A 56,503-nucleotide genomic window follows, 5' to 3' on the forward strand; every position below is an offset into this window, starting at 1 on the left:
GAGGCAGTGAACAATCAGCCTACTACCGAAGTCATCAACATGATTTCCAAACAACTGGATCGAGGGACGACTGCTGAAGGGGAGTCGATGAAGAGGCCACGCCAGGATGATGTAATCATTTTTACAGATGAAGATGCTCGGAGAATCCAAACTCTCCATGATAATGCTGTTGTTGTCTCGACAATGATAGCGAATTATGATGTAAAAAGGATCTTTGTTGATAATAGAAGCTCGACTAATATTTTATTTTACTCGACCTTCTTCCGAATGCGACTGTCGACCGACCGACTCAGGAGAGTCTCTACGCCCCTAGTGGGTTTCGCCGGGGAGGCCATCGCAGTGGAAGGAGAAATTGCTCTTCTTATGACAGCTGAGGCCGAACCACGACAAAGCACCGTTTGTCTGATCTTCACGATTGTCTGAGTACCTTTGGCCTACAATGCCATACTTGGAAGATCCGGACTAAACACCCTCAGAGCGATAGTCTTGACATATCACTTGCTGGTCCGGTTCCCGACTAAAAATGGAGCTGAAAAAATATGCGGAGATCAACAGCTCACTCAACGATGCTTTCAAATCTCAACTCAAAACAATAAATCAAAGAATTTCCTGCCAGTCGACAAGTTGGACCAATGGGAAGAGGAGGAACGGGGTGAACCGGCTGAACAGCTGATTTCCATCCCGATAGCAAAGAATCCTTAATAGGTGCTCTGGGTCGGGTCGCAATTGTCCGACAGCTGATAGAGCTATTGAAAGCTAACGCCGACATATTCGCTTGGTCGACAGCGGATATGTCCGACATCCCTCCGAAAATAATGACTCACCGACTCAACATCGCCCCTGGCATGAGGCCGGTGAGACAGAAGAAACAGTCTTTCACCCCTGAAAGACAGAAGGCCATCGACAAGGAAGTGGACAAACTACTCGAGGCGGGCTTCATCAGAGAAACCACATATTCTGACTGGCTCACCAATGTCGTCATGGTGAAGAAAGCCAACGAAAAGTGGAGGATCTGTATCGACTACACCGACCTGAATCTAGTCTGCTCGAAGGATAGCTTCCCACTGTCGAAAATCGACCAACTGGTGGATGCGATGTCCGATCATCGACTGCTCAGCTTCATCAATGCCTTTGCCGGATATAATCAGATCCGGATGGTGCCCAAGGATGAAGAGCATACGGCCTTCGTGACCGTCAAGGGCCTTTATTGTTACAGAGTGATGTCCTTCGGTCTGAAGAACGTCGGAGCCACCTACCAATGCCTCGTCAATAAGGTCTTCAAAGCTCAAATCGGACGCAACATGGAGGTGTACGTGGACGACATGCTGATGAAGAGCATGCAGGTTTCAGATCATATTCAAGACTTGAAAGAAACCTTTCGCACTCTTCGACGACATCGGATGAAGCTAAATCCGATCAAATGTACCTTCGGAGAAGTTCCTCATTTCTCAACGTGGAATTGAGGCCAATCCCGAGAAGATAAAGGTGATTATCGACATGCGGCACCCGAACACCAAAAAGAAAGTGCAGCAGCTCAATGGAAGGATCATCACACTCAGCCGATTCATTTTTCGGTCGACTGAGAGATGCCTCTCGTTCTTCAAAATCCTGAGGCAGACAAAAGACTTCTCTTGGCCGAATGAGTGCTAACAAGTCTTCGAAGATTTGAAGAAATATCTGACTTCTCCACCCCTGCTTGTAAATCCAGAGGTCAAAGAAACATTATATCTTTACTTGGCTACCTCCCCGGAGGCAGTTAGTTCGGTACTCGTCTGGAAGAATGAGAGTCGGATTCACCGACCCATATATTATACCAGCAAAGTGCTCCACGAAGCTGAAACTCGGTACTCAAGAGCAGAGAAGATGATATTTGCCTTGGTCATATCAGCGCAACGACTCCGTCCGTATTTCCAAGCACACGCCATCGTGATCCTCACCGACCAATCTCTGAGGGCGATCCTGTATCGCCCCGACACATCAGGATGACTGACGAAATAGACGGTGAAGCTGAGCGAGTTCGACATCCAGTACCGATCGTGACCTGCTTTGAAAGCCCAAGTCTTGGCCGACTTCATTACGGAATGCCCGACAACCGATCAAATATCGGAAGACAGGAGCTCTAAAGAAGCTGCGACCTCCGAATATAACCCCAGGTCAACCTGGGTATTACACATAGATGGATCTTCCAATGCTCAAGGGAGCGGGGTCGGGTTCCTGCTTACCAACTCAGAGAGAGTAGTTACCGAGTATGCCCTCCGATTCAACTTCAAAGTCTTAAATAATCAAGCCGAGTATGAAGTGCTTCTCGCTGGCTTGAGAGTGGTGAAAGAGCTCGGGATCGACAGTCTCAGAGTCTTCTCCGACTCCCAGCTGATTGTAGGGCAGGTCAGAAGCGAATTCGAAGCGCGGGATCCGACCATGGTGAAATATTTCCAGAAGATGAGAGATCTCGTGGCACACCTCAGGTATTTCAAGATCTCCTATATTCCTAGGATGGAGAATGCTTGGGCCGACGCAGTCTCCAGGCTCGTGACATCCGCCTACGGTGCTTTGGGCCGGACACTCGTAGAAAGTCTTGAGCAACCGAGCATCGACAAGACTGAGGAGGTGCTATAACTGACGATCGAGTCAAGCTGGATGGATCCGATCGTTCAGTATCTGATTGACGGAACCAGCCCTGAAGACCCCGTGAAAGCCAAGCGACTCCGGTGGACGGCCTCCCAATATGTAATGATGGATGGACAACTCTACAAAAGGTCGTTCTCCCTTCCCTTGCTAAGGTGTCTGGGACCGATGGACGCGGACTACGCACTCAGAAAGGTGCATGAAGGGATCTACGGAAGTCACCTGGGGGGCAAATCTCTGACCTACAAAGTCCTACGGCAAGGTTATTACTGGCCCACCATGAAGAAAGATGCGGCTGATTTAGTTCGAAGATGTGAGCCATGTCAAAAGTACGCCAACATACAACACCGGCCCGCCAACCAGCTGACTTCCATTGTCGCTCCATGGCCCTTCGCCCAATAGAGAATCAACATACTCGGTTCTTTCCCTCCGACATCTGGCCACTCCATGGCCCTTCGCCCAATAGAGAATCAACATACTCGGTTCTTTCCCTCCGACATCTGGCCAAAGAAAGTTCATAGTCGTCACGATCGACTACTTTATCAAGTGGGTGGAGGTCGAACCCCTGGCGCAAATCATCGAGCGTAAGATGGAAGACTTTATCCAGAAGTTCATCATCTCCAGATTCAGACTGCCACACACTATCATCACCGACAATGGGCGACAGTTCGACAACCATGACTTCAGAGAGTTCTGTGCGAGATTTCATATCACGCACAACCTGACCTCGATCGGGCATCCACAATCCAACAAAGAAGTCGAAGTAACCAACCAGACCATTCTGCATGGATTGAAGACTCGATTGAACGAAGCCAGAGGCCTCTGGATCGAAGAATTACACTCGATCCTATGGACGTACCGAACGACACCCCGTGTTCCGACCAGAGAATCTCCTTTCAATTTGATCTATGCGACGGAGGCAATGATCCCACTCGAGATCAGGCTGCCATCGACTAGAGTTGAGCAGTACGGTGAACCAGACAACTTCGAGTATCGGAGAGCTGACTTGGACCTCCTATCCGAGTTTCGACGCAAGGCTCAACTCCGCATGGCTTCCTACCGACAAAGAGTGGCCCGATACTACAATGCTAAAGTTAAGCCAAAGTTTTTTAGACCTGAAGACCTAATTTTAAGAAAGACGGAAGTCTCGAAGCCTCAGGATTAAGAGAAACTATCTCCGAACTGGGAAGGATCCTACAAGATAGCGGACACCTGCAGGCCGAGCGCCTACCGACTTGAGACTCTGGAAGGGACGGTCATTCCCCAGACTTGGAATACCGACAATCTGAAATTGTACCATCAGTGAATTCTATATGCCCTTGTTTGGAATACAACTCAATTTCAAAATCCCAGAGTCTACAAAGTTCAGCTCTCCGTCGAGGGTCGGCCCTCGCCAGAAGTACGTCCCGACGCCCCGACTTGGGCCCAACATTTCGTTGGAGACCTATGGCCCGATCGTCGACGACACATCAGACTCTTACGAGAACCGTTCTGTCTACACTAACGGAAGGCCAGCACTGGCGATGAAACCTCTCTAAGTTGAAGCCGCGCTCCTTCCACAGTCGACTCTTGATTAACGCGGCTGGCTAACTTGCCGACTTAGCTTCGGCTAAGAAGGACAAAATGCCAAGATGATCACGGTCGCACTCGCGACATACCAATTTGGTCACGATCGGTCGAAGAATATTCGGCTTACCACCGTTTATCATACGTCCCGACGTGCACGTCCGATCAAGGTCTGGGCAACGAATATTCGACTTGTCATCGTTATCCTAATCGAATACGTCGGACACTACTCGACTATCAGATTCTATAGAATGATTGTGTCAATGAGCTACGTTCGGAGATTGGCCGACACCCGACCCAACGTGCACACCCGACCAAGGTCCAAGTGACGGACGCTCGACCTACAGTCGGGACGGCTCTCGACCATCAGATCCTATGCTATCTGTATGATAGTCGGGATGCCTGCCTGCGATCGGGGCTTGCTCTGCCCTTAACATGGCGCATGCCACTGACTACCTTGATCAACTACGCTGGATCCTATCGAACGTCCTAACGAGGTATGTCGGAGCTACGACCTATACTCTCTGGGATGTCTCTGCGGGACATACACTTTGAACCGCATGCAGGGAAAAATTTGAAAAGTCTTCGATTTCATTTAGTTGAAGTTAGACTTACAAAATTGGGCCGAAGCCCGATTACAAGTATCAAAGGTGAAACAAAAATAAAATAATACAAAAACAATAGAGCAGACACTCCGACTATTCGTCGGAATCGACTTCCTACATCGGGAAGAGTTCGAGAGTGACCGATGTACCCGCTCGAGTTGGAGTGGGATCGAAGGTTGGAGCCACCTCACCTTCGATAGCCCGTTCCACCAGCCCAAGGTCGGCCTCCTCCGCAGCCGTCGGATCCTCCGGCATTGGGTCGGCCTCCTCCTTTGTGGCTTGGTCCTCCAACCCCAGAGGGACGACACCGCTCAGGTCGAGTTTCGGGTGCAGCCTCTGAATTGCATCCCGAGCGTCCTCATACCCCACTCGGTAGGAGGCGAAGCCGCTCTCGAGAAGTTCCTCCCGATACTCGTTTGAGCCACGAAAGTCCTCCACCGCCCGGCCCAGCACCTCCTTAGCCGACTCCACCTCCGCCATCGCTATGTCGGTGTCGGCTTAGGCGGAGGATAGATTCTCCTCGGCCTTAGCCAGATTCTCCAGACTAACCCGAAGTTGTTCGTGCTCGACCTCGAGCTCACTAATACAGCCGTCCCACTCACGCCGTAGCCGATGAACGGAACGGGTCTTGCACTTGACCTGCTCGCGGGCCGATTGAAGTTTGGCCTCCGAGGCAGCCAGGCCGTTGGTGAGTCAGAAAATCTCCTCCTCGAGTCTGGCCTCGCGGTCGACCAACAGCTTCAGCTGTTCGACCAGCATCGCCTTTTCGACTTCGATGGTTTCGGCCCTATCCTTCCAGGCTGCCCGGATGTCGCCGAACCTCCGATACTCGACCTCCAACTCGGACATATTGTAGATTAGCTGCAAGTGGAAGGCCGATCGTCAGAAAAATAAAATGATAAAAATAATAATGAAGAGGAAGGAAAAAGAAGAACTCACCTGGATCATGATTGGATAGAAGAAAGAAAGCATCTCGGTCACCGGCCGACTCTTCAAGAGCTCCCGGTCGGCCGGGAGAATGGTTGCCTGACACAACCTTCTGGCCAAATTATGGTTGGCCAGGGCCGATGACCCCTCAGGAACCCGAACGTCGGTCGAAGCGATGCAGCCTACCGACCTTGAGTCATCCACCGGCACCATCGGAGCCTTCCCCCGATCGGTCACCCAGGCCTGAAGATCAGAGAGGGATGGAAAGCTTAAACTCGACTGAGTTCCTCCCGAGGGCACAATGGGAGCCGTCGCGGGTCGTTCGGGCTCACGTGCTTCGACCCGAACCTCCTCCACAGGCGAGGGCACCGACACTCCTTCGGCTGCCCCCTCTGCCGCTCCTTCCTCAGACGGCACCTCGGGTGGCACCGCCAGCGCCGATAAGACGATGACCGGTTCGAAGCCCGATGCTCGTTCGGTGTCAGGCTGCGCAGCCGCCCTCACAATGACAGTCGGGGATGATGTCTAGGGCCTCTTGGGTGGCCGCGAAGGTCCGACCTTGGGTGCGGGTCTCTTCCTCGCCGCATGCTGCCGAATGTCGGCATCTGTCAGTCTTACTCTTGACGGCATGCCTGCAATTTCAACGAAAGCTTAGCACAAGTCTGAAGACGGATGAAAAAGTCAAAAGATGACCGACAGAACGAATTGTACCTAAGCAGGGAACCGAACTTAGGCCGGCATCATACAAAGCTTGCTCGGTGACGAGCTCTCTCTACTTCAGCACCGACACATCCTTCAGTCAGTGAAAGTCCTCTCGATCTTCTGCCTCCATCCGACTGTTTTCATTCGGCTGAGTTCGAGGGTCGCCCCAGCGAAAAGAAAATCCCCAGGGTAGCGAAGAAGAAGCGAAGAAAAATTGATTCTTCCACCTGTGGATCGACGATGGAAGATCGATAATGAACGAAAGGCCCTTTCGGAGATTGAAGAACCACCATCCTCGGGCTTTCGGACGAGGTCGGAGGACGAAGAATGTCCGAAAGAGAGAGATGCGGAGAAAGGTCGGCAAGAGCCGACACAGCAAAGCAAAGCTGATTATTAATCGGACTGAGTTCGATGCCAGTTGCGTTGGGCAAAGCCTGTAATAATCCAGGATATTCCGGACGAACTCCGAAATCGGAAAGCGAAGACCTACCTGAAAGTCCTCGACATAAAAGGCTACCTGGTCCGAAGGCAGGTTGTTAAACCGACTCTCAGCCCCAGGGGCAAAAAGTCCGAACTGCTCTGGGATACCATATTGCTCCCTAAGCCGTTCGACGTTCGGCCCCGAAAGTGAAGAAGCCTCCACCTCCGGGGTCGATCGGGAATCATCGGTCGGGTTCCCCGACTGACTTCCTCGAGGAGAGGTTCTAGCCATAACGCTAGCTCCAAGAAAAGAGAACAAAAAGGAAAATGCCAAGGGAGTAAGGATGCAAGGAGATAAGAATGAAAAAACTTTGAGAAGAGCTTTCAAAGAAGGAGGACGAAAACAGCTACCTAGGACTGGAAGACAACTCGACAGGGCCTCAGCGCCAGAAATAGGACAGTAAAAAGTGAAGCTTTGGATGTGAGTGGCTGCATATATATAAGGCCCTTCGACGGTCGAGATGAAAGCACGCCGAACGAGGATTTTTCGGATGTCGACACGTGGCAGCGCCTGGGCCCTTCTTCGATCCGATGGTTCGACGCACCTGCCCCAGATCGAGCCATGTCGTCTCCATCCGCATGAACGGTTCCGACCCAATAGCCTCCTGATGCGTGGCGGAAAAACTGCATCTTAGAACTAATTAATTGACGACGGTTTGCATTCCCGATGAGACATCTGGCACTAGATCGTCTGTTGGTGCGGTCGCCAGAGTCGGAGCATGACGTGATGGAAAATCACTCCTTTCGTCCGAGGCCGTCGTCCACGTGGTAACGCGGGCCAACACGACATCAGACTCAGGAGTGGGGGGCAACTATTGGGATATACCGGCTGACCCCTATATACCGACTTATCCTCAGAACAGTTCGACCGACGTCCGACTCTACCCACCGGGTGGACAGACGACTCTGACAATGACCGTCGACGATATCCGACCAAAGGTATGCCGGCCGAACAGACCAATATTGTTTTCAACCGGCTTAGCGGTCGAACCCATATCACCGACTCACTGTCGGGGGTGGCGGCCGACGTTCGACTTCTACAAGGAACCAGATCAGCCGACGGTATTTTTGAGTCATCACCCGACGTTCCGACAGCCGAATACCGACATATAGTCGACCAGTCCGTCCAAACGCTGTACAACCGCTATGGGCTGTCATCCTACCAAGAATATGCTGTACGACTGTCCTGGGGCATTGTCCTGTCAAGGACATGGATTAATTTTAATGACTTGACAATCCATGATGATTTGACAGCTCTCGACGATTTGACAACTTCCTAGTTGTCTGCACCATTAATGATGGGACCATACCATATTCTACTATAAAACGGGGTAAGGCAACAGTTTTGGTAAGCTCTCTCCCCCGCTGAGCTCTTGATTTTTTTCACTGTTGTCTAGTCTCCTCTCTGATTTGAGCGTCGGAGGATTTCTGCTGGAGGCATCTCCGATCAATAAGGATTTTTCTTGCATGTGCGCGTCTCCGATGATCAGACGATGAGGAGATTGATCATAACAGTATGGTTGTTTTATCTTATATATCTTCGTACTCCCGCAAACGCCTGCTGAAAAGTTGCAGAAGGATTCCTGGACCCATCACGATTCAAGATAAATGTTTTAAAACATTTCCTTATAGAAGGTAAGTAGATCCTGGTCATTTTTTGACAGCTATCCTTTGCGAAGGAAGATAATCTTAAGCCATTCGCATCAAAATAGTATTTACGAAAATTACAGAAAGATGGAAAGAAATAAAGTTGGTATTAAAGATAAAGTAACAGTAAATTAGAGAGTATTCTTTAACAGCTATCATTTTATAATTATCATTATACCCTGGCGATTACTTGAACTTTGATCTTTTCTAACAATAGTTGTTATAACAATCCATCATACAGTTTCAAAGATGTGTTCTTATTTAGGAACATCGGTATCATAAAATGTTTTAGAACTTCGTATACGTAGTTTTTTTTTTTTTAATTATATTTTGTATTGTAGTTTAGTCACACTTAGTTTAAGGCCACATATTTAGACCCGTGATCAAGATAAGCAGACTCTCGCTCATTCTTATAAATGTCTCATATTGGTAGTAACACTGTTTTTGTTCGATGAACGAGCGGTGCTTATAAAATAATCCATTCCAGTCGTACAAGGGATTTCACGGATCCCTCTGATCTTTGACCGGTTGACCGGGTCATTGATTGCGGCCATTCGAAGCCGAGATGGCCTGGCCCTATCGCTCTCGCATCACCGCTTGCGTAACCACCAATCAGACAACCTCCAGCTCCAAACTACAAACACAGAACATCCTGAACTGCAGATCATTATCTGCCACGTAGGATCACGTGGGTCCGCTACAGAAATACCCTTTTGATGGAGAGGGCGGTGACCAACATCTCCAGTCGCCACCGGTAAGATAACCTCCACTTTTTCTCCAGCGTGTTCCCGTACCCGGTGGGACCGAACGATCTCAACCAATCGCTGAACGGCATGTGGATGGTAGACGGGGTTCCACTGTCGTGTTGATCGTGTATGTCACCTCTATATCTGGACCGTATTCCATCCTGATATTTCTGGAGAAAATTCAAATGGACGGTGCGGATCGTCCCGTGGACTCTGGAGGGCTTCTAATATTCCTCCGTCTTCGGCTCTGGGCCTCCGTGCAGGCTCCGTAAGTCAGCTGACAGACCCAGACACCGGACACCTTTCTCTTTCGCATTACCAAATAGCCACTATTTTCTGCTACTGCGCACGTGTCGTACTTCTGTTTGCTATCGGTAATTGTTTCCTGCCCAGCCTAATGTGGCTAATCAAAATCTACGTGCTAAATTGGATCCCTTCAACAACGACGGCTCACTAAAACGCAGCACTTCCTCTTCCTCTTTTTGGTGCCATGGGATCGAGGCTTCTACAGAGATGCGTCATCCTTCCTCTTCAAAATTCTAATTTAATAAAAATTGAACTCCATATAAATATTCTGGCCTGACCAGCTTGCATGCAATTCAAAGCCCATAAATTTAAGAGAATCATGCCATCTTGAAAACCAGTCATTTTTTCTATGATGATGATGTTATTATTCTGATTAAGGACAAACTCATGAAAGTGTTACCTTTGATTCGTTCTGCCAATCTTTTTTAGTCAAGCAAGTGTTTTTTCTAAGATGGTGATGTTATTCTGATTAAGGACAAATCCATGAAGGTTATCTTTGACTCGTTCTACCAATCTTTTTTAATAAACTATTCTTCCGTCTTTTCCAAAAGATAAAAGGTGTTGCTTATTCAACCTGGTTGGAGATTGCAAGTCAAAATGTCTTTGGATTTTTTTTGGAAGGGAATAATATTTGCCCTTAGAATTATGCCTGGGCCGCTGGTCTGTCGATCTTGTTGTAGCACGTGCTCCCATGTAGGGAGAAATTCCTCCAATCTGTCGGAATAAAAACCAAGCAAACACTCCCTGCTTAATTAAAGAGGGCGCTGTCTATTACCTTGGATGTTCCTCATGACGAGTGAAATGACGTCTATCATTTACCATATCCAAGCTTTGATTTAGATGTTTCATAAGAGATTGATGATAGCCAAAATGACAAAGTTATAATAGGAAATAATGAACGACAACAATATGATAATGATCATTTTTAACAAAAGATTCAATACATCTATACGGATTGAAGATTCCGGTCCATACTTCTTATTTATTGCTAATATTTGATCTACTATCAAAAAAGTTTTATCTTCATGCTTCACCATCAGTCTGGTTATTTGGTCCCACGTGGTACTTGTGGAATTAGCCATACTACATCAAAGCCTTATTTGACACATAGCTGCCCCTTTTATGGTCCATCTATTTCTTGTCGCCGCGAAGGAGTAGGTAACAGAGGGCCTAATAGAGCGAAAGGGATAAGGATGCTCCGACATAACAACTCGATAAGAATGTCATAGAGAGGAAAGCTAATAGAGTGAGAGGGACGAAGATGGTCTTACATTACAATTCAATGAGAATGTGGTAAAAAGTGGAGTTAGTAGAGTGAGAGGGATGAGGATGCTCTCGCATGACAACTTAATAAGAATATGGTAAAGAGTAAGATGAGTGAACCATGCAATTCTAGTTCATTAAGTGTATCTTGCGACCGTTTGTTTTAATCACTTCTCTGTCTCAAAATAAATATTATTACTAGCTTATAACTCTATATGTTGCATGAAATATATTTTTAAAATAATAGTAATTTTATTTATTTATCTATTTTATTATATCTATTATATGCATCTTAAAAATATTTTTTAAATTTTGTATGCCAAGGGATGCAGCACTAGGTCCGAATTTCTAAATGTTAAACACCACACACTATCCCCTCCTTGCTGCTCTCTGGCTGTCTGGTATAGTAGTTGCATGTCGGAAACTACTGTCTCCACCCCTAGAACATCCGCACCACCTGCGACAGATGCGGTAGTGACTACCGGTCTGACACATGGAAACAAGCGTCGAAGTCTTGAAGGCCCTCTGGAATACGAAGCTTGGCTCACCTAGAGGGATGAGAACTCCTTTGGTCTGCTATAAAAATTTAATTTTTAAGACATCATAGGCCTCATCGGGGAGGAAGATGAACCAGGTGCTGAAGTCCACCATGGTTTGGCTGGCGCCGGTGTGGTTTGGCACAAGTATAGATTTCAGGATGAGGAAGAGGATGGAGTCTACGTAGATGCCTGATTGGATGAGTAGGCAATGCGGTTGAAGTATGAGAGGGAGAGGGAGATTTTTAGGAGAGAAATGTACTTGAGAGGGAGGAAGGAGAGGGCTGAGTGGCTGAGGAGGAGGATTTCGGCGGAGTTGTGGTCGGAAATGTAGTAAGAAAAGTGGTGGGTGTTAGTCTGGGAGACGAAAGAAAGGACCTCTTGTTCATGTTAAGCTTGTCGGCGGCGACGAGATTATCGATGGCAGAGGAGTAGGTGGCCTGTAGGTGGAGGCCATACAGCTGAAAAGTGGTGTGCAGGAGATGATAAGTGTCAAGGGAGAAGAGGATGTGAGAAGGAGGTGTCGGTGTAGGAAAGGCCAACGTCAACGTAGTGCGCACGCACGCATTATATATATATATATATATATATTAGATATGTTAGGTTAGATTAGCAAAAGCTTCATTTGAATCAGATAAAAGGTGAGAAGGTTAAAAAACAGCTAGGGATGTCAACAAATTAGCAAATTGATTTTATCGAAGAAAACCTACATCCACATTGGATGTAACCGCATGTTAAAACCGTTATTAACGGCCGTTATATGGACGATCCCATCGAAGGGTTACGAACTCAGCAGCCACTTACGACCGTTATGGTCCTTTCCATCCGAGCAGGGACGCAGGGTTAAAAGAGGAGGAGATCTCCAAGAACCGCGGTCACTGTTTTTTATCTTCACGCTCGAACTCAACGTCTCGTGGGGCCCACCTTGCACTCCAGCGATTCTCTCTAAAAAAGACCCATTTTTCGACGAGCTAAAAAAATTAGGCGAAAGGGGGGCGAGAAAAGAGGGCTTTTTTTTCCTCCTAACCGCAAGCGAGGAGAGAGAAGGCGGAGGGGGGTGCGATCGCGAATAGAGGAGGGGGAAGGGAGAGCGAGAGAGAGTCTTTGCCTGCCCATGGCGGAGGTGACGAAGAAGGGGGCTCCGAGATCCATAGTGAAGGCGGCGATGGCTGCCCTCTGAGATGACTCCCCATCTCCCCTTCCTTCTTCGTCCCAATCTATCATTGGATTCACTTTTTTTCTGTCGTGCTCTCTGTTGTCGTCCTCGTTTGATTCCGCTTCGAGTCACGACCGGAGGTGCCGTCGTTTTGACTTTGGAAGAAACCCTAGCCTCGCTGCATCTTCTTTTCAGGTGCTCATCAGATGCCGGTATTGCATTTCTTGTTCATTATTCTGTGTTAATTTATCGACACCAGAGTAGTTTACTTTTTTACAAAAACTTTTTGGTGGAAAATTTTGCATTTATTTTGCTGTTTAGGGCGGCATTCTGTTGATTTCTTGACGCAGTGGAGTCGTTTTCATGAAAAATGAGGAGATAGCTAGAATTATTATTGGATTTTGACCTAAAATTTTGGAAAGTTAGAATTTTCAAGGAGATTTGGACAGATTTGTTTGTTTTGGATGTCTTACGTCTTGCTAGTTGATCGATGAATTCATTTGAAAGAGGCATCAAGCATCGGTTACTGGATTGAAGATAGCGTATAGAGCCCAAAACAAGAAAAGTTTCATCGTTTTCTTCGATGTTGTGTTTCTGTCAAACTACTGAAATTAGTGCTATGAACTGAATGAAGTGGAGTGAGATATGCTTTTTCGGCCAAGTTCAATGGCATATGTTTCAGCCAACGCAGACCAAACAACTCAAATACTGAATATTTTAGTTTCACGAGCTAGTCTTGTTCCAAATGAAAGAAACAAATGGAGAACTATGGAAGAAGGGCAAATCATGAGCCAACAACTGGTAGCTTAGTTTGTTGGCACCCATCTCTCCCAGTGAGAGGTCTTCGATACAAATCTGACTGGTGATGAATAACTATTGTATTCTCAAAAGGATAAAAAATAAAGCTAACGTGGTTCATCCGTTACTGATCTACATCCATGAGTGGTCAGAAAACAAAAAAATTCATACTCAAATAAAGAGTCTTACGAATCTGATCTTATTGGTTGCATGATGCTGAATCCTCTTGCTCAACTTGGGAGAAGACATCACATATTACTAACACCCACTAGGCAACTTCATATGTGCACTATAATGAGCAACACTGCAGTAGTGGACAGAAGAAACTAGAGAAGGATAATCCTGTTCTCTTGTTGTTTAACCATAGTACCCTTTTTTGAGGAGGTTTTAGATAATTGGTACCTTGGACTTTGTTTACAAAAAGCCTTCATATTAAGTTAAACGCTCACCACTTTACAAAGAGAAAAAAGGGACAGTTTTATATCACAATGCCTGTGTATTTTCACTTTCTAGCGACCATGGACTTGCCGATGATTTAATGTTAAACTCGCCTTGAGTGAATCCATTAGATGTTGCAATCTCTACTCAAACTTCTTATTTGAACTAATTCTGTGAACATGTGTTAGTTTTTTTCACTTAGTTCCCCATCTTTGAATAGCCACATCTTGAGGTCCCCATTTTTGAATAACCATATCTTACCTTTTCTAGTGATCCCTTGGATGTGGTGTTGAACCCCAATATGGCTAACTTTTAATTGATTAACAAGGTTTACTGCCCGTTAAATAGCACTGTGCTTTCTCGTAAAACATTGAAGTCATTCTACTAACTGTTATTTTTCATATTAGGATGTGCCATCTTTGGTACTTGAGAATGCTATTGTTGGTACGAGCTTTCGATGTCCAGCTGATTGGAACATCATAAAACAATGGGGTGAAGATACAATTGTTAATGTGACACATGGTTTTTTTGTGGTTGTTCTAGTGAAGTTATTCAACAGGGTTCTCTTGTCAAAATATTGAAAATTCATGAGTGAACTTCATCTTTCTGTTGCTCCTCTTCTGCCCTTGAGCATTATATAGGATATGCTAAAAAAATGAGATGCTGACACAAGCAAGATAGTGTAGTTACTGAAAATGCTAAAAGATTGATGAAGTGGCTAGATGACTAGGCCTCAGGCAAGATGATTGAACTTTCAGAAATTTTGACTTTAACCTGTAGCTGCATGAAGTTAAGCGCTAGTATTGATGCTCTTGACTGGAATCCTGTGAACTGGTAAGAAATTTTTGGAGCATGTTTCTTGTGCATTCAAGGGAAAAAAGAAAAATGGTAAAGGCAAATGTAAAGCATGTAGTGGATACAAAAGGAAATGGAGGAGATCTTATGATGGAATTTGATTAATCAAGAGAATATCTAACATGGGTAAAGTTGATTGTGACATCACAGTATATGTTTGAAAATTTTTTTTAAGGGGCATGGAAACTACTCCAATTGACTTGGTTAAGAGGTGGTTGAGAAAATATGAATGGCTGATTTTTTTGGTGTAGATTATAAGCTCATCCATGTCAAATATTATGATTATGGTGCATTTGGTGATATAAAAAGTTTGCACTACCTGCAAATGCTAGGAATGTTTGGTGGTGTAGTGTCCAGATAAGATTATTCCCATTATTATTTGCTTGTATGCGGGTAGCTAAGCAAATAAATTGATAGATCTATTTGAAGATCCAATGCCATTTAGATGGTTCAGTTCAACCCGATAAAATAACTCATTAAATTATTTTTGATGAAACTAGTCGAGATACATCGATACAATTGGAGAGTGGATATCATATCACAAAATCCAATTCATTATCATATTTTTGGAATGGGTGATGAAGCTCTAGTTGTATGTATTTAAATTGATTTTCTCTAAATCACACTTCATTCTTTCTGTTGTTTCCTAAAACTATTTTTTCTTGTTATTGACCAAAAATTTGGAAGAGATGAAGATCTTTAGATCTCTAAATTTCCACTTCAAAATCTCCTTTTCCTGATTTTACCTATAATGGGAGGCCAAAAAGCTTAGACTGATTATTTAAGTCTAGGTCTATCTAGGAATATATTTTTCCCACCAACAAACAAGAAAGAAACTTAAAAAGGAGAATATGCTATATTGCTACCTGCTCATGCATGAAAATGATTCTTTTGCTCAGGACTAGAACACAAGTTCCATGATGCATACTTTTTTGATTCAAAGTTGGCTTATTTGATCTGGATAGAATAGGCCTTGTTTTGTTCAAATTGTAGATCATAAGGTTTTGAACAACATTGATATCTCATAAATCTGAGCATCTATCGAGCCTTTCTAGTTCAGGCAGTGACCTAGAATCAATAAAATACCATGTTGGCTTGAGACTGGCCTGTCCCTGGCCCTGTATAGAACTTTTGATGAGCCTAGACAGGCTTTGCCTAACTTGATATCAATTCCTAGGTCAATGCTTGGGTTAATCCATGGCCATGGTGGCTCCAATGCTTGAGAGGGTTTGGGGGATGGGGGATGAAAATCCAATTTCCGGATCATGGTCTTCCAAACAATGTGAGTTTGCTTTGTGCCAAACTCTTACAAAAGAGGGAACAATGAGAGAAGTTTTGGGGCTATATTTTGTAATGTATTGTATCATAGTATATGTATGCATGTAATGTGGCACCTAATGTTAAATGGAATTGATTTGGTCGATGTATTAGTGAAGAAGAGGATTTTTGCAATTGCTTGGCGGTGAGGATTTGGACCTTGGTTACTGTTGGAAGCATTTGAATGTAAATAGTAGTGATAGTTGTCACCTCACATGCAATATATGTAAATATCCTTTTCTGGAGGTTGGCTTTCCGTATTTGAGTTTGTAATTGCACTTATGTATGGTAGATACCTTGATCTCATTTTGACATATATCTTGATTTTTTTGTCATAGAGTGAAAGACAATAGCAAAGTAGTAATAAAACTAGTTTGTTCGGGCGTTTCTTAGTCTTTTCTGATGTTTATGCTCTCTGTGTTTTGGTGTTGATCCACAGTCAGTTGGAACATAGCTGTCATTTGCTTTTGAAGACTATCTTAGGTTAAATTTGAGTTTTCAAAGGAGTATATGTTTTTTTTACTGAATTATTGTTCTGAGAAAGCCATCAGTTACTCATTGAAATTTGTTTCTTCCTTTTGTTTTCAGATATGTCACTTGAGCATTATAGTGCTTGGCACGAATAAATTTGGTTAGCTGTGCTGTAGTGGCTTTCTACATTTCAGTGCAGGATTAGTTGGAGGTACATGACTTCCGGTATGAGATGGTTCTCATTCTTGCTTGAGACAAACTTTTTGGCATGGTGATGGTTATTCCTAGCCACACCCAGACAGGTGCCTTTCAGTCATTGTAGTAATATTTTCGAAGTGATATCGATATGTAGTAGTAGTATCTTTAAAGTGAATGATGTTGAATATTTTCAAAAGGCTAGTACTTGGTCACAGGTTCACCCTTGTGCCATTGCCAAATTTGTTTTGGAATCTCAGCTTGGTAGAAAGGCAGATATTACCAAAGGAGTAACTTTCATTTAGATACTAAAATTACCTCATCAACTCTTCAACTCACTCTGTGAATCCTGGAAATTGTAGGAGTGTGAAGGTTGTTAATGATGTCCTATAAGAAACAACAATGGAACATGAATTTGAGAAGAGATTTCCAACTAATCCTAGAGACTACAAGTTGTATGAGGAAGTCGGAGAAGGTGTCAGTGCCAGTGTGTACAGGGCTCTCTGTATTCCACTTAATGAGATAGTTGCTATCAAGGTTCTTGACCTTGAGAAGTGCAATAATGACCTGGTACGTTAGCTTTTTGTTGTTTGCTGAAAAAATTTGAGGGTAAAACTTTTTTATGCAATAACTTGTTTCAGTCCAAGTTTTTGTTTTTCATTGTCTTTATTGTCTCTTCTTTTCTTAAGAACAATCTGGCGTTTTGTTTCTCTAATAATTAGTGGCGAAATTTGAGTTTCACACATCTCTATGTAATGAATTATAATGAATTTTTAACCTTGTGCTTTTCTGGTGCCCTTTATTCAGCCTAAGTATAGCTATAACTTTTTGTTGCATCATAGAGTTTCTTCCTTCCATAAGTTTGTTGGTCTATCTTAAAGCATTCTAATAGTTGCAAGCTGCAAAATGTTTTCACTGTAATTGTTTTTCTATGTAGTTTTAGATTTTTCTAGTTATGTAAAACTAAAACCATAACCAAAAGCCTCACCTAGTTGCGGTTATTTACTTTTTCACCTTTCTGTTATTATCTACAGAACCCTCTGTTTCGTATAATCATCTCATATGATATTTCAACTCAATATAGAGAAACTACTTGATTATAATGTTTTTTCCCCGCTATTTTCTATGCTTAGGCCTAAGAGCAATTTGGATAGTTTTCTTTTAATTACATATGCTGGTTATATACTTATCATGTAATAGAAGTACATCTGGGTCTTTAAAGGGGCAAGCAGTCCATATACTCAGCTCTAATTCCTTTGACCAGAAGTTCTTCCTTTTAAAAAAGTATTAAATGGAGATCTACTGTTTTGATTTGTGATGAATGTGTTGCACAGCTTTCTTCTATTGATTGTTTATTTGTTTCTGGTGTCCTTCTTACAGGATGGAATAAGGCGTGAAGTGCAAACTATGAGCTTGATTGATCATCCAAATGTCCTACGAGCTCATTGCTCTTTCACAGCAGGTCACAATCTATGGGTCGTGATGCCTTACATGGCTGGGGGATCTGCCCTTCATATAATGAAATCTGCTTATTCAGAAGGTTTTGAGGAGCCAGTTATTGCAACTCTTCTACGTGAAGTTCTTAAAGCTCTTGTTTATCTCCATTCTCACGGGCATATCCACAGAGATGTTAAGGTATCAGATAGTAATGTTTATGATTGGTGCTCTTGAATTTTCTAGCTAATCTTTTAATGACCAAAGTGTTAAATTGGGCTTCATTTTTTGTTCCAAATTCTACATCACTTGGTTTGCATGAAAATAAACATGATATGAGAGGACAATGTTTCAATTGTGTGCACCTTATTTTAATGAGAGAAACCTTTAGCATTGAGGAATTTGATTCTAGATTTTGTTTGTTATGCAACAAATTGATTGTTGGAAGGTTAAGTTTTTTTTGTACTGGTTCATATGCTTAAAAATTTCAAGTAAACATGATCTAATATGATATTTATTGTTTGAGAAGCTAGATGCTGATCGTTTAGAGCAGCAAATGAAAAATCAATCCCAAAAGAATAATTTTGTCCATCTGCATCTGGTGCATCATGATTATGAAATCATAATCCAACTGTTTGATTGAGTGAAGGCATGCAATAGAATGCCATAATTCTATTTATTTATTGGACTGTTTATCTTTGTTTCTTTATGAGCACATTAGCAACTGCTATGGTCTGCCTTGTAAGTGTTGTGCCACATCATTACTTAGTAGGAAGTGGTGAAAAAGGACCAGTGGCAACTGTATCATCCAAGGATGTAGCCCTTAATAGGAGTGAATGGCAGAGAAGGTTATATAAAAGTTAACATTTAGTTGAATAAGGTTTATGATATTAGTATAGTTTTAATAGGCGTAACAGTTCTTAAAATTATCCACTAGGATTGGGATTTCTGGCTTAAGAAACTATATCTCTGGACAGTATTAGTCTGCTGCTATTTAACATGCCATAGTCTTGGGCATGTGAGTTTTTTTCCTTTGTTTTACATGATAATATGATATGCTTTTAACATAGCTTAAGGAGAGAATTTCAAGTGGCATACTTGAGAATAACTTGACCACATGTTTAATGAGGTAGCTGAATAGCCCTGCAACAAGCATACTAATCTGTTTGCATATACTTATGATGTCCTTTTTCTCAGGTTTGGCTTCTGATGACATTTCACTCATCTAGTCAACTTAAATGGCTGGCCATTATGTGCAAAATTGTTCGTCACATAGTTGTCAGCTTTACTCATCCATGTGAACGAATTTTACATTATGAGTTAACTCTCTTAAAGCATTTTTATTTAATCTGTTGTAGCCCTGTTCATGACTGAAGATTATGTGATCTGTTGGCTTTCAAGCAGATGGGTATTCAGAACTATAACCCGACATCTGCTCTCATATTCTCTCAATTTTAGCAAAAGAGCTTTGCTATCCTATGCAATTGAGCAACCATGATGGCATCAGGGAATTCTTTTGTCAAGTTGTAGAAAAGGGTTCACATAGCTCAGTCAAAAGAGATGGGATCGGCTTGTAGATCATCTTGCTGTTCCATAAGATGTTAATCTAGTTGTATTCTCATTTTATGCCAGAGACTGCCAAGTCATTTCCCTGAACCCATATAAGCAAGTCTACTTCTGTTGGTGTCTGGGTAGCATCATGCACATGTTAAAGTGATAATGATGAGCTGTTCTTAGAAATCTAGTTCTTTAGTGAAGATTGATTTGACAAGGACTATCCACCCAGGTCCCCCTATCTATCTGGTATAGTAATATGTCTAACTGCTAGATGTTGATCAGGTTGAGGGTTGGATGAAGAAGGTGAAAACAAACTTGAACAATATCTGTCTAAGAGTCATCTTGACATGCTCCCATATATCTATATGGTCATATTTCTAGGACTTCTAAATTTCATATTGATGCTCTTTCAAATATTTATATAGTGCCAAGTTTCTTTAGCCTGCTTTTATCTTTCATGATATCACATTGGTTCTACTTTTTTCAGGCTGGCAATATCTTAATTGATGGTAATGGAGCTGTTAAACTAGCAGACTTTGGTGTCTCAGCATGCATGTTTGATACTGGAGATAGGCAAAGGTCACGAAATACATTCGTGGGGACTCCATGCTGGTGCTTCTCCATATCTACACATTTTTCTTTTCAAAATCTGCATTTTGAACTTGGAGTGTTGTCCATGGCAATTCTTTCATTGGCTTCTATTTTTTGTATAATCAGATGATGATGAGTACTGGTTTGAGTTGTTGAATCACCCAGTTCTTTTATGTTTCACAGGATGGCTCCTGAAGTAATGCAACAGCTACATGGATATGATTTTAAGTGAGTGGCTACCATATCATATTGATATAGGGAGCCTAGTAAATTGCAAAATGTTTAAGAACTGTTCCTTCATTAAAGTTTTCTGTTTTGTTGTCTTTTTTATTTTGTGTATTGTAAACAGAGCAGACATTTGGTCGTTTGGCATTACTGCATTAGAACTTGCCCATGGTCATGCTCCATTTTCCAAATATCCTCCAATGAAGGTGCGTCTTTGTAAATTAATCTTAAGAAGAGACATCCTTTTTTGGTCATGTATTGATTTATGCAATAAGCATCCTATTTCATGATTATAGGTGTTGCTCATGACCTTACAAAATGCACCTCCAGGTCTTGACTATGAAAGGGACAAAAGATTCTCAAAGGTTTTGCTTTCTTCATTATTGATAATAAGCACTAAGTTTGATGTAATGTTTAAATAAAAATTTATGATCAAGAATAACTTTTAGGGAATGTTTTGAAATTGTTTTGTTTTTGTAGTCTTTTAAAGAGATGGTAGCTACCTGCTTAGTGAAGGATCCGAAGAAGCGCCCCACATCAGAAAAGCTTTTGAAGCATCCTTTCTTCAAACAAGCTCGTTCAAATGAATATCTAGTGCGGACTATACTTGATGGCCTGTCTCCACTTGGTGATCGTTTTGAGGCACTGAAGGTTTAAATTTAAGTTCTTCTGATATGAAGCTGTTTCTTTACCTTTTTATTGAAGCCTGACTGGTCCTGTTTCTAGGGAAAAGAAGCCAATTTTCTTCTACAGAATAAGGCTGTTTCTGGCGATAAGGAACAATTGTCTCAGGTAGACAACCAAATGTACTTGCATTTATTGTTTTATCAAATTAAGTCATCTAGTCATGATATATGTTGTCACTTATGGTCTCTTTATACTGTTGAGCTAACTAAACCTAAAAGGTTGCAGATATACGCATAGCACTTCCTTTTGGCACGTTTATATCTTTTAAACATCATGTGAAACAGATTATCTGTTAAATTGCTCCGTCTAAATGTATCAAGTTATTGTGTGCAACAGTGTTTTTTTTTTAACTTGTTTGTCTATCTAGCGAAGTAGGTTCTTGTTTTTCTACCTTGAAACTTTTATAGAGAGCGATGTTCAGCTTCTGAACTAAATCAACCAACAAAAAATTGTTGTTTCTCTAAATCATAGAATTACTTTAAATGAAACATACGATTTCTATGGTGTTCTTTGCCATCATAATATCCCCTAACCCTTGATTGATTGTTCATATCTCCTCCTCCTCCTCTTCCTCTTCCTCCTTTACTCTGAAGTTTTCTTGTCCTGGAGCACTTAGGTACTATGAAATAATGCATAATGGCATTAAGATAGACTCCTCCCCTCCCCCCCTCCTCCTCTCCTCTGAAGATTTCTCATCTTGGGGGACTTAGGTTGCGTTTGGTGCACTGCCAGGCAATTTTGGAAGGTAATGTGGATTGCCTTTAGGATAGATTGCCACCATTACGTTGTTAGTAATGTTGATTACTATATTTGGTACATATAGGTAATGTTGCAGTAAAATTACTAGAAATCTTGATTGACATATTTGGTATAACAATCAGATTACCAATAATGTGAAATCAAATTCCCAAAGCACCTTCAATAATTTTGTTTTTCTGGTGCTCTTCTTTTCCCCGGTGAGAAGTGACGGGAGTGGTATGGGTGTGGTGGTAGCGTGGAGAAGTGGCGGGCCAAGGGGTGTGGAGAACCATAGATAGTAGGGGGTTGGGGAGGGGGCGGGTGCGTGTGGAGCCGTGGGGGTGGTGGGGACGGACATAGAGGAGCCACGGAGGGGTGGTGGGGCACAAGGGCGGAGGAGCTGCGGGCAAGCAAAAGGAGATGGAGGAGTCGTAGGCCGGGGGCGCACGGAGGGGGAAGGGTTGGGCGATGGATTTTGTGTGATTTTTTGGAGGGATAATTTTGTCCAAAATTTTTATTGCAACATTACTAAAGAAGTGATAATCTGGATCATGAAATATCGTACCGTCCCATACCGTCCTGTACCGCTCGTATTGTATTGTACCAATCTCATACCGATACGCCATACCGAAGCGTACCGACATTACCGTACTGTATCGAACCGCATACCGACATTAAATAGAATTTCATTGGTACGGAGTTCGGTATCGGTACGACGAACCTTGATCTAGATAGCCATTCCTCCTCAAGACAATCTAAATTGCCTCCCATGAGGCAATCTGGATTATAAAGATAATCCGGACTACCACCCAAAAAGCATACCAAATACAGTAATCCAGATTATCATATTAAATTGCTAGCAATCTGGATAGATTGCCAGCTACCAAATGCAACCTTAGGAACTATGGAATATGCATAATGGCATCAAGATAGAGTCATAGATGTCTTGATAGACTAGATTAGGGGTGCAAGCAAGCCAAGTAGTTAGAAGCTCGAGCTCAACTTGATTCAAAAATATTCGGGTTTGAAAATTGATTCAAGATTGATCAAGCTTTAATATCTCAAGCTCAAGCTCAACTTGATGAAAAAAAAGCAAAATTCGAGATTGACTTGACTTGAATATCAACTGAGCCATACTTGAGCTGGAGTTAGGATTTGAATTTGAGCCTTAGCCTACTAATAATACATATATTAATATATATTAAATAAAAATAATATTATTAAAAATAATAATAATATCAATATTCTTTTGCTTTCCTCATGCAATGATATTGCACACAGGAAATAGAACACCCTAAACTGAACACCAATTTTACTTCCCTCAAGTACCCCTAACTCTAGCTGATCCTTAAGTGGCTAGAAAGAAGTAAAATGAGGTGCAAAATGGTTTTACAAACTTGTACAAATGCCCGGTAGGGGGGGCATTCGGTCATACACTCCCTCTACTTTCCTTTTTTTTAAAAAAAAAAATCCATCTGGGCCACTAAGGGCCCACAACTTAAAACCCTAGCTAATTTGGCACTTTTAAGTTAAATTGCTACATCTATGATAATCTAAACTTTTCATAGATGATATTAGATAATTTAATCTTAACAAATAGACTCAATAAACATCAAAATAATGACCAAAAGTGAAGATAAAACCTAATAAGCTGAAAATTTAAATGATTCCTGCAAATTTGATCAAAAAAATTTGATTGCATCAATACCTCTCACCACAATGCATAAAGCTCAATGTTCCATCCTTTGAACTGCAAAAATATTGTAGCCTGCACATTAAAATGCATGCTGAACAGGATATTTTCAATATGCAGCTCCCAGTGACATTCATGATCCTATCACTATCAAGCTTCACTGTGATGGGTTTTCTTTTTAATTTTATCTAATTCAATAGATGCAGTCAAAGTTTTGGCATATAGGCACCTATTTGTATTTAAGCGTTAAATCTGAGCGAGTCTTAACAGGGGTATAGTCATAAAGTAGGGGGTTGTGTTCAAAGTTGTGATCTCATGCACAGGCATCTAGCCACTGCTCATGGTAATATAACTAGTGCTTAGAACTTAGATTTTGGACTGATTTAACTATTTTCTGTGAAAACTTAATTAACCTGCTCACTTGGCACTGTAATGCAAGCACTCAATACCATGAAAGTGAGAAATGTGGTGCAATATGTCACTGGATTATATTGTTTGTACTTTTCAGTAATACTTATGATTTCTATAGTTAATATTGCATATGATTGCAAAAATCTGCACTGCTGGTTGCTATAATGATGTCATTGTTGTGGCTATGCAGCAAGAATACATACGTGGAATCAGTGCTTGGAACTTTAATCTGGAGGACTTGAAAACTCAGGCTGCTCTTGTAAGGAGGTCCACTTTGAGTTTGATGCCAGCGCTAATTGAATAGTTGTCATGTCTTAATAGGATCAGTTGGAGGGAAAAGAAGTTAATTGAAAGGTCTTAACATTTCTCATGGTGCTTTTGTTTGCAGATTGAGTCTTCAGATGAGATAGTCCACTCAGAAGATGTAGATAATAACCACAAGCTAAAGGATGATCGTAATGGTGTTGATTTTTCACAACAGGTTCTGTCATCTGAAAGGGCTAACCATTATAGCATCATGACTTCTGAGGTATTAACTTCTATGACCATCTTCTTCTGCCTTCAAATGTTGCTTCATCCATAGTTCATTATTCTTCTGAATGTTCTAACAGCTTTTTTCCCTGCCTGCTCTCCTAGGGTGGACCAGAACATATTCAAGATTTGGAAGGTCCATTTTCCTCCGCATTTCCTATTCATCCTCTTCAGGCACTCAAGTATGTGTATATAATCAGTTGGATACAATTAGTAAAATGCATTTGCTTCATACTGAGACATCCTTAGGGCCTGTTTGGATATTCCTATAGGATTGGGCCTAAAATCCTGTAGGAAATGAGCCTGTTGACCCACCTGGATTACATTTTTTAAGAGCCTGTCCAAAACCAGCCCAGATCTAAGTGTGTGGGCTGGGGGAAGAAAAAAAGACCTATGGAGGTCTTTTCTCACAGGATTTGGGCTAGGTGGTGTTTTGTTGATACAGGGCGATGCTTAAATGGACGGTCCAATCCATGAATCCTGCAGGATTTTCAGCCCAATCCTGTAAGAATATCCAAACAGGCCTTTAATGTTAATGTACACCACTTGGAGCTTAGGACAGTTGCATCCAAACAGAGAACATGATAAAAATGTATGTCCAAAACTTTCATGTTAAGTTAATAAGGTGTCCTTGGTGAAATTATCACTTGGACAGATGAGCACAGTTGTATGAGGTATAATGTCAAATAATATGTGCAATATATACACTAGCTATGGCATAAGAGAAGGGAATATTTTGTTGGAATTATCCTTCCTGCTTCCTATTCGTCTCAAATAAGCTACTCAAACTTTGGTATCCTCCCCCATTGCACTTCTACTTGGGGGTTCGTACATTCAGCTTAGTAGGGCATGCACATGTGTGTTTGTGCATGCCTGAGTGCATGCGATCTACATGAGTCAGGGTATAATACATATAGGGTATAATACATATAGGGTGCGCATGAGTAAGTCAGGGTATAATACGTATAGGGTGTGCATGAGTAGTTTACATGTGTTACACAAGTTATCTAAATAACCTTCCTTTTATTCCTATGCTCTTAAAAAACACTAGTGTATTTTTAATTTAAATACGGCATCAAAGTGCAATTGTCTTCATCAATGCATTTTTTGTGCACTTCCTATTTACAAAAGCTGCACTTCTCTGCTTTTTTATAGGTGTGTGAGTAAAGGGAAGGGCCATTTAGGTAAATCTGCTTCTATACAAAGATCTTCCATCCACCTTACAAATAACGTAGCCTACCCTATTAGTCTGTAGTTTTGCATATATAACGATAGCATCAAATGTGCCATCATTACCCTGTAAGGTCATCTTCATGGCTGCATTTAATTCACTTTTTTTATCAAAATACTGCACTTTTCCACTTTAAAGTGTATGTGAGTAAAAGGAAGGGCCCTTTAGGTGTATCTGTATTTATATGAACCTCCTCCATCCACACTACATATGTACAAGCCAGATGGGGAAAAGACTTCTGCACACTGCCAAATTTAGAGATGGCGATAATGGAAACCTAAACTATCAAATTTGAGATAGAAGTTTCAAGATGCATACTTTAGAGGCCTTTTTTATGTTTGCTAACTTGTCCTAATTCCTAAAATTGAAACACTATATTTTGCCACTAAAACTGCTAATTTGGGGATAGGCAAGGGGTCTCCAAAAGATATGATTTTTTATTTTATACAAATTTTAAACCCATTGAGTCATACCAGATGATTTAGTTCCATTCTGCAACCCCATCTTTGAATTTGGTAGTGTGTGCAAACTCTTTTCTCACCATCCTATGTCTATTATAACTCTTTGTTATATTAAATGATTTAGATAACCAGTTTGTCCATGTGATTTGCTATTCCAAAACACAAAATTGACTTCCAAAGCTTCTTTTTTTTTTTTTTTTGTAATTAAAGAAACTAGGAGAAGACAATAAATGCTGTGCTGGCCTGGTGCCAGATGCTGATACTGGCGCATTATGGCTGGCACTTGAAACCATGATTATGTATGTATAACTTCTTTGGAACACTTACGTGCTTGGCTCATGCATATTCTTTTCTTATGGAAGCTTGGTGGCATCATTAAATTAAAAATATTGCAGTAGTACTAACTTCTACAATAATGTTAATTAATGCAGAGGTTGTTTTGATGTTTGTGAGGACGATACTAGTGCTACCAGTCCTGATTGGAAGGGGCAGTCAACTTCAGAATCCATACTCCCATTGCAGCAGTCATTACAGGAGGAAGATGTCAGAACTTGCAGGTGTAATGGTGAAAATCTGGAAAGTAGTAGTTCTGTACCCACAGATATCAACATTGTTGGACGCCAGAAATTCTCAAGTGGTTCCCTTTTACCAGAGCATGTTCTTTCACCTTATAGAAATAATAGTGGGCATATTGACAGGTAATTCTATACTTTGGGAGCTCATTTCTGTTGTCTAGAATATGCAGTCTTGATTCATTTTGACTATCCTTTTCATTTGTGCGCTACTGGTTGCCTGTGCTTTCTGCCTTCTTTCTTGATTCTTATAATTCATGCCCATTTCAATACCATTATTCTAGTTCATAATTATGTTTAACTCTGTCATTGGTACCAACTGGTTTCAGCTATGTCTATTGTCAAATTAGACACTTGGCAGGTTATGTTCCCTTTTCTTTTCTTGATGTGTTCTAGATTAACTTGTACAATCAGCACAAGAATATAATCTAACTTCCGTAAGCTTTTTTTCCTCATTATGGTCCTTAGTATCTGATAGCTTAAAAGTTTAAATTAACATTGTAGCACTTAACATTGAGAATGAGGACAAACCTGATTTTTTTTCTTTTTGATAACATGTTTATACAGTGAATTATGAAAAATGTCAGATAGTGTGGGAAGTAGGACCTACTGAGGTAACACTGGTCCTGCATATCTGAATAGCTCATCCAGTTTTTTCATTCTGTGTGCGGATTGGCATGCCAAATGTTGTAAATCATGCCCATCACTAAGGCCAAAACAGTGTCATAAGTTTTGTTGGAGTATAACATAGAATGTGTAGCACTTCTTCCTACTTTTTTTCAGTGAGACAAGGTCTTTACACTTCTTTAGTTCATTCACTTTGATAATGTGAAGTTTCACATAATTGCAGATGGCCCATTATCGGGGGTGTTGTGATTATTATATGTGTTTGTCACTGAATTCTCAGTTTTTGCTTTCCAATATCTGATATTTTTTTTTCCATCCTACTATGCTACGTTTTTGAGGTTCTGTAATGTGTCAGGGATGATTTACAGTGGAAATGCCAGCCTGAAAGGAATCATAGTGGTCCCTTGTTATACCGCCAAATGAAAGATCCACATAATGTTATATCTGGTATGACTTGCATGCACTCATCTTTTTAAAATGTACCTTATTTTTTTCTTTTATTTTGGGTTAAGTAAGTAGTCTTGTCTTATACCATAGAAACTTTGTCTGAAGATGTTTCTCTTGTCATTTTTTTTTACTTGAAATAAAATTGCTCTGATGTTGCAGCAACTTCATGTGAAGAATCATCAGAAGGAAAAATTGTCCAACGTAAGGGGCGGTTCAAGATTATGTCTGCTGATGTGGGTCCCAAGGTACTTAAGTATTATGGTCCGCTGTTATCTATAAATATAGGAATAAAAAAAATGGCCATTTCAAACTTTAGGTCATCGAAAATCTGATGTTTTTTGTCGTTGTGGACTTGTGGCACAAGCAATTTTCCAGGGAAGGTAGGAGGGGGTAGCAATAATAACTTAGTTTTGTGATTACTAATTCATGAATTATGATGAGTCATTTTCTCGGGTTACAAGTTTGGTGGTTCACATCCTTTATTCTCCCTTTCTAGCAAAGTGCAGCATCAATGGATCAAATAGCAAGAACTTGATCAACATCAGGATGCTAAGTACAGTCAAGTATTGGGCTTATATACAATAGGACCACCAAGGAGGAATGGGTTATTTTATTAAAGGTTTGAAAGAATCTTTAATGTGTACCAGGCAAGCAAAATTTGATTCTGGATTGGAAACTGGGCCAGCCTTTGGCTTATGGGACAGCTGCTTCTGCTGGAAAATACAACCAACCAACAGATTAAAGCACCTTAAAAACCCTTAGTTTATCAAATTTTGTTGCTCTAAAAGTAGAGGACCTGGAAATAGAACCTTGCTGCAGACTAATTTGTGGTTGTTATCTGAATTATGTGGGCGACCTGAGATAACCTCACAGGAAGAATAGCTTCTGCAGTAAGGACATTTTTATGGAAGTCCTGCAGAGATAATTGAGGACTTCCATTTGCAGTCTTTTTTAACAAAACATATGTATATATGGACTTTTGCTGGCTTATTTTTTAGTTTTGATCGTGTACTGCAAAAATAAGGTGGTTTCACTGATTAAATCAAGATTTTGGATAAGAAAATTATCTGGGCATTTGGCAACTCATGTGAACAGTTTAGTTGACAATTGTTTTGACTTTGGTTTTATCATTGTCTTTCTTTTATTTTTCTTCTTTGAGAATTTTCTTGTTTGGATCTTTATGATGAAAGAAAAGAATAATTCTTGGTCAAAACCAAATTCTTATTGGAGTTACAATCTTATATCTCATGATCTTTTGCATTTGTTGTCAATTAGGTATCTCCGGTAGCAAACTGTGTGGTCAATCCAGTAGGTGGAGCACCAACAAAATCTACAGTCGGCACTGCTTCACTTCTTCCAACGTTGCAATTTTTATTGCAGCAAAATGCTATGCAAAAGGTCTGCTACTGAGTACTTGTGCAATTGATGGATATCTTTGTCCTTAGCATTTTATATTTCTATATATGTTGTTGGCAGGAACAATTGATGAAATTGATCAAGTGGGTGGAGCAAACATCTGGTATGTTTGGAGGACCTTTTTCATTTTTGTTTGCAATATTTATAGATGTGTGTTAGGAACATCATGCTCATCTAACTAGATCTCATAAAAAAAAAAAGGCATCCAGTCCCACACTAGCTGAGACTCTAGTACCGGATCCAGCAATAAGTTCTTTCCAAGCAAGCACATAATGCAATGTCCTCATAACAAAATCGATCTTACATCTCCAATGAAAACACATATTCACAATGTTCAGTCAAATGAAAATATACCAAAGGTATATGAGGACCAGCTGAGGAGACAAGATGTTGAAATTATCAACCATTTCCCCTACTCGATGCAACGCAATGCATTGCACTAACTATGTGCGTGCATGGAAGAACATCATGTTCATCTAACTAGATCTCTCAAAACCAAAGCACTCCAGAGGAAACTCTAGCACTGCATCTGGCAAGAAGTTCTTTCCAAGAAAGCACATAATGCAATCCTCTTATATAAATTGATTCTACCACCTAGAATAATAACACAAATTCACAATGTTAAGTAGAAATGTACTTAAGGTATCTTCTACAAATAGAGGGGACAAAAGTTCGAAATCATCAACCATTTCCCTACTCAATGCAATAGTGTTTGTGAAGGCAGAATAAAGTTTCTTTCTCAAAGCATATACAACCATTAGATTTTGTTGAGATCATCATTCTCATCTAAATAGATCCTTTAAAACCAAAGCACCTAGTCCCACACTCTATCTGAGACTCTGGCACTGATCCGACAAGTTCCTTCCAAGTAAGCACGTAATGCAATACTCTCATAATGAATTGATTATACCACTGAGCCTTGAAGGCTTATACTCCTTTCCAAGACTCACAAGGACTGCCTTTGAGAGTTTGAAAATCACATGGGTGACCTTGGTGAGTCTGATATCTACTTCTAAAATCAACCTCTGAGAATATAATACCTCCTAATGGAGTCTTCAAATCCCTCCAAAGGTTGAACCTTGACACTTCCATGAACTCTGCTGCCATAAGGAGACCACAGATTCTATTCCCTTGAAGACCGATGCATCCTTCCAAGGTCTTTGATGACTCCTATTGACACATATGCAAAACATTTCCACTGCTTTCCTGTACTCTACTTGTACATCATGCTCCAATTTCACTAGTGAATCCTAATCTGAATGTTGACTAGCAAAAAGATATAAATGGAAAACCTTCAGATGTGTGTCTATTAACCTTTGCAGCCACTAGTTTATCCAATGCCTAATTTTTTCATGCCTGACGTCAGGCAACAATTTGGTGGAGTTATCTTATATAAAACTTAATCCCATTCTGAACACCTAATAATATCGATTAAATTTATTACACAGTAGCTGTTATAGTAGGACAACTCACAATAATGACAAGGTCTTTTGTTGTCGGCACCATTTCGCTTTGGCTTTGCACCTGGCTTTACATCTGCTGGCTTTGGTAGGGGAAGGTTGATATGAATGAGCAGGTGCAAAAACAATGGTTTTTTCACAATTATTTTTAACTACAATGCAACTCAACTAAGCCTTAATTCCAAACTAGTTGGGGTTGGCTACCTGAAACCTTTTACTCTATTCTGCTCTATTTAGGACCATACTTTTTAAAAGATATAGAGGTTCAAGTCCTTTACTACTATATCCTATGTGATTTATTGATATACCCATGCCTCTCGTTTCTTCATGTATCAAATCACTCCTTCGTACTAGTGCATGCTTAGCCTGCATTTATCGTTCTATCTTTTCTTGTATATCTATATCAATATTCTCATTCCAGCCACACTTATCTTGTGCACATATTGTTTTCGAACTGCCCAACATTCTATACCATAAAGCATAGCTAGTGTTATAGCTGTCCGATAAAATTTTTCCTTCGACTTGGTAGATATCCGATATTCATATAATATCCCAGTTGTACTTTTCCATTTTATCCATCTTATTTTAATCTTATGGATAACATCCTCTTTAATCTCCCTTCATTATGAATAATTGATCTCAAATATTGAAAATGATCATTTTTAAGGACTTCATAATCCTCAATTTTCACTTTATATCTATTTCTAATTTTACTAAAATTATATTTCTTGTATTTCATCATGACCTTATGTGACCTAAAATCCTTAGGTTCTAATACACTTATCCATAATTTGAACTTTTGATTAATCCCAACTTTAGTTTTATCCACTTACATTATCATCCACAAATAGCATGCACGAAGGAATATTGTCCTTAATATTCTTAGTAAGCTCATCCATAACTAGCACAAAAGGTAAGGATTTAGAATAGATTTTTGATATAAACCTATTGTAACTAGAAAGTCACAAATACTATCACTAGTAGTTCTCATGGTAGTAATCGCTCCGTTGTACATGTTAATCACATGATTATATCTAATGAAAATTTTATTTTTCGTAACACCTACAATAAGATTCTCTGCGGACTTTAGTTATATGCTTCTTGTAAATCAATAAGACCCATACGAAGATCTTTTTATTCTCTATATTTCTCCATGAAACTTTGAAGTCAAAAAATGGCTTCCATTATCGATTTTTGTGGCATAAAATCAAATTAATTCTCTAATATTTTTATGTCATACATATTTATGCTTGGTCACCTTTTTCTAAAGTTTCTTAGTATGACTTATGAATTTAATACCATGATAGTTAGAATAATTTTAACTATCATATTTATTTTTGTAAATCAGTCATATATGCTCTTTTTCCATTTGTCGGGCATCTTCATGATATTTAATGGCCTATTAAACAAATTAGTCAACCAAGTTACTCTCGCATCACCTGAACGCTTCCAAATGTCAATAGGGATTCTATCAAGTCCAACCACTCTTTCTATTTTTATTTTTTTGTAGCATCTTTTATCTTAAATAATCTAATTCTATGTATATACTTGACATTTATATCTTCAACGGAACTAGTAAGGCATCTTAAATCATTTACATGACTTCATTGAATAGCTTATCAAAATAACATCTCCATCTTTGTTTGATCTCGTCGTCCTCAACCAAAAACTCTTTATTTTCATCTTTGACTTGTTAAACCTTAATCAAGTCTCTAATTTTCCTTTTCTTAGTCTTCAACCTTAGAGATATCTTCATCCCTGTCCTTAGTTTCTAACTCGTAATTTAACCTCATAATATGCTTTGAATCTAGCTTCATGTACTGTCTTTTTAACTTTGTTAATAAAAAAAAATATTATTTTTCCTCCCAGAAAAATGGCCATGGTTTAGATTGATGCCCATGCATGAATATATACATCTGCCAACCACGCCATGCACACATGCATACACTCACACAAAAGTTAACAGAATTTGGAAAAATTGCTTCTATGAGATTTATTGCTGGCTCATTTAGATTTTGGTCAAGAGCCATAAGTTATTTACTGCTATGTATCCTATTCTGGTCAAGAAAAAGAGTTTTGTGCAAGTCCTGAGACATTACCTCTAATTTGCTTAAGTGAATCTATTTGTGAATAAAAGTTGGTTATCTAAATATGAGTGCTTTGATGCCAAACTTAGCAAATGCCAAATGTGTCACCCTCCTTATAGTTTATTTGTCATGTAGAAGCTGATACCGTTTATCATCTATATTTATATTTGTGTGCATCTGTATGCATATCTTTTACTAGTATCTTTATGCATATATATTTCAATGTGCATGACTTTGTAATTTGGAATTTGCCGTTTAAACAGGTTGTCAGACAAGTATTTGTGATGTAGGCACTAGTGATTTACCACAGGTATGGTCTTGCCCTGCATAGCATTAGAAATATATGTTGTATTGCATGTCAGAGGAAGCCTTTAGTTACTACATCCAGCTGTATTCCATAACTAATTATGTGCAATTTTAATTCTAATTGCAGATATTTTGAACTTGTGATCTTTTTGTATCCATGCAATCAGTCTCTTTTATCCATCTATTTGAGCTTTTGATAACCTATGCCACCCATCATCTCATGTGAGAGCATGAAGCATCTTCATTTTCTTGTTTGTTTTTCTTTTTTCTGGCAGCCTGATAACTATGTCAAATTTGTATCTTATGCTTGGAGGAGAAACTGTTTAACCTACACTTTTCGTAAAAGTACCATGAACATTCTCCGGCTGTAGACAAAATTTGGTCTAGTCTAGTAACTGAGGTTGCACTTGATTTGAGAGTAAGTAGCCTGTATTAGCTTGGTTAAATGGGACAAATCTAGATGGAAAAATGGAGTAACCACTTCTTTTCATATGAGGTTCATTTTTTGGTTAACTGCAGTAAATATATGTTAGGAGGAAAAATAGAGCATTTACTGGACCACCTTTTCAAAATTATCTACTTTGCCCCTTCTAGAAGGTGGTTTAACCCAGGTGTTGAAGCTATCACTGAATAAGATGGAATAAATGGGCTAAAAAACTTTCATTCCATTTTATTTCCCAACCAAATGCAGCATAAGGGTTCCTGCACAGTTGTTGGGGTATCTGCACAAGGCATTTTTCCCATTTGCACATTGTTACAGAAATTACTGAGTATCACTCATGTCACTCCAAATTTGTAAATAATAACACTGAAGCAAGACCAATTAGGATTGAGAAATAGTCCTCATCTTCTTCATCAGACTAGATATGGCTAGTTAACTATGTAGATTGCATTACAATTACTCAGCAATTTGAAGGTATGTCTTCACATTAAATGCAATGGCAATGATCTGTCATATAAGTGTTAGGTATGACATCAACGATAGAAGCAAAATGTGCAGCCTTCTACATCAATAATGCTTAAAAGGGCATCTGATAAAGGAATGAAAAGCTTAAGAATTAATTATAGCAAGGATTTAGGATCTGGTCCGTAGGATACCATGCTCATCTCAGACCAGACTAGCACAACAGTACCAGCATTTAAACCCTTCTACAGGATGAAGGATTCCTTGTGGCAATGAATCGTAATTAGCTGGCTCAGCTCCAAGCCCTCATCTTTTTTCTTCCAATAAGAGAACGTTGCTAATGGTAGGGAGTTTTGAAGAAACGTGAAGGATTTTTAGAAAACTTGTGTGATTGGAGAGCTTGGCCTGCAACAAAATATAGGGTGATATTTTGTGAAGGACTCATAAAGCCAATCAATGTCTAGCGCTTGTTATCTTTTTGCCAGAGTACGAGATTCTTTTATTTATAAAGTGCTGTTACACAATACATTCATGTATAATCATTATGCCATGCTTACTGCATGGGGTGTTCTAACTATACTGGCAAGTGATGGCTGCACTGATTGTATCTCTGGATATTTGGTTATTTCTCTGATAAAAAGTATACTTGCTTCCCGAGCATGGTCTCAACAATGCCATTATCTTTTGATAGTGGAACATTTCTTTCATGGATGTTATCATTCTGCAGTCTGTTTGGAGCCAGGTCAACCTTTTTGCAGATTGTTTTGGTTCTTGCATGTATCATCCTCTAATTTAGTTGATGTAATTTGATGGCAACCTTTTTAACCGGTCCTTCAGAAACTCGAATGCATCAATTAAGCCACTCATCTGCTGTCCGCCACTAGAATTGGTGATGTCAGTAGGCAGATTAACCATTCTGACATTCACAATGGTATGTGTATTGTCACACAGCTGCTCAGCTGTACTGTCATTGGTGTGAGGTTTTTCCCTTTGGTGATAGTCTACAACCAACGATCTCTTTAGGAAATTAAGATGATTTGGTTCAGAGCTGATGGATTAGTGATTAGAAGTTGAATCTGTAGATAAATCATATTGACAGTGTCAGAGTTTCTCATGATTTATCACATCTCTCTAACACTAAACTAGAAAACAGGAGAAATTTATACATTAACTTGTTTAATCTGATTAATTTCTAGTTAGATTTGGCTGAGTTCTTGAATTTCTTCATACACAGCTATCTCTAGCTTCTAGTAGGGAGAGGGAACTGCAGGCTTATCTGGCCCATCTGCAACAAAGGTACAGAATCAATTTTCTTCCATGTTTATGTTTTTGGACATCGGACTGAAACTTGTCTTGATTCAGCATAGGGAAACTTGGTGAAGAGGTGCAAAGGTTAAAGCTGAGAAATGCTCAGGCAAGTTAATATAATACTTGCTAAATTAAGTTTGCGATCTATTTGTCCTTCTCTTTAAGTTATAGTTTTTTGTAAAGAGAGAGTGACCAGCAGGCTCCAGTTGAACATTTACATGAACCATGTTTCTGTAACACTTGAACATGTTCTTGATGGCCAACACGATTATCAAACTCAGCAATCAGAATACTTGCATCAAGTGAAATAAGTACAAGATAATTTCATATGCACATTCATTGATGAATGGACTTTTTATTTAGTGAGAAATTTCCTTTGCTAGGTTATGTCATTGGTCTCCCATGTCTGACAGAATGAAATTGCATATAATGTGTGGACATATGTGATAAAGTTAAATTGGATTTGGAGACAAATTTGATTACATCAAATTGGAAGATAGGAGTTCAAAATGGAAATCTAAATTACTGCATATGGTATGTTTATATTTAATCTGCCTGCAAACTGAAACCATTTTTTTCTATACATCTCTTGCCTAGGCACCAGCTCGTATCAAATGTAGAGTTTAATGTGATACCATCTTTTGATTTGATTTATAGCATCCAAACATTGTTGAATTTTGGTTTGTCTAATTTTTAAAATGTGATGATCAATCAACAGTTTGGATTATCAATTTAGAGTTTGTGATATCTTTTAGGGCACTAGCTCTATCTGTGCCATCGATATAGGGAGACGCTGATCCATAGGCAAGAAATCATGGGAAAAAACTGATTTTTGGTTTATAAGCACTAGATCTCATTGTATGGCACGATTGTTGTGTTATGGCCATTCCATTTTGGAATTTTATCAAGTGTATACAATCTGTGCAGCTAGAACAACAAATCAATGAGAGGACACGAAAGGCACAGGGATGACATAAACTGCTGCAACACAATTTGTCATAGAGAGAAGTACCTTATTTGCAACTGCTCTGGGTCCTTTCCATGTAATATCTTTGTAAAATTATGATGCCAGGCAGGTTATGCGCACCCAATTTTGCATGGTTCTTTAGGTGGGAAACTATGTAATCTTGTAAGTTAATTGTTATGTGGTTAATTCATATTAATTTATTTGTGCAATACTTTTGCATTGGTTGCATTGCTGCCAGGCGGGATTTAATTCAGATTCCCCGTGACCTGTAGTGCCATTTTTTTCACTCATCAAGAAAAATTATCCTGTTCCATTTCATATCTCCATGTCTGGTAATATGGGGCTCCTGTCTCTAAGTACTCTTTGTTGAGCAACTTTCTCTAGAATTTCAAGCCTCTCTGGTTCTGTGGTTAACGCATCCTGAGGGGGACCGGTACGTGACCAGGGCTACATGAACTTTCCTAGGGCAGCCGTGGCAATGTTGCATTTTAATGGCTCTCTATAGCATGCTTTAAGGTTGATGGCTCTATCTAGCATGCTCTAGGTTGATCTTTTCTGAACCAAACATACAAGATACTTGATTTTCTCTTTCTAACCATATTAATTGTTATGCTTTCGGTCTCAGATTGCAAGTTGAAAGTTGTGGCTACCATGGCATGCTTACGAAGAATATATATATATTTTTTAAATATGTAAAATATTTTAAATATGATATTAATATATTAATAAAATTAATTAAAAATATAATAAAAAATTTAAATTTATTAATCAAACTAACGGTATCCAAATAAAGGTGTTTATATCAAATAAATTTCAAATTTAAGTTCAATAAAGTTGATAGTGTTAAATTTTATCTTTATTTTTTTTTATAAATAATATTCATATTTATAATTAATTATTTAAAAAAATAATAAAGAGAAGTGATAAATTTGATAATCAATTAAATAATGAATCATTTTTTTAAATATTTTATAATTTATTTTAAAAATAAATAATTATTTTTTAAATTATGTATGATTTATAAAAAAAATTAAATAAAAAAATTTTAAATTAAAATTTTAAAATATTATGATTTATAAATTATATATAAAATTATAATATATATTTTATTTTGTTAAAATATTTTGATACGAATTGAATTTTATACTCCCAGTTTAACTATGGTAGAGATCCTACTAACAGAGATTAGATTGCATATTGGACTTTGGACTCGGACATGAATCTCATCTATAAGAAAATTTTCTAGAGAGCTAGAAAATTTCCAATTATGATAAGTTAGAGACAAAAGAAAAGTAGAAAAAAGCCAAGGAAAATAAGCAGAGAAAAAACATAACAGAACAGAAAAGTCTCATTGAAACTTGAATTCAACCTCCTGCAGGGAGGTCTAAGAAAAAGAAATGTTTAATATTGGGTGTTGGAGGCTCTTTCTCCACCCGCATCATCATTCATCCTGAAGTCATCACACCCCGTACCAGACACCGCCTTACGACCATAAAAACCAACCTCCAATCAATCGCATGCAACAGCCAAGTAACGGTCATGCTGGTGAAGTGACGCACACCCAATAAGCAGCATATGACATCAATTTCAGATAATCTAAAATTAAAGCTGCTGCTGAATCCTTGCATCATCAACCGTCAAAAGCATCAGAGTATTTGAATCTACAATCCAAGGAACAAAATACAAATTCATGCCTGGCATAACAGCATGCTTAAAGCAATAACCCAACTAAGATTAACTAAAATGGATAGAACTTTCAGATCCGGTCCCAGACGTACTAACAACATCCGGAACGAAGTGTATCTCCATATAGGCCGTTCAGTTCTAGTGACCATACTTCTGGAACTCCCACTCGCTGTTGTCTGCAAATTCAAAAGAATAATCAGGATTCAGTGGCATGCGGGCAAACACGCATCAACTTGCAAATATTAACGAGACTGGGACGGTTACCCAAAGGGCAAACTTGACGAGTCTTGAGCCACCGACTGATGCAATGGAAGTGAAAAGCATGATTGCAGACACCTGTTTTCAACAAAGCAATGATTTTAATCAAGTGAGATCGATCAATTAAATGCAAAAAAAAAAAAAAAAATCAAAAATCTTTCACTCAGATTGCCGAGAACCTGTCAGTTCAAAGAAAGTCATTACACCTATAGCATTACTCATTAGAGGAAGAATCCAGCAGTAATAGATGCTAAGAGAAGCATCAGGATCTGTACCCTCCTTTCATTCCTTACAATGGTAAATTTGATGAAAGACACGGCTACCTGGTTCGTTGGGTCAGTTGATCCCGGCTAGGACTTGGGATAAAGGTTGATTTCAAGGCTTAAAGTTTCAGCCACTGACTGAGCCCCCCCGCCCCACACCCTTTTCTCTTTGTTTAGGTCTAAACTGATTTCCATCAAAACCTCTTATCATTTTTGATTTTCCATGAACTTGCTTTTGGTTTGATTTCCATGGAGGCCCTTAACTATTTAAGTAGAGATAGTTCTTAAACTAGAGTATTGAGACGACAAGCATGTCTTCTATAGTAAAAATAATATTCTAAATTTATATGCGTTCTTCTTTAAACTGCCATTATCTTGAACTTATTTGGACAAAAATGCATAATTTCTAGGTATTTGCAAGTTATGCTCAGAGCGAACAAAAGATAAATAAATACATTAGGCACTAAAATAAGATGCAATTTTGATATTCGTTGATGGATAAAGTAAAGACCCAAGGCAACATGTATACAAGCAGTAAAAAAGGTTATGATAGAGTTTGAAGGAAAAAGGATGCAGCCTCACGTAGAAATGCTTAATGAATGAGGACATAATTAGTTTGAATGAGGCAATGATTCTCATTAGAGCTATGTTTCATAATTGATGAAACATATCATTTTTTAAACAATGTCAGCCTAAGATTACAAAAACTACCCAGAGATCCTATATAAAACCAAAAATACACCAAATTAGTGTGTGGTATTTCTTGGATTCTTTTATTTTTCTCCTATCTTTCTATTTTTTGAAATTTCCTAGGTCTTTTGATCAACACTGAACTTAGAGCAAGAATATCAAAACCACTCACAGGGTCAAAACATGACTCTAAAACTGAAACTGAGCTTTCAAATCCTGGTTCATGGTTACACTTCGTAATTAACTCTTCTAAAATGGATTGAGTACACTGCAGTGGGATGAGAAAATTTCTTTACAAGTGTTTCTAGTATTCTTGTAACCAGTAAAATTTTAGTTTATGTAAGATTAACCAAAAATATGATGTGGATACATCAAAATAAACAAGATAAATGGTAAATATGTTGAGAAAATATAGCAAGCTAGAAACTAACTAAATAAGCCTCAATATACAATTCTAAGTAGACCCACCATTTAAACCAGACTGAACCATTCCAGTTTAAATTTACAATTCATGAGAGATGATGCCATTAAGCAACCTTTTTTTTTTTTTTTTTGCAACATTGGGTTCATAATTATACATAACCAGGAAGCTTACAGATTGAACTATTGCCAATCAGAGTGCAAGAAACTGATGATACCAAAATTATGTAGGCAATTCTGTAATAGCTCTAGGTTTGTCAACCAAACATCACTTTTAGCTCAACAGTTGACATCAAGTCAACTCAACTAAATCTTGATCCCAAACTAGTTGCAATCTGCTACATGAATCCTTTTCCTCCATTCTGCCCTGTTTAGGGCTGAAAATGAAGAGATATCAATTCCTTCCTTACTATTTCATCTCATGTGATTTTCAGTCTGCCTCTACCTCCACCTCTCTATTCTTCTACATACATCAAACCACTCCATGCTAGAGCAGCCCTCAGCCTTCATTGTACATGTCTAAAACATCCAAGTTGTCCTCTCAATTTGTCCTTAATTTGTGTTATCTTTACCCTTTTATGAATAACTTCATTTATCATTCTATCTTTTCTTTTATTACCGTATATGCATCTCAACATTCTCAATTTGGCCACATTTATCTTGTGGACATATTATTTTCGAGCTGCCCAACATTCTGTAGCATAAAGCACTAATCTAATGAATGTCCTATAAACTTTTTCCTCCAACTTGGCAGGAATCCGACATTCATATAATATCCTAATTGCACTTTTCCATTTTATCCAATCTACTTTAATCCTATGAATAACATTCTCTTTAATCTCCCTTCATTATGAATAATCGATCCTTAGGATAAAAAATGATCATTATTAAGAACTTCATGATCCACAATTTTCACTCCACTTTCATATCTAATTCTAATATTAAATTATATTTCTCGTATTTTGTCTCAATCCTACTTAAACCCTTAGATTCTAATGCACTCCTCTACAAGTTGAACTTACAATGAATCCTGACATCAGTTTCATCCACTTAAACTATCATCCGCAGATAGCATGCATCAAGGAATATTTTCTTGAATATGCTTAGTAAGCTTGTTTATAACTAGCACAAAAGATAACGATTTAGAGTAAATCATCGGTGTAAATTTATTATGACTAGAAACTCACTAAGTATTATCATCTGCTGTTCTCACATTAGTAATTGTCAATCGCATTAACATATCTAAAGGAAACTCTTTTCTTTTCTAACACTTACAATAAGACTTCTCTAGGAACTTTATTAGATATTTTTGTAAATCAATAAAACCCATATAAAGATTTTGTTTCTTTTCTCTATATTTCTCCATCAACCTTTGAAGGAGAAAAATAGCTTTTATAGCCAATCTTCCTGGAATAAAACCAAATTGGTTATCAAATATTTTTATATCAAATCTCAATTTGTGCTCAATCACCTTCTCTCAGAGTTTCATCGTATGGTTCATGAGTTTAATACCGTGATAGTCCAAACAATTTTGAATATCACCTTTATCTTTATAAATCGGTCCTATAGTGCTTTCCCTCCATTTATCAAACATCTTCTTTGTATTTAAGATTTTATTAAATGAATTAGCCAACCAAGTTACTTCCGTATCATCCGAACACTTCCAATTATCAATAAGGATTCTATCAGGTCCTAGCATCCTTTATCTCAAATATCTAATTCTACATATATACTTAATTTTTATATCTTCAGTCAAACTAGTAAAGTATCCTAAATCATTTACATGACCTTCATGGAAAAGCATATCAAAATAGCATCTCCTCCTTTCTTTGATCTCATCCTCCTAAACTGAAACTTTTTGATTTTCATCTTTTGATGCATTTAACCTGAGTCAAGTCTGTAGTTTTCCCTTCTCTTAGTCGTCAATATTAGAGATAGCTTTCCTCATATGCTTGGATTCTAGCTTCTTGAACCACCTTTTTTACTTCCATTTTAGTTACCTTATAACTTTCATACGCTATTGTATTTCTACATTTTAGTAGTCTATTATACCAGTTTCCTTTAGCCTTCACAAATCAATTGAACTTTCGCATCCCACCACTAAGTTTTCTTACTAGATGGCCTTTTTTCTTTGATTCTCTAATTACCTTTACAGCCACTTTCTTAATACTGCCACTTCTCTTCCCACATAATATTGATTTCCCAATCTAGACCCCATTTTCCTTTCTTCAACATTCTAAGCCATTTGTCTCTCCTCCCAAAATTGACCACCTAGCACTCAGGTTTCTATTTTCTGAAGTCCTCTACAATTTCCTAATAAACACATCCAAAACCACCAATCTACGTTGGATAATTAAACTCTCACCTGATATAACCTTACAATCTTTACATAAAACTTGCTCAGTCTTTCTAGTAAGGAAGAATTTTATTTGACTAGTATAAGCATTAATGATATTAATAGACTCCTCTCCTAACACAAATTTTATGAAGATTATTATTCTATTTTGTCTCTTAATATTTACAACTTTTACAGTTAAACTCTTATCTACAACAATTCCTACTCCATTTTTCTTCCCATCTTTTCAGCATACCAAAGCTTATAACATGTTTTACCAACATTACTTTGTCTCTTATCCACCTAATCTCTCGCGTGCAACCTATTTTAACACTCAAAATCATTATATCTATTAATTTCATTTAATTTTCTTGTCAACGACACCATATCCAAGTTATTAAATGTATCCTACTTTCTTGGACAGACTTCTTCACTCACACCATCTATTAAAGTGTAAGTATCCCCACATATTTCTCATCACATCTGGGCACTGATGTGGCATGTTGCTTCTGAGAACACCCCAATTAACCCTTGCTCACGTTTCACTACATCCATTGTCCAATACAATGCTTTGCTAGTAAAGAACATCCCGACGATCTTCTTATATGGATTCATGCCCATAAGATGAGACTCTAGTTTTATGTTGGCCGCAATGTGCCACAACCCTTCTTTATCCAGACTAGGGACCGACCATGTACTAAACAAGGTTCTCGGTCAAGATGAGCATCAATAATGCCATAGCACCAATCAGCATCTAATACTACAGACTTGTATAACTTATGCTTTTTCTACTCTACAAACATATTAGTACAAAATTCATGAGAATGCTGAAAAATATTAGTTCTAAATGAAATGAATCGAAATAACTATTCTTTAAGTGGGACAATAAAAGAAAACTAAAGGCCAATGCGCTGAACAATGTGCATGAATATTGTGGGCTGGTTATACTATAATTGCAGCATAGGTTGAGAAAAAAGAATGACAAGGTCCTACATGCATAACCAAGAGCTTAATACAGCAATAGGCAAAAGAAAACATAGAGTAACATGGAAAGAAATGCCAAAATGAGTATGCTAAAATGCACCAAGAATAGAAAGGAAATAAAAGGACATGGGTCAAAAAAAAAAAAAAAAAGGATTACAATCTTCTATGGGTTAAGAAATTGGTTGCCAGATCATATACAGATTACACACTACATTACAAAACAATTAACTAAATCAAAAGATTGTTTTTGCAGAAGTGCAGCCAACAAATGTAAGCTTAAGTTTCTCATCACACCAAGAACTTAAAATCTCTAAAAGAAAACATGCACGTAATAAAAGCTAAGATATTCAAAATCATCAGGCCTTTTTAAGCCTAGTTAATGATAGACCCCAATAAGGGCTAAGGGATCAAATGTGTATTTCCTATGTCGTCAAGTATGTATTTCCTGCGATCCTTAGGATTGATGAAAGAGGTCACTGTAATAACAAAAATAAGGAACTCCCCTTTTCATATAGACCTCAAGTGAAAGGACTTGTTTGCTCCCCATAATTCTATTATTGTGATTTTTGTTCATTCATAAAGGTGGCATAATAAACCCTGGTTGCAACAAAAAAAAAAAAAAGGTTCTGACCTGATGACCTAATGATTAGGCTAATAGTTGCAATGTTGTTTCCTGCAATTCCTAAGACTGATGACAAATATGAAAAACTAGAACATTCTTTAGCTAATAAATAGCTTCCACTGTTGGCCACATCAGTGACATTGCAATGCATCAGGTCCAGAAATGAGAGTCTGACAACTTAGTAATAAGCAATCACAATGACCTGCTCATGATATTCTATAACCCACTATTACATCAATAATTTCATGTCCAAGTAATAATTACAATTTAACCAATGTGGCAAACTTTGACTGTTACTACTCTAATCAGATACCATGCCATATTTGTTGATCCAAGTCAAGAAAATGTGATATGTTATTGAGAGAGAGACTGCCAAAATACAAACATTTATGGATATGCTTCAATGTCCTTTTTCCCTAAATCATTTCCGGGAGAGGATTTGTAGCTCTCTTCTATAGTCAATTCTATCCTTCACTATATAGGCCTTCACAAGCCTACTTTGGAGATTGATGGAAAATTGAAGTGCGGTGCAGGTTCAAGTGTGCACAAATTCAAAGTAGTGTCTAGAGCATCTAAATTAATGGTAAGTTCAAAAAAAAATTGTCAAAAAAATTGTTTATTTAATTATAGTTGTTCTTGCCCATAAGTGAATTATGTTGCTATATTCCAAAAAACACATGCTAAAAGAGTAACTTAATTTACAGAATTTATAATGGCAAAAACTCAGTTCAAATATGTTTTTAAATAATAATGGGTATCTGTTCTTTAAGGAAGGAAAAAATTGGGTGTTTATCAGCAATTGCAAGAGTGAGACCAGGATTCCTGGGGCACAATAACATAAATAGAAGGTCTCAGCGTCAGACTGCAGTTCTCTTCAAAGTCTAGCATTCCCCCTCCCCCTTTCTCTCTTCGGCTTTTTGGGGGGAGGGAGTGTCAAGAGGTCAAAACTGAAAGTAGATAGTCTATAAACTGCAGCCAAGCTTGAACCTGGTGGTTCCTGATGATGACCAAGCTAGACTCTGCTCCTAATGGCTCATCCAAGTTCTATGTCAAGCTTGACATAATAAAAAATCAAGTGACCAGTGATTATTAAAATGCATGTTCACATCATAATACAAATTACAAGGACAGGTTATTGGCACAACAAACAAAATGTGCATTTCTTTCCATCATTGATATTAGTTAGCATCATTGAATACTGATAGGCAATCACGAAAAAGCATATGTACAGAATATAGCATATATCTTACCTTCCTTTTCAACTCATGCTTGAACATCCTATGGAGCCTTCGTTTTAGTTAAGATATATTCTTGCATGTCTTTTTCCTTTCTCTTCAATTTTAAAGAATTAAAGCTGAATGCATGAGCTTAGATAAAATCATAATAAATTGAGTTTGTGTTGTTAATATGTAAACTGCATAGCACCTTTTCAATTGGCTTTTCAGTTTATTTGTTCCTTTGAGATGAATGTGACTAAGGTGACTTCATCAAAAGACATCGTCCTTCCATATCATCCTGAGAGAATTTTGGAGGCTTGCTCCCAGGTTTCATGAGCTTAAACTGTGACTAGCAAAGTAATTCTCTCTACCTGCTAGCTATATACATAAGTTCCATTAAGATCCCCTCCTTCCTTGTAGTTTTTCCTTGGGTACTAATTTCCAAAAGGCTGCCCAAACATAAAATCTGTTCCATCTGTTAAGTCTTCTCAGTCCTAGTTGTACCTTTTAGCCAACCCTAGACTTCATGGAAAAAGGCTAGGGTGATGGTGGTGATAATGATAATGATGATGATGGCAACTACGATGTGAATATGTAAATAAACTAGCAAAACTTTAGCTGCATGACAGATTACTTAAACACAAATTAAAGAATACTCAACATAGTTGCATATATCTAGGATGAGTTTATGATTCTAGATTTCCATCAATCCTGTTTTATATTTATTTGTTTAAATGTCCATATCACTAGTATAAAGCAGTCATAACTTATCTATATTTGAAAAAAAAATAAATAAACTGGTGTCATTTGTCTTGGCAGGAGGATGATTATTGATCCTCTAGTCATAGACCATTAGCTGTTCTTTGGCAAAATCCAACCTAGCACCATGCCGCCCATTCATTAATGGGTTCATAAACAAATTAGTATAGATGAAAAAATGATAATAAAAAAAACCCATCAACTATTAAGGACCCTATTTCAGAGACTACAAGCATGGTCTTTCAAGTTTCAGAGAGGGAGAAAACTAGCAGTGAATGTTGCAGCACTAGACCAACATAATTTACCTTCTCTTATCTCCAAACAAGTAAAAGTAACAACAACAATAACTTTTACATAAGCCCATGGCGAACCAACTCCAACTTTCATATCAATATCTTTCTGGAAAATTGGTCAAGCTAATCTAAGATATGGGCATCAAATTAAGAATCATGCTGACATAGAAATCTCGATTAATATTCCCAATAATAGCAAAATAATTCCTTATGCGCAAAATTAATTGGAAACACTCTTCAAAGAACAAAGATTATTATTAAAACAAAGTAAATCTTCCATATGAGTTGAACATCCACTCGATGATGTATTACTTCGATAAATCCAACAAGGCATATTTGTTCCACAATGTGCATAAAGATATGCTATGCACACATTCTTCAGTTTGGCATGATCTTGAAATCTCTTTTGGCAATTTCAGTCATCAACCTATACCTAACTCTCCCAAGTTGATCCAACTGAACTCCAACCTAATCCAATTTGTTTTCACAGTACTGCCCAAGCTAGTCTAATCGCTTGAAATCGGTTAAATCATAGACATAAGGATATCCCAATTAATGTTCTAAACTGAAAAAAGATAGACCCTGAGATTTTTTTTTTTTAGTAAAATGAGTTGGAAGATCTCGAGAAAAGAAAGACCCGGATTGTATGGTGGGTCTTCAGAAACCAATATCCAACAATAAAACATGGTGTAAAGTAAATAACGCATCACTAGCAGGAAAAAATAAATAAATCACATCCACAACATGCAGCCGCAACTCAAAGAGGTTCAACGGTTCACTAATACTATCTACAGAAGAACATAAAATCCAAGACTTCCACATATACACCACCGAACACAAAGAACTAAATTGCAGACTTCCTAAAGCACAAACAAACAATCCTGGTTGATGTTTTATGCAACATCATCAAGTATTTTACCAATCATAAGCAAAACGGCAAACCGGATGCTTACCCCAAGCGACAGTGCATTCCTCGCTAGTCGCACTAGCTTGATTCGCCTGGCACTCGATGCCTGCCAAAATTTCAGACGACCAGACACATTAAGAATCCAAACAACAAAAGAATCATAAAAAAACGAAAAACAAAAACCCTAACCCAGTTATAAGCCAACCGCGCAGGAAAACGACCAATGAAGAAAGATTTACTCACAGAGATCCATGATGTGGTTTCTGCAGATAGCGCAGTTATCCACGACGATATCTACTCCAATTCCAATTCAATAAATCAGTCAAGCAATCGAGCAATATCATCCAAGCATCAGATCCAAAGCATAGACATGTCCAAGAATCGAAACCCTAAACCCAAAACCGCTAGGGTCTGAAGCAAAAGAATCGGTGCTAGAGTTTAGGGACGGATCGGTCGCGTACCCCAGGCCCAAAGGGCGACGGCGTTCCACTTCTTGATCTCGAAGCGCTTCGGCTTCTTGGAGGACGACGACGGCCCGGCGGCGCCGCTTGATCCCTCGCCGACGGGAACCATGTTGATGTCCGTATCCAGCGATGCCATCAGAACGAAGAAGTTGGACCGAGGAAGGATTCGACCGACCAGAGAGGGGGAGGGTCGAGCAGGGGAGGGGAGCCGACTTAGGAAGCCGAAAAAGGTCGGGTGAAGAGGGACGGTATTTATGGGGACTGCCCTGCGGAGAAATTATTGCCTGGACGACGCCCAGGTAGACCACCCCAAATCCCACGGTGGATAACACGCCACATTAACCCTCGTGTGTTCCCGATTGGGCCTTGTCCACCGTGCACGTGCTCCAAGAGTCACGCTGGTTCCGTGGTCCAACCGTCCAGGCAATAATTTCTCCTGCCCTTGGCTTCCGACTCCGGGTCATGGCATTGTCCTTCTTTTCATCCTCATCCATATTTTCACATTTAGCTCCATTTTTTTTTTCAACTTTATTTTAAAAATTTATTATATAATTTTAATAGTAAATAAAATTTGATATGATTATATATATATATTTTTTTGATAGATATGGATAATAGATCAGACCATCCATTATACGATTTGATCCAATATAAAATAGATCATATCAGATACGATCCATTAGCTACAGTAATAGATTGTTTCAGATACGACTCATTGGAAGGAGTCGAGCTGGATCGAAGATTTGCGGCTCATGATCCAAACCCGGCACAATCTATAGGGGCTTGGACTGGCACGACCCGCAGATCGGACACAGCCCAGACTCGACACGGCCCCATATTGGCACGATCTTTTTTTTGAATTTAAAAAATATATTTTTTTTATAAATTACAAAAGAGTTGAGTAAATTTAAAAATAGATGTGGGATTTTTTTTTTGTAAAAGCAAAAAATCACCTTGTAATGTTGGGGGATTTAGTATGGACCCCTATCGATTTATTAATAACAATCAAAATGGTACAAAAGAGAGAGGGGGGTTAGATCTGACCTCCGAATACAATGAAAAAGAGAAAAGAAATTGAGGTGATTCATCTCAATAATTAAAAGATAAATTTAAAAAGTTACAAAGATAAATCCAATTATGAGGATGCCCCACCTTGCCTACCCCTACAAAGGATTTGTTTGTATAGTTTATTGAGCCTCAATCAACCAATAACTATGCACAATCTTGGGATTTTAATAACTTTAGTTAGTACTAACCTCGATGATTTTTTACCAGCCTACAAACATTTTAAATTCATCCATTTGGTTATAGAAAATTTTGATGGTTTCGAAAGAATTAGCCACCATAAGTTAATCATATATTGAATTCAACTCAATTTATTTGTAACTATACTCGACCTCTTTTAAGATATTAGGCAGATCTAAAAACACATAATTTTCTTTCCTTAGCATATAATTTAAGCAATGGAAGAATTCGTCAAACTCATAGAAAAATTTATAAATGACATGTGGGCAAATCTGCTTGTTATTAGCCATTGAAGTCATTGCCGAATGTTTTAAGAACACCTAATAGCTAGTTAGGGCATAACAGCTGGTATGGAGTCCGCATAATAATTTATATATGTGCGCTGGCTTGCCTAAAAGTAGAGGCCGGCGTCAATTTGGAGAGACTTTTTCATTTTTTTTCTTGTAATATAAAAGTAATGCTTGTTCTAAATTCATACAGCTCATTTATCAATCATACCTTACTATATATATATACATATATATATATATATATATATATATATATATATATATATATATAAAGAGAGAGAGAAAGAGAAGAAATTAATGACTCTTGGATCAAGAAAAATAAATAATGCAGAATCATGGAATCCTAACATTTTTATTTTTTCAAATTATCTCTAAAATTAGTCATTTTATGGCTGTTAGGGGGTTAAAATGGTAAAAAATAAAAAACTAGCTATTATCCGACTTAAAAAATAAAAAAAATTGAATTAGTTGTTACGGGCCATGCCTAGCCTATAACTGTCTTAAACGGGCTTCGCCTGGCACGGCCCGTTTGGGCTATTTTTTTAAAAAAAAGAAAAGAAAAAAGGGGGCCGCCCAATAGGCCTACTTGCCACCCGTCAGGCCCACGGGCATGGCCCATTTGGGCTGCTTTTTTTTAAAAAAAAAAAAAAGGGGCCACCTATCAGGCCTGCTTGCCACCTATCAAGCTCGTGAGCCTGATGGGCCATGGGTCGTGCCGGGCACGGCCTGCTAGACCCTGGGCCTAGGGCCATGCCAGGCTAGGGTTCGAGATAAACGGGCCGTGCCTGGCATGGCCTAGTGCCCATGTATATTCCTTGATTAGGATTGTAATCTCTATAATTTTCTATTATTTCTCTTCTTCTTGCATAATGAGTTACATGTGATCTAAAGTTTAACCAAGATACATGTTTGTTGGGAAAAATTCCACCCGGACGATAATGTGAAGAGGCCCAAGGCCTAAGAAGCCTAGGTCCAGCAAACTAAGGTCCCTCGTGGCCACCGACCCCTCATCGACTACTCTTGCGATCGATCAACTCTCGACCCCTGAATGATTGGTCGGCGCCCTACTGCCCAAGCGGCTGAAACTCTGCTAGCTTGCCTCTGGCGAGCTCTCCCCTCGGTCGACTAGGCGGCAGCACTCAATAGATTCGTTCAGCTGGCTTGGGGGTCCTCTTCCTCCGACCCGTGACAGGCCTAGTCCCGACTTCAAATTCTCATCCTTTTGCCAACCATAGTTCCTGCTCATGGGCTAAGATCCCCAGGCACGGGTGTCGACTGAGTGGCTGAATGTCAAGCATGGCCACCACGTAATCCCATCGGGTCACATTGAGACACATCACCCAGAAGCCATATCCTGGGTGGCCAGCTACGTGCCATGATGAGAAACTATGCTATATCAAGCCATTCCGAAGTCATTACTTACACCACACACATGGTAAGGTCCGCCGCCGTAGCCCCTGACAAGATGCGACGGATTGAGGTGGCCAAGAGGGTCAGGAATGGCCCCCCTTTGCCTCCCATTTATGGCTCTTTCCTTGGAGGTCAACCGACAAGCGATCGATTTATGGTCGACTGACCCTCCTTTGGATGTCCTCTCAGTCCCTTCGAAGCCCCAGTGTGTCTACTGATAGCTGTCAGGCGATAGTTGGCCATGACACCTGAGGCTATGATGGCAAACCATCCTTCAAAAGCTCTCACCTCCACTTATAAGAGGGGGCTTAAAGGGGATCCTAAAAAAGGTATGCAAAAACTCTGCCTCTCACGCTCTTCCTTCTATTGGACTAGATTTCTGACTTAAGCATCAGAAGGTTTCCATCGGAGCAATCTTCGATTGAAACTTTTCTTGCAGATCTCACCTCCGACGGCCTCGCTCACCACCAACTCTAGCCGCTCCAAAATCAGGAGTAAATCAGCACCAACAGATTGATGATAGAGGAAGGGGACATGCCTACTTGGAGGAGTGTAAATTGAGAGCAGCATAAACCATGGCATCTAGGAGAACAACTTCCCACCACATCACACCATTGCACGATCGGAGGGAAGTCAGCCTAACCATGTGGCTCAACCTGCTGCTTCAGGAGATCCTCCACTTCGTGGCCGACAGTGGTGATGGCGGAGCAGTTCAACCAACTTTTCTAGTAGATTCAAAGTCTAACGGCTACCATCCAGGTGATTCAGGCCGTTCTGGCACCCCCACCGATGGCGCCATCACCTGCTCAGGCAGCCCTGATCCTACCATCTGCTGTCTTGCGGCCTGACTCGATGCTGCAAGCAGTGGCACCACCACTGGATCCACCGTGGGTCGCCCCTCAAAGCCCGGAGAGACGACAAACCCACCAGAGCCACACTAGAAGTCCAGAACCAAGGTGACGGCGGCCCCTGAGCCCCTAGTTGGGGCAAGATTCAACTCCCGATCAGTGTTCGCCCCAGCATTCTAAGGCGTGCCCCGCTCAGGATGCAGACGTTGAACATCGACTCCAGGAGCTCGATTGATGAATCGAGGTGATCAATAATGAGGCTTTGATGCTGTACGATGGGTTCAATACCGACCCGCCATTTGATTCAAGAATCATGCAGGAGCCACTTTCTCCCCACTTCAAGGCCCCAATGTTGGAAAGCTATGATAGGACTATCGACCCCATTAATCAACTCAAAAGTTTCAAAGTGATGATGCTCCTCCATAGGGCTACCGACACCATCCTTTGTTGAGCCTTCCTGTCTACCCTAAAGGGGACGGCTCGACATTGGTATTCTAGCTTGAAATTGACTTCAGTCCACTCGTTCGAGCAGCTGAGCCGATCTTTTATCGATCATTTTGTTAGCAACGTACAACAGCAAAAGCGATCCGACTACCTCCACACTATTAAGTAGAAGGAGGATGAATCAATCCGCTCCTATGTCAGCTGCTTTAATATGGCCACTCTCGAGATTCGTGATTTGGATCAGTCAGTCACGATGTCCGTAATGATGAATAGACTTTTGAAGAATGATCTCAAACGGTCACTGATGAAGACCTACCCCCAGGGCTATACTGACATGTTAGCTCGGGTAGAGAAGTATGCATTCATGGATGAAGTCTTCATAGATGAAGATATCCCTATTGGGGGGATGCCTAAGAGTTTGAATAAGGAGCACTTGTTGGAGCGAGAGAAGAAGACTCGACAGCGCTCCAGATCTCTGCCTTGTCGCCAAAGGAATGGGACCCCTCCTCGAAATCACTGACCTCTAAGCCCTCAGAGGAAGGATCGACGTGTCTCACCCCCACTAAGGAGGTACCATACTTACACCCCACTGAATACCCTAAGGATCCAGGTGTTGATGGAGATCAGGGGGTAGCTCCCTGAGGTGCAGAAGTAACGGACACCTCCTTTTCGGAGGAACCTCGATAAATACTGCCTGTATCATCTAGACCATGGTCACGACATGGAGGAATGCATCCACTCCAGAATGAGATCGAAGAACTCATTAGACATGGTCAGTTAGATCGATTTATTCGATGGAGGGAGTAGCGAGAGGACCAACGAAGGTCACCCCGACCAGCTTAGCAATTGCAGTGGATTGAACCACAGGAGGACCGACCCCCAGTTGGTATAATAAATACCATCATTAGGGGGGTAGAGCAGTCGAGGGGTCGGTGGAGGTGGGGAAGCAACAAAAAGATGAAGAGCCAAAGAGCCCATAACTTTCATCAAAGAAGATGCCCAAGGGATTCAGTTTCTGCATAATAATATGGTAGTTGTAATACTTAATATTAAAAATTATGATGTACGCCGCATCTTGATAGATAACGGAAGCTTCGCTGACATCTTATTTTATGATACTTTTATAAAAATGGGGTTGTCTACTGATTGGCTTGGAAAAATAGACTCTCCACTCATCGGATTTACTGGGGACGCCATTCCTGTGGAAGGAACCATTACTTTACTCGTGAAGGCTGATCAATTCCCTCTCCAGTCCATTGCATAGGTTGATTTTCTGATCATTCGAGCACCTTCGGCTTATAATGCCATCCTCAATCGATCAAGTCTGAACGCGCTCCAGACTGTTGTGTCCATGTACTACCTGAAGATGAAGTTCTCGACAACAGACGGAGTCGGGGAGGTATGTGGAGATCAGAATTTGGTGCGCTACTGCTATAACATCACTCTCTGAGGAGCTAATCCCATCGAGTTCTACCTAATTGAAGGACTGGATACTCGCGATGAATTGATTGAGGAGCGCAGAAAACCAATTGAGGATCTTGTAACCATTCCCTTGGCGGACGAGAACCAAGAGTACACTATCCAGATAGGGTCGAACTTGGATCAGATAATAAAAGATCAACTAACCTCTTTTTTATAGAAGAACACCGACGTCTTCACCTAGACACCGACGGATATGCCGGGCATCGATCCCTCAGTGATAGCACCACCAACTAAAAGTGAATTCACGACATCGATCCATCAAGCAGAAAAAGTGAAGTTTTGCATTCGAGTGGTAGAAGGTGATAGACGAGGAGGTAGACAAGCTGCTCAAAGCAGGTTTTATTAAGGAGACAATCTATCCAGAATGGATCGCAAATACAGTCATGGTGAAGAAGGCGAATGAGAAATAGCATATCTGCATCGACTTCACTGACTTGAACAAAGTCTATCTAAAGAATTGCTATCCTCTACCAAGGATTGATCAGCTAGTCGATGCTATGTCGGGCCATAAGCTCTTCATCTTCATGGACATCCTTTTTGATTATAACCAAATCCGAATGGCACCCAAAGATAAGGAAAAAATGGCTTTTATTACTAACAAAGATCTTTTTTGTTATAAGATCATGCCCTTTGGTCTGAAAATAGAGGTGTGAGTTATCAGTGCCTCATGAATAAAGTCTTCAAAGATAAAATCGGGTGGAACATGGAGGTGTACGTGAATGATATGCTCGTTAAAAATAAATCTATGAAGATCCACATCGATGATCTTAAAGAAGCCTTCACCATCCTTCAAAGGTACCAGATGAAGCTGAAACTAACAAAGTGTGCTTTCGGAGTGTCCTCAGAGAAATTCCTCGACTTTATGGTCTCCAACTGAGGAATTGAAGCCAATCTGGAGAAGATCAAGGCTGTGCAGGAGATGGCCCCTCCAAGAATGATCAAGAAAGTATAGCATCTCATGGGAAGGATCACCACCTTGAATCAATTTGTTTTGAGATCGGTCGAGTGGTGTCTGCTCTTCTTCCAAATCCTGAAGTAGCCAAATAATTTTTAATGGACTGAGGAGTGTCAGAAAGCCTTCATTGATCTAAAAAATTATCTCAGTTTCACTCTGTTGCTTGGCAAGCCTGATCCGAATGAAGAGTTATTCCTATATTTGGCGGTCTCGCTTGTTGTGATGAACGCGGTGTTGGTCTAAGATCGAAATAAGGTTCAAAAGTCAATTTACTATGTAAGTCGAACCTTGAGGGATGCAGAGACCTGATACTTAAAATTGGAAAAGCTGGCCTACGCCCTTTTGATCACTGTCTGAAAGTTGCATCCATATTTTCAAGTCCATCCCATCATCCTCTTGACGGACCAATCTATGAAGAGCATCCTTCATCGATCGAATATGTCAGGGTGAATTATAAAATGGGTAATAGAACTCTTCAAATTTGATATCTAGTATCGACTGCGATTGTCAATCAAAGTCCAGATTTTGGCTAACTTCATGGCCGAGTGCACTATTCTGGATGAATTAGATGAGCAGGAAGAGGTCGAGCCTTGAGAGCAAGCCCATGAAAATCCTTCCGAGGCTGGCCCTGATGCTTGGGTGCTACATGTGGATGGATCCTCCAGCCCGACTGGATCGAGGACAAGATTGATTCTTTCAGGTCCAAAAGACAGGGTTGTCGAGTATGCCTTACACTTTGAATTTTCAGTGACGAACAATGAAGCTGAATACGAAACCTTGGCAGTAGGCCTTAGAATTATCAAGGAATTGAAAATAAAAGATCTAAAAGCCCACATTAACTCTTAATTGGTCGTTGGACATATCCAAGGCAATTACGAGGCTCGTGAGGAGAACATGATGAAGTACCTCCAAAAGATTAAAGATCTGATATCCAAGTTCAAAAGTTTTGAAATTTAATAAATACCTAGATCGAAGAGCACTCATATCGATCTATTATCTAAGCTGGCAATGTCGGCACCATCTGAGTTATCAAAAAAAGCCTTCTTCGAGATATTGGACAAATCGTGCATAGAGGAGCCGGCCACAGTAATGCAAGTGGATGAAGAATCCTGCTAGATGCACCCACTGATCAATTATCTCAAAGATGGGATTTTGCCAGCAGATTAGAAGGAAGCTTAGAGAATAAGATACTAGTCACCCCGATATCTTCTTCATGAAGGGAGGTTGTATAAAAGATCCTTTTTTTCTGCCTCTCCTCAAATGCCTGTGGCCATCGGAGGCCAAATATGTACTAAGGGAGGTACATAAAGGTGCCCACAGAAGTCATGTTGAGAAAAGGATGCTGGCCTACAAACTCCTCCGATCGGGATATTATTGGCCGAAGATGTAGCAGAATATTGTGTGATGTGATCGATGTCAAAGGTACTCAAAGGTACAGCACCTGCCAGCCGTGCCAATTACTCCCATATGTGCATCCTGACCGTTCGCATAGTGGGAGATGGATATCCTCGGTTCCTTCCCTCCAACGTCAGGCTAGTGAAAATTTCTACTCATTACTATCGATTACTTTACCAAATGGGTAGAAGCAGAGCTGCTGGCCTGCATTACAAAAGCAAAGGTGGTGGACTTCATATGGAGATGTATCATATATTGATTCAGACTCTTTCGAGTGTTAATCACCGATAATGATTGTTAGTTCATCGGATCTAGGCTGGAGCAACTCTATGAGGAAAATAAAATATCATATCATTTCACCTCTGCAACTCACCTTTGGGTGAATGGAGAAGCAGAGATAATTAATCGAACCATCCTACAGGGCTTGAAACGGAGGTTGGATAGAGCCAAGGAATTATGGACGGACGAACTTCACCATATGCTATGAGCATACCGAACAACACCAAGAGTTTCGATAAGAGAAACCCCATTCAGCCAGCTTTCAAAGTTGAGGCGGTGGTCCCCATTGAGATTGGAATCCTATCAGCATGAGTCGAGAACTACGACGAGCAGACTAACACAGAAAGGCTATGCGCAGATCTAGATTTACTGGAGGAAATCTGAGAAAGAGCTTGCATCAGAATGGTGGCTTACAAGCATAGGGTGGCCTGATATTACAACTCCAAGGTCAGAGATAAATATTTCAGAGTCGGTGACCTAGTCTTACGCAGGGTGGGAGTCTCCCAACCAGGTGAGCGAGGCAAGCAGGCCCCGAACTGGAAGGGGTCCTATCAAGTGGATGAGATCGTCAAATCAAAAATCAACCAGCTGAAATAATTAGATGGAGCCCTGCTCTCCAGGCCTTGAAACTCGGAGAACCTTCGAATATACCACCAGTAATGCATTACACAACATCCTTCAATAATATAATAAGAAATTTTTACTTTTATTTTCTATAATTATATTTTCTTGTCTGCTTGTTGACTCACAGCTCTGACTGAAGGAGCCTTTGATCGACTTTAAATAAAAGATGATTTATGTTCAATCTGACTGAAGGAGCCTTCGATCAGTTTTATACGAGACAACCCTTGATCGACTAGAGATACAAATTTCATGCGTGAATGGAGAAATATGTGAGAAAGGTAAATTTGAAATTACTCTTCAATTGATAATAAAAGTCTTTATAAAGACAATGCATCATACATTACAAA

At 39.7% G+C, this 56,503-nt stretch overlaps 2 protein-coding genes across 5 annotated transcripts; one reads left to right on the forward strand and one right to left on the reverse strand.

Annotated features, from left to right (window-relative positions):
• The first annotated feature begins 12,392 nt into the window (after nt 1-12,392).
• On the forward strand, nt 12,393-36,604 carry LOC105056282 (serine/threonine-protein kinase BLUS1). 3 transcript variants are annotated; one of them, XM_073247289.1, is made up of 21 exons: nt 12,393-12,754; nt 16,556-16,740; nt 16,996-17,203; nt 18,014-18,268; nt 20,112-20,236; nt 20,399-20,443; nt 20,565-20,646; nt 20,737-20,805; nt 20,921-21,091; nt 21,167-21,232; nt 24,160-24,228; nt 24,358-24,498; nt 24,606-24,682; nt 26,624-26,890; nt 27,747-27,838; nt 27,998-28,083; nt 29,114-29,236; nt 29,315-29,357; nt 33,065-33,111; nt 35,246-35,307; nt 35,374-36,604. In XM_073247289.1, the coding sequence occupies exons 3-21, from the start codon at nt 17,036-17,038 to the stop codon at nt 35,432-35,434; spliced, it is 2,049 nt and encodes a 682-aa protein (XP_073103390.1). In that variant the 5' UTR covers nt 12,393-12,754; nt 16,556-16,740; nt 16,996-17,035; the 3' UTR covers nt 35,435-36,604. The 3 variants fall into 3 exon arrangements, with proteins under 3 accessions (XP_073103390.1, XP_073103391.1, XP_073103392.1); XM_073247290.1 differs by lacking the exon at nt 16,996-17,203; XM_073247291.1 differs by lacking the exons at nt 16,556-16,740; nt 16,996-17,203.
• A 1,258-nt stretch (nt 36,605-37,862) lies between these two features.
• On the reverse strand, nt 37,863-47,425 carry LOC105056281 (RING-box protein 1a). Of its 2 annotated transcripts, XM_010938421.3 has the most exons (6): nt 47,182-47,425; nt 46,964-47,014; nt 46,767-46,826; nt 38,237-38,308; nt 38,065-38,148; nt 37,863-37,947 (listed from the first exon to the last, which is right to left on the reverse strand). In XM_010938421.3, exons 1-5 carry the CDS (start codon nt 47,318-47,320, stop codon nt 38,111-38,113), a joined length of 360 nt encoding a protein of 119 aa, XP_010936723.1. In that variant the 5' UTR covers nt 47,321-47,425; the 3' UTR covers nt 37,863-37,947; nt 38,065-38,110. The 2 variants fall into 2 exon arrangements, with proteins under 2 accessions (XP_010936723.1, XP_010936721.1); XM_010938419.4 differs by having other exon boundaries at nt 37,863-38,148.
• Between the last annotated feature and the right edge of the window lie 9,078 nt (nt 47,426-56,503).

The sequence above is a fragment of the Elaeis guineensis genome, chromosome 13 (genome assembly GCF_000442705.2).
Source record: "Elaeis guineensis isolate ETL-2024a chromosome 13, EG11, whole genome shotgun sequence".
In the NCBI taxonomy this organism is placed as follows: domain Eukaryota; kingdom Viridiplantae; phylum Streptophyta; class Magnoliopsida; order Arecales; family Arecaceae; genus Elaeis; species Elaeis guineensis.

Excerpts from the sequence above, each read along its gene's own strand:
- LOC105056282 (XM_073247289.1), top strand. The coding sequence starts at position 17,036 with ATGGAACATGAATTTGAGAAGAGATTTCCAACTAATCCTAGAGACTAC. Across the intron at positions 17,204-18,013 it reads AGAAGTGCAATAATGACCTG|GATGGAATAAGGCGTGAAGT; the intron begins GTACGTTAGCTT and ends TCCTTCTTACAG. Across the intron at positions 18,269-20,111 it reads ATATCCACAGAGATGTTAAG|GCTGGCAATATCTTAATTGA; the intron begins GTATCAGATAGT and ends TACTTTTTTCAG.
- LOC105056281 (XM_010938421.3), bottom strand. The coding sequence starts at position 47,320 with ATGGCATCGCTGGATACGGACATCAACATGGTTCCCGTCGGCGAGGGA. Across the intron at positions 47,015-47,181 it reads CGTCGCCCTTTGGGCCTGGG|ATATCGTCGTGGATAACTGC; the intron begins GTACGCGACCGA and ends GAATTGGAGTAG. Across the intron at positions 38,149-38,236 it reads TCGTCAAGTTTGCCCTTTGG|ACAACAGCGAGTGGGAGTTC; the intron begins GTAACCGTCCCA and ends TTGAATTTGCAG.